Here is a 72089-nt window from a genome sequence, read left to right as displayed (position 1 = left end):
GTCTTGGGAAGTGTGGTCATTCCCTGCAATGTTTAGACTACTCTGTCCCTACTTAGAGCACCTAACTCAATGATTACAGTATTTCTTATTTTTTTCTCAGTTCTATAGCTACACAAAGTAAATTACAGAGATGCTTTAAAAATAGGTAACTCTTCATTCACTGTTATATACAAAAAATTATTTAACTACTATGTCATCTGTAGTAGTCACTTTTTTTTATGAAGACAGAGTCTCACTCTGTCGCCCGGGCTGGAGTGCAGTGTGCAGTGGCACCATCTTGGCACACTGCAACTTCCATCTCCTGGGTTCAAGCAATTCTCCTGCCTCAGCCTCCCAAGTAGCCCGGATTGCAGGCATGGGCTACCAGGCCCAGCTAATTTTGTATTTTTAGTAGAGATGGGGTTTCACCATGTTGGTCTGGCTGGTCTTGAACTCCTGACCTGAGGTGATCCAACCCCCCTTGGCCTCACAAAGTGCTGGGATTACCTACTATTCTATGTATTGTGACACAACAGTGAGCAACTAGAACTGATTCCTGCTCTCATGAAACTTGACATCTGATAAAATGGACCTTCAGTAAACATAAAAGTAAATAATTTTATTCTTAAAGATAATTCATAGTAGTTATTATGAAGGAAATATATTGAGCTTATTTATAGAGATATAAAAGTTAGGTAGAGGGACTGCCAATGAGATGGAATAAACTTTGGGATTCTCTCTAAGCAGTGAAGTCTTAAGATGAGACAGATGAAAAAAATCAGCTGTGCAACGTGCAGGAAGAAGCATAATTTCCAATGGAAATGGAACATGTCTGGATCAGTTGTTGAAAAGAGCTTGGTCAATCTGAGGGACTGAACGGAGATTGGTGTGGCTACAGTGGCGAAGGGAGAGGAGAACAATATGAGGTTGTAGACCCTAGCAAGGCCTGGATTAATAAGGCTCTGAAATACAAGCTTTTCATTTTACTCTCAGGAAATAAAAAGTCTGTAACAGTTTTAAGTAAGAGAATGCCATTGCCTGGTTATAAAAAAAAAAAAAATACTTTTCTGCTGAGCACAGTGGCTCATGCCTGTAATCCCAGCACCTTGGAAGGCCAAGGTCAGGAGTTTGAGACCAGCCTGGCCAACATAACGAAACCCCATCTCTACTAAAAATACAAAAATTAACTGGGCTTGGTAGTGGGCATCTGTAACCCCAGCTACTTGGGAGGCTGAGGCAGGAGAATCTCTTGAAGCAGGGAGATAGATGTTGCAGTGAGCTGAGATTGCACCACTGCCCTCCAGCCTGGGTGACAGAGTGAGACCCTGTCTCAAAAAAAAAAAATAAATAAAAAATAAATCTGGACTTTCAGTTTCTGGTACAGTATAGTTTGAAGGTCATCTTTGTAGAACAACTACAAAAAGTGTGTAATATATACATAATGAGAGCATCAGAAGAAAAAAATAAAGGGACAGAGGAACTGAGTGAAGCAATAATAACTGAGAATTTCAAAAAGTTAATGATAGGTACTAAAATGTATAGATCCAGGAAGTTCAGAAAATACCAGCCAGGTTAAATACCAAAATATCTTCAGCTAGTCATATCATGGCCAACCTACAGAAAAGCAAAGAAAAGAGAAAAACCTAAAAGAGACTAAAGGGAAGAAAAACGCCGTTCTTATAGAAAAGCAAGAATAAAGATCACATTAGACTTCTCATCAGACACCATACAAGCAGGAAGAAAGGTAACTGGAGTATTAAAAGTAGTTTTACTAAAAATTGCAAGTTGGGTTCAGTGTATACTAGTTGGGTGATGGGTGTACCAAAATCTCACAAATCACCACTAAAAAACTTACTGATGTAACCAAATACTACCTGTTCCCCCAAAATCTATGGAAATAATTTTTTTTAAAAAAATACAGAATTCTGTATCTAGTGAACTTATCCTTCAGACCAATAGAAATTGTGGGAATTTGTTGCTAGTAGAACAGCCTTGTAAGCAATGTCATGTTCTCACTCATAAGTGGGTGTTGAACAATGAGAACACATGGACACATCACACACTGGGGTCTGTTGGGGGATTGGGAGATAGGGGAGGGATAGCAGGGGGTGGGGGATTGGAGAGGAATAACATACCTAACATCGGTGATGGAGGGATGGAGGCACAAACCACCATGGCATGTGTATACCTATGTAGCAATCCTGCATGATTTGCACATGTACCCCAGAACTAAAAGTATAATTTTAAAAAGAGGCAAAACAAAGAAAGTACTCCATAAATATTAGTTATTACAAAAAGGAAATTATTTGTAACAAAGGAAAATGAAATAGGTCAGGAACTTGAATTTAAAGAGAGGAAGAAATTTAGAGGAGGACTAGAGTAGAGGGTAGAGTGCAGCAGATCAGGAAGATGTAAAGTCATGATAGTGAGGAAGGCTTGGAGGATTTATGATGAGCTCACATAAAGGGAAAGAAGCAGATACATTCGAGATACACTTAGAAGAAGGAAACAATACTAACAATACTTAGATACTGTTTGTAAGTGGTAAATAAGGAAAATAAAAGAATCATGATTGATACTCTGATTTCTGGCTTGAGAAATCGAGTAGATAAATGTCAACTTACTAAGACAAGGAAATACAGGAGAGGAGATTTTTAGGACCAGAATAAAAATTTTGACTCTAGAAAAAAAAATCCAAGAAATGATGTAAAATAAGCAGCTTGGATTCTTAAAAATCTGATCTCAGTGCAAAGAAAAAAAGCTTATTTCATTCATCCAACATTCTGAAACATTTATTGACTGCCTACTTTGTTTAAGGAACTGGCAATTAGTAAAGCTGATATGAGTAAGACATACCTCTGGCCTTAAGGAGGTCAAAGTCTTATATATTAGAGGACAGTCTATAAAATATCTTTATCTTGTAGATATCAAACTTAAGCAAATAGGTTCGATATCATACATAATTGCATTAATTAATTTTTGAATAAAGTTCTTAGATAAAAGAAGGAAAGAAAAATAAAGAAATGAGAGTACTCATCTTCTTCATCTGGTTCTTAGTTGGTATTACTTACCTATTGCATATACTGAAAGTATTTGATGTTTCAAATGTGATGATGTGCTGAATAGTGCTATTAAAACTATTGAATGAGCATTATTCATCCCGGACCAAGTTGACATACGTTTGTCAAGAACAAAAGAATTATAAACCATTATACTGGGACCAATACTCTATTAAGGCAGAGTATCTCTAAGAAAGGATGAGTGGGGAACTGACAATGTGATCCCTCTCCCTATCTCTATACACACAACTAAGAAAAATTAGGCCAATATGAAAAGCTTTTCCAATCTCTCTAGTGACAGGAGAAAATAAAATACAATGTTAAAGGCATAATGCATGGAAATGGGCAAAGAAAATATCTCCGAGACAGCCATTTCTGACCTGCTTTAAGAAATGTGCAGTAATTTGCCAAGACATAATAGAGAAGAATATTCTAGAAGGGTGTAGCTTATGCAGTGTTTCTGTGACTGAAAAGCAGGGTTTTATGAAATGTGAGCATTAAATTGAAATTGAAATTTGGGGGGTTTGGAGCAGAATCACGAAGAGAAGTTGAAAATACACGTTGATCCCAGATATTGAAGATTTTATGAGCCTTGTTCAGGAATGTGTACTTTATTATATAGGCGATGAGGAGTCATCAAAGTCTGGATTTTACAAAGAGCTCAAATGAAAATATGGGGGATGTGTTAGAATTATAAACTCTAAATTAGATTTAGCATGTTATTTAATATGTGAGAATGAAAATGTAAACTCTTTTTTTCGTTTGTTTGTGTTTTTGAGATGGAGTTTTGCTTTTGTTACCCAGGCTGAAGTGCAATGGTGCGATCTTGGCTCAGCACATCCTCCGCCTCTCGGGTTTGAGCAATTCTCCTGCCTCAGTCTCCCGAGTAGCTGGGATTAGAGGCATGCGCCACCACAGTCGGCTCATTTTGTATTTTTAGGGTTTCTCCATGTTGGTCAGGCTGGTCTCAAACTCCCTACCTGAGGTGATCCACCCACCTCAGCTTCCCAAAGTGAAAATGTGAACTCTTATATACTATTTTTTATTATTTTGTTAATTTCATCATATCATCCACCAATTATTTCAAACCAAATATGTCACTTCTCAGTAGCTTTTTTGATCTGAGGCTATTAAGCCAGGAAACTACATGGAGATGTTTTATACTTAAAGAACCATTAGTCTCTACAGACATGGGAAGAAATTATAAATTGAATTAGAAATAATAAATCAGGACTTAAGTCAGGTAGGAACAGGGTTTCCCTGACGTTTGTCAACAAGATGTAGTACACTGTTTGATGATACCAGGTTTCTTTCATTTACATGTTCCACTTCTAACTTAAATTTTAATTACTGATGATTAATGATGGGATTATATTTAGATTGATAACCGTAGCCCTAATGATCTCCCAGTTACCAGATACATTTCAGTATCAGTTCTATTGAGACCAAATCTATCTTTACTATGGTTTAAAAAGAAAAAAGAATAATTTTGGTTCTGAAACCCATATGTTACATGCTGATATGCTGAGGAAAATATTTTGTAGACTGGTGGGTTACCACTTGTTTTCAAATTTCACGAAGAATATAAGAAGTGAAAGTAAACTTCAAATCATGAGGAAGTTAGGTTAGGAGCACACATCTCAACTAAAATATTCCACTTTGGGATTATCAAGGTAAGAGGAGGAATCTTCTTTGGAAGCATATAAGGGTTTGAAAGATTTCACTTACCTGGAGTGCTTAAAGTTCTCCGAAAAGATGGCAAAATGTCAGACAGATTCTCAGACTCATCTCAGTCCTCTTCTGTTCCTTTTTACCCGTAACAGCCCTCTTTCACATCGATGTGATCTGAGGCTTTCTTTAACAAGAATGTAGCACATTGACTTTGAAAATTCCCCGTGTGAAATGTCAAACAATTTCTCTTTCACCATTTGAAACGAAAAATGTGAAATTCAGAGGAAGAACCTTACATTTGTACCAAATGTCATGTTTTATGTAAATAAATATTAAAAAATATCATAAATGTGCTTTCTCTGTCTCTCTCTGTTTTCTTTTCTTCCTTTGTGCATGTTTGCATGGGTGATGAGATATCTTCACTTTTTCTGAATGCTCTGTAAAAGCTTCCAATTGAAAAGATTTTTTAATATCTTTTCCTCAAAATAATAATAATAATAATAATAATAATCAGCCTTCCAGAGTCGTCAATGAACAATGCAGGGACTAGGACTATTGTGTAGTAGCAAAGTATTCAACAAAAGGATCATCAATGATACTCCAAGATGCCAAGTGGCTGCTTGAAATCTTTAGCATCCTCTGCTCGTGAACAGCTCCGTCACCATTAATAAGTGAGAATGTGCTTGATAATAGAACGTTTTGGTTTGGGAAGATAAGTGACTCCAGGAAATAGATGCCTGTAAACATTAACTTGCATCTTTGGGGAAGAATCCAAAATAAAGATTGTTATTCCTTCCATAGTACCCAAGTGAGCAGTCTTTGAACAATTCTCTTCATGTGATACTATAGTTTTATGTAAACCTTATTTAGTTTAATTGCATGAAAACCAAATTGGTCTTCCTGGTAAATTGTTTCAGATGAGCACATCCATTCACTCTGGAATGTGAGTACACAAGCTGATGACTATCGATATCATGTTTACCTCTTATTTGAAGACCGCAGGTACATGTAAAGTACTAGGAAGAGCAGGTATATCATCAATGTTCCCATGTAGAAATATTATGTGTCTTGTTTCAAGAGTTAGGAAATTAAATACAACTTTTAAGGATGAAAAATATTAAGTTGTCAGAGTGGAGCTCTTTAAATGTACTCTAAAATGCTTTTATAAAATTGACTATGAAGACAAATATACAGTTAGCAACATCACATCATTAGATTCTCAGCTAAGTATGAAAAACGGAATAGCATGAGATATTTTTTCTGAAAAATTCGAGAACTTTGATATATGGAAACGATTTTAGGACATCAGTACCTCCTCTAAGCATTGCAACATTGTATCTCTTCTTCCAGCATGAAGACTATGCCTTCCTAACTGTGGGGCTCCTTATAGATAATGAATAGGATAAACATCCATTCAAATGGACTCCTTTTATCAAACATTATTTAGAGGTGGGAGCAGAAGCAAATCAGATAAAATACACAAGTGATTATATCACATTCATTGTTCCAGCTTACTCTGGGACCCGGACATAGAGGATCTATACTACCAGGAATATTGCCAATAGAGGCAGAGGGAAAATAGTAACGAAAATTAAGTGCCCATCAGCACTTCATATGTCTTCTAAACAACTGTTGAACAGAGCAAGTTGCAATGCCCAGTCTGCCCTATGAGATTAAGTACAAAGGGGTTACATAAATTTTAGTTTTGTGCAATGGGCAGCAAAATATTTTTTTTCCTCTTGAGCTAAACATAAGTCCTCCCCGCTGTCCTCCTATGGACCCTTGCATAGAGCAAATTGTTACTACTTTGAACCTATTTCTCTCTTATATGCATGTAACTCATGAATTCAGTTATTCCACCTATTCACTGAGAATTTGTTCTTCTTACAAGTAACTTCTCATGTTCCAGTAACTAATCCACCATGTTGATCATCTTCAAAGTTCCAGGCATACCACCCACCACATGATCAATAATCTTCCAATGCACCTATGAAAAGATACTATTTTCCCCATTGTTACAGACAAAAAAAAAAAAATTCAAATAGTTTGAGAAACTTGCCCAAAGACCCACTTAAGTTAAATTTCAAAGACTTTTCTTTATCTTTCATATAATCTCTATTTTTATTCATTCAGGGTTTAACTAATCTAGAAATCACTTGGAAGTTGTCAATTACTTAGTGACCACAATCTTCAACTCTAGAATGACAAATCTAAACTTCAAATAAAACTATTACCTCTCTGCCACAGCCACAGCCCAGCCTTTCTCTCTGGGTGGGCTAACTTCAATGGTGTGTACCCGTATGGGGTAAGTCCTCTTGGGATCCTTACTTCCCATGTAGTTGGTGGTAAATGCCTTCAACTTACTCAATTCCTCTAAATTTAATTTCTAAGATCCACGTATCATTTATATACATCTTAGCAAGTTACCTAGCCTAATACAGCCTATTCTGATGTATTTTTTCCTTCTTCTCTCTCTCTCTCCTTGTGTTTTCTTTCCTCCTTCTCTCTCCTTCCATTTCCCTCCCTCCTTCCCTCCTTTTCTTCCTTCCTTCCTTCCTTTTTCTCTTTTTTCTTGCTTTTGATGTACACACCAAACGCAGTAGGTTTTAGATGAGATCCAATAACGATAATAAAATAATACTAACAAATATTACAGGCTGATAATAATGATGAAGGTTAACATCACAACACCAACTACACAAAACTATATTTCCTATGCTGTGCTTGATCAACTCTTTTAATTCTCACAGCCACCTATGGAACAAATACTACTATTAGTTTTATTTTGAAGATGTGGGAATTAAATTACAGAAACATGTGGTGGTTAAACTGAACATCAGAAATACGATTAGAATCCAGGGAATTTGAGCATTGAGCCTTTATTGCCAGCAATCCATATGTAGCTCCAGGAACTAGCTAATGATATATGGCACTTGAAGGATATAAGTTATACAAGAGGAGTCATTAGTAAACTGTTGCCAAGCCAGTCATTTTTCTTAACTACACAGAACTGTTCATTTTAGCATTTACTTTTAGAGACACAATGATTATTCTAGAACTATGTGTTTACAACATCAAAGTAAATTGAGAATAATATTTTTTTAGTCTAAGTGGTGACTGGAATTCCCTCAAGTGGAGCTTTAGAAAATTAGAAAGAAAAGATTTAATTTGCATCTACTACGGCCATTGCACTTTTCTAGGTATTTTCATTTTTATTATCTCATTGCATTTACAGGATAGTCCTGCAAAGTACACGACATTAGCTCCAGTTTTACATAAGAAGGTACTAATAGAGAGCGATTTTCCGAGCGTACATGCTAGCAAATACATTTACATGTTAGTCAGCAAGAGAGTAATGCGTAACTCATTAGGGCACAGTCCTGACAGCACCATTGAAAAATGTTTAACGTTTATTACAGTTCTATTTCATTACATATATACAATGTTTCCCTGAATTTAAGCATGAAAATTCCTGTCTTTCCACATATTTGTGTTATCATTTTTAAAATGCTTTACCTTCATTTATTTCTGTGTCTTAAAACTTTTTATATTTCTCATCTGTTCTTCAGCTTTTGAAACCACTAATGATCTATTAAGCCAATGGTGTAAGTACGGCATTATATTTACAGCAATATAAAATGCTACTTGTAAACAGTAAGTAACCAATATTTTAGGTTCCTAATGCTAAATGTAAGAATCCTCTTGACTCAGTATTTGCAATTCAATTGTTATACAAGCATGGATTCACAAACATTTTGCTTTTCAACCATAAGATCAGTTTTGCCTAATTTAACAGGCTTTGGCAAGAGGAAAAATATGTTAACTGCATATATAGTAGCAAAAGGGAATTTAAAATTTTGTATGACCTAAAAGACTAGAAAAGTGTCTTATTATTTCGCTTAAGGGCAATTTACTGGAAAATTTAGCTTTCTTTGATCTGTTTACCCTAAAGCTTTTTTAATGTTTTGATAAAATTAAAAGAGAGTTCCATAACTCTTTTTTGATGAGGAGAGAAATCTACGGGCTCATCAGATACAGAAAGCTTGCTGCTTATTCCTCAGACAGTATGGGCATGGCATCTCTCTGAATTAGCTGATGACTACAATTCCTTGCATCTTAAATGTTCCCTCAATACAGAGCACAAATTCTTCAAACTATATAAGGACTATCTCTTATATTTTCCAATTCTTTTCTGACATAGTGTATTTATTTCCTGTGACAGCTGTAACAACTTACCACAAACTCAATGGAAAGACATAAAACAACAAAAATTTATTTTCTTACATTTATAGAGGCCAATGGTACAAAATCTGCTTCACTGACCTAAAGTGAAGTTATCAACAGTGCTGATTCCTCCTGGAATCCCCAGGGAGAAATCCATCCCCACCTTTTGTGGATTATAATGGTCGCTGGCATTCCTTAGCTTGTGGCCACACCATTCCAAACTCTGTTTCCATCCTCACATTGTCTTGGCTCTCTGATCTGCTGTCTCCCTCATAAGGAACCTGGAAATTACATCAGGCCCACTCAGATAAACCATTTTAAAATCCTTAATTTAGTCACATCTGCCCAATCCCTTTTTGCCATGTCATGTAGCATTCACAGATTTCCCAGTATTAGAAAATGGGCCTCTTGGGTGGGTGCATTATTTAGCCTTCTGCACACAACAAATACTAATAAGGGGGGAATTAATGGAAGAAAATATTAACAGTGAAAATAATATTTTACTAAGTAAAAACCGAGAAATGCATATGCCTCTCCAAAGCCTTCAGACCACAATGCCATTCAAGTGACAATGGTCTTTATTTTCTACTCAAGCCTGCCATTGCTGTGAACCTGACCTCTGCTATATTTCTGATGTGGGTGTGCTCCATCTCTTTCAAAGGTTGAGATTAGAGTAGAAGACTGTTCTGTAGAGGTGTCATGTACAGAAAATGATGGCATGAATTGGATGGGGTGATGATTCCATATGTGTGTGATATTCTGAGTAAGGAAGGAGATAAAACATAAAAGCAAATAAGAGGAGGTGAGCTAGATTGTTTATTTGTTTAGAATATTATCATACCAAAATCAATTAAAATCTGTTGTGATGGCTCACACTTCGAATATTGCTTATGCCATATGATGTTCCAGATTATTTTTTAGACTTACACCCATGTGAATAAAATTAATTCAAAATACCTCACTATTTAATGTTAAGATGGAAGGAAAGAATATGAGTTTCACAGGTAACTGACTTAACTCACTCTGTGTTTGCTAGTGGTGTTTTCCCTCAAACCTGCTTCAAGGATGCTGAAGAAGACTAGAGACAAAGATGGTACAATAGAGAATTGCACAAATAAAGCTTGATAAACCTCTGGCTTTTCTGTGTATCACCAGGCTCAGTAACTTAGTGGAAAGTTGACCATCAACTAACTGCTTATGTATCTTCTTATTTTGCCTGCCTCAGGACTAACATTTTCTGCACAAAATCCCAAGGCTCTCTATAGCCAAACAATTTGCTGTAGATACGCTTTCCCAATTGTGACCTTTGTCACCTGAGAGAAACTGCAGAAGGCAGCAAAACATGTTTAATACAGAGTTGCTTATTGTCAACTTTCAGAATAAATACTGAGAAAAGCACTGAGAAAATGGAGACTTTTTTTAAAAAAAAGAGAATATCTGTAGGTTTAAATTTATGTGCATTTGAAAAATCTAACTGAAAAGTAATAGAAAACAGTGAGAGAAATCTAATAGTTTGCTATTTAGAGAGTTTATTTTAAAAACTATCCTTATAGCAGATCCTACCTGAAGAAGTCTGTTCTATTTTATGTCTGAACTCTTCACTGTTAATAAACACATTTTTTTCAATCCAATGAAGGCTGGAGGTATAAATTATAATTTTATATTTTAAAGAACAAAATTTCAATTCTTCAGTTTAAATTAAAATCTTAAAATTCTTTACCCTTCACCATGAGGAGTAAAAAGTGCTATTTAATATATACAGCGTTCATAAAACTACACAGTTTATTCAGATAAAATGTTTAAGGAGTTATTTCCTTTTGTTGACATAAACTAAAAATAACTGCATTTTTTTCAATACAGGAGTAAAATTAAGTGTAGGTGCAAAGGGAAACATATAAAGAATAAGAGCATTTATTCGGGGAAAAATGGGAAAAATGTTTACATCTGACAGCAATTGGGGTTTACAGCAGGCAATGGAACACATGACATGTAATCTTAGTCAATTAGGAAGGTATAATCTTGCAAAACTGGATATATTTGATAGTACATATTGCAGACACTTCTTTAAGAAGGGATTTAACAGAAGTCTTGGTTGCTTAGCAACCAGTGCCCCCTGGGAACAAGTTCATTTTTAGCCTGGTGTAGGTCACAGAATTTCACAAATATTGCTGTGAGTCTTACTATGGACTTCTCCAAATACATTAGATGAGAAGTTGTTACCAGTATACGGCCTTGCACAGTAAGAGTATAGCACATATTTGGGGAAACCGATTCTTTCTTTTAAGAGGTCAACGCCTGCTTTTGAGTAACTGTGCTGAGACAGGCAAACTACTTGGCTTATTTCAGAGTATATGATTAAGTGCTTCAGTGTTTTACAATAGTTAAAAGGGTGGAAAAATACAGCTTCCTTGCTTTTTACTTGAGTCCTTGTGAATCTTTAAATAACCACATTGCAGAAGCCCATAGACACATGAACTCTTGTTAACCTCTGACTGACAGATGAGAGTTTGCCTGTTAACATGAAAATCACTATTTGCTGAAGCTATGGTCTACAGATGATGAGTGATGGGTGATGGTCAAAGTTATGATTATGTATACTTTGAAGAATTATAATAAACTTATTTTTACATGTGTAAAAACATTAGCCTCTGTGGCTAAACAACACACTAATGAGATGTTGCTATGTTATTGCCCCAAGCAGGGAGAAGGAAGTCTGGAGAGGCTTTTGACAGATATAAAATGTCCTAAGGTCACAGCCACACTGCACAGTGACCACTGAGCATGCACGCAGGCTCCATGTCTACTCTAGGCTATGCTGGGGTCTGCAGTACCACATCATACAGAACTCACTGCTATGTCCCAGTGACTCCTTCCATGGCTCTTAGCTCCAGTGATGTAAGCCCTACCTTTGGACACTGCTTACCTAGTAGCTACCAAGGAAATCTCTGGCTCCTGGATTACTGCCAAGAATCCTACTGTGAAGCACCAAGCTGCGAACCTCCCAACTGTGAGCCCAAGACCTGCAGCACCACTGATTGTGACCCATCAGACTCCTCCGTGCCCTGCAACTCTTCATCATCAGGCCAAGTCTTCAGTGTCTGTGAAACAACCAACATCAGCCACAGCCCCAGCTGCAGCCCATGCACGCAGACCAAGGGGTATGTATGCAGTTGCCACACACCCACTCAATGTGCATCCAAAGCCTGCCAAACTCTACGCAATGGTTCCAGCTGCTTTGGACAACTTAACTGCTCATCCAAGAGTCTCCAAACTCGAAACCACTGCAGACTGAGTACTTTGGGGTATAAAAGCTACCAAAATCCTTGCTTCATACCCAGCTACTCCTCACCATTATGTTATATTTCCAACATCAGCCAACCCCAAAGCTTTGTAACAAAAAATTATCACTATGCAAGCTACAGGCCTATGAGCTGCCGACCTGTGAGCTATTTATCTAGAAGCTTCAGGTCTTCGAGCTGTATACCCAGTACCTTTCCACCTCTGAGGTACTTATGCAGTGGTAGCAGACCTCTGAAATGCTATTGACCAACTTACAGAATTTATAGCAAGTGGAAATTGCCCAGTGAAGAAGATTCTACTAAGTAGTAGAATGTCTAATTTTCTCCTGAATCGCTTTATTCATCCTAGGAATCTTGTTACATTAAGTTCAAATATAATCCCCAGGCTTATTAACCACAGCCAGTATCACCTGCTAGCTTTTTTTTTTCCTGTTTGTTCTGTTATTGCTCTTTGTACTAAAAGCTGATCCTGAATGTAACATCATTATTTTTGAGATCTATTACAATGGACTTACCAAAGAGATTCCATTTGAAATACAAGCATCACCAGCTTTCTTACTTCGGCTGTCACTGTCACTTGTCTTACCTTTCCTGATGAAATGGGGCCTCCATGGTTTGACTGCGGATTCCAGTATGGAAGTTCATTCAGATGGTTTTGTTTTCATTAATATTTTTGTCAATTACCTAGCCAGCACCTTACTAATAAGGTGAGTGATAACATTATCTCGAGCATAATACGTTGAACTATTTAATCCTTTCCCTACTGACTGATTATAAGAATAGGCAAATATCAATTGTGACTAGAGCTCATAAATAGAAGCCTTCAGCAAATCGTCTCTTCCAAAGAAGCCATAAAACAGGATTCATTGGTACTCAGCTTTTGTTCTCCATGCCTGAGAAAAAGCCTCAGAATTAGCTAAAGAATAAACATTATTTGTTGAAAGAACAAATATTGTTAGAGACTCTTTATATATTGTTAATCTATGTTCAGAATTATCCTATCATCCTGCCTTGCCAATTTATTGCATTCTGACTTTGGAAAATGTCCTAGCTCCTAGTTAATAAACAAATTTCTGTCTGGAAGTAATGGTTTTCTTTATGCTTCATTTCACATTTACTAAAATTTCATCCATGTTCTGGGCAATATACATAGCATGGTCAAAATGCTGCTTTCCTGCCGTTTAGTTAAGAGGTTAAATTAAAATATAAAGAAGAGGCTAGATGCGGTGGCTCATGCCTGTAATCCAAGCACTTTGGGAGGCTGAGGCGGGTGGATCACCTAAGTTAGGGAGTTTGAGACCAGCTGGACCAGCCTAGTGAAACCCCCATCTCTACCAAACGCAAAAAAAGTTAGATGGGCTTGGTGGTGCCTGCATGTAATCCCAGCTACTTGGGAGTCTCAAGTGAAAGCATCCCTTGAATCCAGGAGGTAGATGTTGCAGTGAGTCACGATCACGCCACTGCATTGTAGCCTGGGTGACAAGAGTGAAACTCTGTCTTAAAGAAAAAAAAGGTAGAATATGGAATCCCAAGCTTTTGACTTGTTTTTTTCTGTTTTTAACATATGTTTATCTCACCTAGAATGTCTGCAATAATATTGACATATAGAATTTTGGAAATATTTATAAAATAAATCAATTTAATATAGAGTATTTAATATACATATATATATCTCAGCACAGTAGTCTACTTATTGGTTTTGTAAATAATGTTTGAGAAGTTAAATAAATTTAATATTGAACCTCCTAGAAGTGGTTTAACCTTTATAAAGTTATTATCCAAAAAATGAAAATAAAACAATCTATTTGAGTGGTAAAAACAACACGGTAAGTACCCTAAGCATTTTTGTAAATAAAAAGTAAATCGTATTTAAAGAAAAATAAAATGATTGCCAGAGATGGATACAATTGAAGTCTGGAAGGTTGGGGGGAGAATCCCCAGTATCAAGAGTCAGTGTCCAAAATTAAGCAAAATATATTTTATTTACTGTTCTTCACTAATACTTATTTATTCACTAATATTTTATCCACTTTTTCAGCAGGACTACTGTGTATACAAAGGGCTTTAGAAGAAATATTAATGCACTGCTTCTGCTTGAACATGTCTGGGGATAATCAAGTCACTCCTTTGTGAAGTTGTTCAATTTTTCAGAGAATTCTATTTGCTGAAAATTTCTTCTTTAGATTGAGAAAAATACTGTATAGTTGTCCTTAGCAATGATCTATTGACCATAGAGGACCAGTTCACTTCCTTTAACCTAGGATAGGTGTTCAAGTATTTGGAAATAATTACTCTGTGTCCCAGAAGGGCATTCAGTTGTCCAAACTAAACATACATTTTTTTCTCTCCTTCACAAGAGTTAATGGTAAACCTATTCTTTGAGACACTGAGTGAGACTCTTTGGATATCAAGATTTATAGATTCTGTTCTCAAGAGCTCTTCTGAAGAGTAATATACTGAAACAAACATAATACTGTCTTGATTATTTTACGTACAGTATAAAAACTTCAGGGGAAAGAAAGAAGATTACTTTTTTTTTTTTTTTTTTTTTTTGGCAAGACTCTCTGGCAGGCAAGAAGATTGTCCTTCTTGAAGAGTAAGAGAACACTCGGGAAGAAATGGCATGGAAGTGACCTCTGCCTGCTGAGGTTACTAGGGTGTGAGTGTACTCAATGGAAAAAAAAGGGTGAGGTGATGGGCAAGTTTAAAAAGAGGTGTAGTTAAATTTAAGTAGAGAAAAGAAGTCTAAACTAAAAAAGAGAAAATATAAGACATTACCTTAAGGCTTTGGATACGAAAGATTTTTTTTCAAACAAGTGCAAAGAAACAAATAAACAATAGTGGCAAAATAAAAGATTAGCAAATATGCTTACACCAAAATGAAAAGCTCCCAGTAATACGAGATACCAAAAAGAAATGAAAAATAAAGCAAAAGCATGTATAGGGATGGGGGATGATAATGGCTAACAGAATTCCATGTACTTCCTACTCAATGTTTCTGTAAATACTAAGCCTACAAAAATAGCCTATTAATGAAAAAATCAAGCTAGCAACAAAACATAGCAAAAATAGCCCAATACAGAGAAAATATATACAATAAGTACCATAAATTACCATCCATTCAAGACTGCCTACAAATAAAAAGAAAGAAGAAATAATTCAATAGAAAATAATCAAAGTATATAAGCAATTACAAATATGATTTAATAAAAATATCAAAAAGTATTAAACCTCATTAGTAATAGGTAATTCTAAACACTAAATATTATTTTTCATCATTCATCAGGCCAACTTTTTAAAAGTTAATCACATGTCAACCTAAAAATATATTTTCACATACTGCAGATGGAAATGAAATTTAACAGAGTCACTCTATATGTGAATATTTAAAATACACATACTTAATGACAAGGTAAATTTACTTCTCAAAGTCTCCTCTACACGAACATTCTTTCAGGTTCTACATTATTCATCTCAGGACCACCTGGATACTGAAAAAATTGAGAACAATGAAAAAATCCATCAATTGGAGATTTAACATAAACTATAATGTAGTCATAGGAACAAATATTTTACAACAGATAAAAGGGGTGGCATAGATCCATATAAATTAATACGATAAAAATTATAAAATTAACAAATAAGATCTATAAAATTATGTAGAGTGGCATATTTTATGTATAATCACTCACATATAAACAAATATTTCTCTGTGTTATGTATTTTTATATTATAGTATATATATGTGTGTGTGTGTACATATATAAAGAGAGATAATAAAAAAGTTTTATGAAAGCACAGCCTACATAAAAATTGTTAGCTTTGGAGAAGTTTTGGAAATGAGGATTGGAGATTCTTAAAGTGATTTTGAGACTTAACAGTTATCTCCTGATGAGCAATTAATTTTTAACATTTAGAAAAATAGCAATACTGAGAAATAAAGTTGGTTCCATCCTAAGAATTACTGGAGTCAACGACATTCTCCGAACTATTATTAATGAAAATGTTGAATAGCAAAATGAAATAGGCATCAGTCCTGCACAGCACATTGCCTTCTAGAAAGCCATAGAATGTGAGGATTCACATGTGTCTGTCTGATTCAATTTTAGTTAATTTTTAGTTAGGCAAAGAATATGCTTAGTAAATAACACATTATGTCCATAGCTGCAGTGATGAGACCTCAGGTGAGAGCCTTTAAAGGTGTGTTTAAAAATACACAAATTAAACTTTTTTTTCCCATGAATTTCACTGCATAGTTGATGAAAATTTTCTGCCTCCTAAATAAAAGATAACCACCTAATTTTCATTTGCTTTGTAAGAAATAAACCCTGATTATAAACTGAAGTATTGCTTTTCACAGCTGTAAACATTTTACAAATCCAAATATGAGCTATAAGGAGCTATAAGCATCCAGGTTATAAGCATCCCGGGGTTTCTTAGGCATAACCTCCTCACTTTTATAAACAACAGAGAAGGAAGTACAAGAAAAAAAAACACATATGTTCCTTCTGTCCCAAATGTATGAATCAAACAAAATCCTACGCTTATGTATAATCTACTTAATCATGAAACTCTGTTTTCATGTATATACAAGACAGTTTACATTTAGAAGACTAACAATTTACGCTGTAATAAATTTTAAAGAGTTGATAAGGCTGCTACATTTGGCATGCTATGAAAGGCATTAATATACAGCATAATTTACATGTTTATTTCTTCCTGCTATCTTGTAACTGTATTACTGACCACTATCTTTCTGAACCCTTCTTTCATATAATGTATTTTCTGATGGGTGTATTAAGTCTACATATTTTCTAAGTCCAATGAAACTTTTTTGTTCCGTTGAGTTTTTGTTGTTGCTGTTTTGTTTCGTTTTGTTGTTTTTGAGACAGACTTGTTCTGCTGCCCAGGCTGGAGTGCAGTGGCATGATTTTGGCTCACTACAACCTCCGCCTCCCAGGTTCAAGCAATTCTCCTGCCTCAGCCTCCTGAGTACTTAGGGTTACAGGCACATGCCACCACCCCCTGGCTAATTTTTATAGTTTTAGTAGAGATGGGGTTTTGCCATGTTGGCCAGGCTGGTCTTGAACTCCTGGGCTCAAGTGATCTACCCACCTCAGCCTCCCAAGGTGCTAGGATTACAGGCCTCAGCCACTCTGCCCTACCTCCACTGAGTTTCTTAATTTTGTCTTTTTCTTTGAGTTCACCACAAGCTGCCTATCAAATTTCTTATTATACAGTTAGTATACTACATGTGATTCACTAAAGGAAAAGGGTTTCCACCTATCAGGAGGCCCTTAATAAGCAGAGGTCTCACATGACAGTTCAGTTAACCACACTGTTACTCCCAACATTGTTAGAGAATATTCCAAAATCATGGAACTCTATTCATTAACCCCCGATACTGTACTGTCCATGCTAAAATTTTCACTTATACCATTTCTGGCTGGAATCATGGTTTCTAGATTACTGCAGAAGTAGAATCAGAAGCAAAGTGAATTCTTGATCACATGTACATACATGTTGTCGCAGAGCTAATCTAATAAAATATTTCCTGTCTTCAACTACTTATTATGCCCATGGTTCTTGTTCTTTTTTCTATAAGTTTAATCTGATTGACAGTTAGAACTCAACAGTCCCCAGGCTGTGTATCGATAGTCAGGTTACTGATAAATTAGAAGTGCCTTTGAAGCTCAGCTCTTACCTTTATTTTTAGTGTCTTACCTTTGGAGTCCAGAAAACTCTAGATGATTTAATTGTTCACTGCCTCACACTCCAGGGTCTCACATAATTAAAGGAAAATTATTCAAAAGTAGAAATAATTTTGTTTTTTAAAATCAAAAACATACAATCCACACATTTAAATTCAGATTCTGATATTTAATGCAAAGAATGATGTTAAATTTCTTTATCTAAAGAATAAATATTCTTGATCTGGAATGGTTTCATTCAAAATAGAAAAAAATACAGATTTTAAGTCTAAAGATTCTATCTTTCAGGAAACAATGATGATAAAGATGATTATCATTGTCACAATTGTGACTTTTTACTGGAAATTTTTTACCTAGAATGAAGACACCAACATGTATTACAACAGAGTCTGTTCTTTTTCATCAATTTGCAACTTTACTCAGTAATCTCTAATATGTAGGAGTTGTTTCTGAGCTCTTTTTTTCTCAGACTGAGGAAGACATTGGATTTCTACTTTGTGCTACAATAGCTGGGTAATAAAAATTTTGAGTAATTTTGAGAAATAGTTGGTGGCTGACAGACTCAAAGAAAAATACCAAGATACCAAGTGAATCTTTCTTCATGTATTCTGTGTGGCATCATTATTCACATATCATGAGCAGAGCAGAGTGACTCATTGACCTTGAGTTGCAATCCTGATTATTCTACTTAAGTTGTATAGCATAAACCACCATTTAACCCTCTGGATTTTTAGAGTGATGGACTTTCTGAGAATTAAATAAAAAATTGTATAAGATGCTCTGACATAGTGCCTAGTACTAGTGCTCAACAAATGACAAATGACGGTAATTTTCGTTGCATTATAAAAGTGAAGAGGCCCTAAAATATACCAACTTTATGGCCTTGTTTTTCTGAAGAGGATGTAATTGAGAACCAGAATCCAAGGTTTCATAGATAATTAGGAAGCTAGAGCCAGGATCTAGATTCTTTTCGTTGTAGTAGTTTAGCGTATTAAAAAGGCTTTTTTCTCACTGCTGTTTTCTATAAGGGATAACTTTCCCTTAAATACCCTTCTGACTTTTCTCTAACCCTTTATTCACTCAGTCTCTGGAGAGTGAAGACACCTTTATGATTGAAATATGTGGGAAGAATAAGTGGGTATGTGCCTTTCAACCCTGACCTTCCTCCTCTTGGGCACCCCACTTTTTCCAAGTACAAATTGCCCACGGGCCATCCAGTCCCACTACTTTCCCCCTCTTAGGAAACTTATCCTTGGACCCATGCTACCATAATATGGGTGACTCTGTCCAACTCTAGTGTTTAGTGTTGGCAAAGCTATTTCTTTTAACACACCTAAACCTACTGTCAAAAATAAAGGTGTCATATGTGTTCTGTGCCTGCAAGTTTTTTTTTTTTTTATTTCAAAGTGTTTGAAGCCAGTTAGTAACAAAGAGTGGTTTCTCAGGACCCAAAACAGTGCTTCCCAAAACAAGTCACACTGCCTGTCATTTAAGGGAAGATTGCCTAACAATAAGTAACTAGAAAGTATCTAATAAATGAAGGTATGCATTGTGGGAGTACAACCAGGATACAACTATTTTAAAAGGAGTTCATGGTGTAAAGTAAACCAGAGGACATCACTACATTCCATTATGGCTTTCTTCTATTGTTATCACAATTAGGATGTGAATTGAACTTGAAATGGCAGATATTTATTTGATAGAACACCGACATACCCCCTTTTTTAGTGTAATGTTATGAGGAGAAGCAATAGATGGTGAAACAAGAAGTATATAAGGAGAGTATGAATATTTGGGACCCAACAGAAATATTACAATCTTCCTACCTCTCAGCATTGGTCCTCCAAGGTCAACTTGTGCCATTTACACTCCATTTGATACCTTAAGTTAGGAAACTAAAGGAAAGATGCCAGGAACAATTTGTGCTCAGCATATGTAATCTTTATTCTTTATTTTTTTTGGAGACAGGATCTTGCTGTCTCCCAGGCTAGAGTGCGGTGTCACAATCATAGCTCATTGTAGCTTCAAACTCTTTCGCTTCAACAAACCTGCAGCCTCAGTCCCCCGAGTAGCTGCAGCCACAGGTGTGCACCACAATTGGCTAATTTTTGTTGTTATCATTATTATTTTGCAGACAAGGGGTCTACTTTGAAGAGCTGATCTGGAGCTTCTGGCCTCAATAAATCCTCCCACATTGGCCCCCTAAAGCTCTGGTATTACAGGTGGTGTGAACCACTGTGCCTGGCCATAGATAGCCCGTCACTCTGGGAAAGAACATTCTCCTGAAGTTCTGAATTACATAATTTTCATTCCACAACACATAGAGCAAATGGAACACGAGAAAGCCTCAAATGGGGGTAATCCCAACAAATTAAAATATTTAAGAACTGGTTCCAAAACAGAACTAAAATTTTGGGGAGGAGCCTCATAAAATTTAGAACTTGTACTCCAGATCTTGCCTGAATTTGAGGGACATGGTCTAGAATAGGAATAAACAGAGAAGTAAATTTCAAAGAAAAAGGTAAGTTTAGTCAACAGTGCTCTTAATTTATGGCTTGGAACACACAGCACGGACCACCACCATCAAGAGGAAGAGAAGGAAACAGGGTGAAGATAAAGAGGAATGGGAAATGGAAGGGCAGGGAAGTCTGTCAAAGGAAAGGAAAGGGCAGGAAGAGGATTGTTTAAGGCTTTTCCAGCACCTCTCCTTTCTGTCCCTATATGAGAATCATTGACTTGAAAACTCATGATTTTGGCATCCCCATATACCAGAAAGACCCTCAAACTGGAAATGAATAAACCTCATCCTGCCCGAGGCCATCTCACCGTGGTAGGTCACATCTGACTCTCTGAATTTCATCTCCTACAAACTTATTAATGGGAATGATGACTAAAGTTTGAATTTCTACTAAAGCTAATGGGTTCTTTGAAGACTATCTTGGAACCAGATAAAGGCAATAGCTATGCTAACTTTATGAACAATTGTGAATATGTATGTGAGCTTATAGATGGGTGTAAATAAATACCCATATATTTCTTGCCATCATGATTCTTAAACCTGATGTGTATATATCCGGAAGTCATAGTTCTACTATTTTTGAAAATACGTATTTACCACTTTTTTTTCTATTTTAATTATCAGTTTAACACTTGGGCATAATTATCACAATAATGTTATCTCTGTGACTTGGAACCAATGGTTGATAGAGAGAACTTAGCCAACATATTTTTTTCCCTTTTTCTTCCCTCTCTTGAAAGATAGGTAATAGAGATTTTAAGCATAGCAGTGTAATCCAGCCTGAGGCATGGAACATCTACAGTTCTCTTTGCTTTTAGAAAAAAAAATATAGTAGTGTTTTTATGAAATATTAATAGAAACATAATATAAAAGCACAAGTATTCTAGGGAACTGGTATGACAGCTCTATCTGATCAAAATAGTTGTGGTGGTTTTCAAGGAACATTTCTCTGTTTGTTCCAGAGAACACATGAACTCACTTGTCTAAAAAGTACCTAACCAACCTGAATGTGAAGGCACAGTGAAGGTGTTCCCAGTCACAGCTACACCATGGAAGAAAAACTCTTATGTACAATTCCTGGGAGAGCAGCTCATGTTGGCTTGATTGATCTCATAATCTCAGCTACTAGGAAGGCTGAAATGGGAAGATGGCTTTGGGCCAGGAGTTCAAGACCTGCCTGGGAAAAATACTAAGACCTTACCTCTAAAAAAAGTAAAAGAATATAAAAATTACCTGGACGTGGGTATGTCTATAGTCCCAGCTATTGGGAAAGCTGAGATAGAAGGATCACTCGAGCCCACAAGTTTGAGGCTGCAGTGAGCTATAATTGCACCCCTCTGCACTCCAGCCTGGGCAACAGAGCAAGACCCTGTCTCTAAAAATAAAACTTTAACAAATATTCTGGGCAACATATTTCCAGGAGGCACATACTGAAGCAATAATTTTAGGTGATGATGGTAAAACCAGACACAAAACCAGCCCAAATCTTCCTCTGATCTAAATTTAGGGCTTAATTTTATTCTTTGATTCCAGTGTAGACTCACCTTCTATGCTAATGAAGAGCATAAGGAGTCCTCAACCCCAGTCTCAAGTCCTGAAGTTCTGTTGTTTTCAATGACTGCAAAGCATCAGTCCATGCCGTCAACATCCGTTTACCGAGTTACGTAGTTTTATTCCATACCTGAACATTTGTGCATATCTATCATCATCTCCATGTAAATAGCTTTAGAAATGGTTATGCCACATATTCTAAAATAAACTGTTAAAGGCAGAAGGTTTTCACGATCACTACCACATAGGATTGAGGATATCAGTGAACAAGATTGTTGGAACCATTGTGTTGATTTTAAAAGTCTGTGTCTGATCACAGGCATGCCGTATATATTTTGCTATCCTGAGACAGAACATGGAACCACAAAAGCAATTTCAGGGGTCATTTAAGTCTTTAAAATATAAAAGCAATGATGTTTTAAGTGAGCAATCCTTCAACTTTTCTACATAAAATCTAAAGACCATTTGGATAGCTGCCCGGTGACCTGTGGGACCTCACACATAGTTGTGGGAAGGGGAGATGATGCCTGTCACTGCAGCCACGTCAGGCAGATGACTGTAGACAAGAGACATGGCACAGAGTTGTACAAGGAGACTGGGCTTGGGAATCAGAGGTTATTCTTTAGTTTTGGTATTGCCACATTTTGCTTCTGGGCCTCAGATTCCCTACCAGAAAGAAAAAAAAGTTGAATTTCATGAGTACTTGCACCCTTTGAATATGATGATTCTCTCACTCTAGACACAACCTGTGTTAAAATATTTACAGTGTTTGACTATGCATTCCTTCCGCATGTTCCCTTGCCGAAGTGCTTATCAGCATCCATCCAAGCCTAGGCAATGTCTTTTAATGATACCGGCATATTTTAATTACATGTCACAAATAAACCATTATATCAGTAGAGACGCATTTAGTTTTGTTACACCTTAATTACTATATTGCCAAGAGCTACCACTGCAAGCTTTATACCTAACTTACATATTTCCTCAAGACACTGTGTTTGGGCTAATGCTAGTTTATGTTTCAAGAGAAGAAAAACAAAGGAAGTGCCATAAGAGAGCAGAATTTCCTCCATGAGTTAATTGTCAGAAGAGAAGCTGCAAACTGCAGTCATTTTAACTCAGAGACTCCACCCTTCTTGTAAAACACATGTACCCAAGTGTACTAGTAAAATCTGCCTGGGCTCCAGGCCAGATGGCTAAAGCTTTCGGAAGACACCAGGCCCTATGTCTGATGGGACTGATTTCACAACAAAAGACACTAAATATCATAATCAGGTAATAATAAGGTACACTCTAACCTTGGCCATTTAAACTCTACAATTATTAACCTTTTAAAAGAGTAAAATAATAAAATATCTGGTGTATTTTTGCAAGCAACATATTAACTCTAGTTTGGTTGGGCTAGAATCTGACCACTTTCAACAGCTGGTGAGAGAGCTTATCAAGTTAGATATTTCCCTCCGATATGAAGATCCAGAGACAACATGTGTGTATTTTCTACAGCCATAAAATAGAAGGAAACTGCAAACAAAAAAGGACAGGCACACTGACAGAGGAAGTCATCATACTCAGAAACTCAAGGCATGTTGAGAATCAAAAGCTGATTGTAGCCGAGCACCAGAATATACCTTGATCACAGGGAGAGACGGTGGCCAAAGAGAGTCCATGAAAGGATTATCATTAGAAATAGTAATCTTTCACAGGCTAAATAAAATGAAAATTTCTATTTAGTTTTTCAAACTGCTGTGTGAGATTTATTATAGTTGATGAATCAGTTTGAAGAATGGAATTTCAATATAAGGCAAGAATGAGTAGTTCTGTTCCCTTTGCCCCTACCCCTAAATACTTTTTCTTTGTCTCTTTCTCTTATTATCCTTGCCTGGAGGCAACTTTAGTTGTAAAATAATGTATCTGAGAAACAGTTTTAAGGAATGCATAAATAATTTAAGTGAATTTCTCAGAAACCTGTTCATATTGCCAGCTTTTGACTCTTGCCCTAATTGCAAAGATACGATGCAATAAGTATGATGGTCAAGGGGATTTGTTTGGGAACTTTCTTCTTTACCATTTTACTTCTAGAAGTGCTGCTGACCACCAGTCTGTTCACATGACCACTGATTTGATGAGTGGGTGACGCTGACATGTTATCCAACTGACGTGGATAATGGACGTTATCTATTAGCTGTGGACCCAGAATGGCTGGAGAAAGACCCTTTGGGAGTTTAACTTTTCCTAAATGTATGTGGTATGCCTAGCATTTGGCAACTGCTCAGAGTCCATGCAGGAAAACAGAAACCAGGGCAATTTACTATAGAGGATTGATTAGGCAAGCATCAGAGGAGTAGAAACGCCAAGGTGAGGGGGATAGTCATTGCAGGAAGCAGCGTCGTCCGTGGGATCCGGGACAAAGGGAAGAAGCCAGGGTTGCAAAAACCCAATCAGCGCTTAGGAAGTGAGGCTGTGACCTCTGAAGAGAGACACAGTTCAGATGGTGGAACGGGGGACCCTGTGGGACCGTGAGCCAGACATCTATGGAGGGGGCACTGCTGTTGGGGTGTGCTGGTCTCTGTGGTGGGAATTCAATGGGACTAGTTCTTCGAATCAGAAGGTGGGAGGAGGAGACGGGAACCAACTGCCATTGCCAGGGTGACGTTAACAAAAAGAAAGTCAGAGTAGGAACAGCTGCTTTCTTCTCCTGCCTGCCAGTTACTCTCTAGTGCCCCCTGTTGACAGAATGTAGTAAGTAACATCTAAAAACGGTCTGTAGCTTCGTAACCATCAGACTGACTCTGCTCGTCTGAGCTAACTCTGAGAGTTTATGCTATATATTTGTCATTTTAGGTTACATCTACAAAATCGTAAGTGCATTTAATATGTAGTTGAACAGAAGACTTTTTCTTTCTTAAAGGAGTGAATATTTTAGGATTTTACTATAATTATACCGTAAAGGCCCATGGTATGAGTCACTATCCTATAGCTATGTGAATAAACTCTTGGGTGAGTGTTACAATAGGCACACATTGTAATCAATCTCTGTCTGGTGAATTATAGTATTATTTCAGTTTGAAAGATGCCTGTTTCAAAAGCAAGACTGGCTTATTATTAAAAGCAAACTAATACACAAATAAAATACAGATAGCAAATCAGAGAATTACATGACCTTAAATTAGAGAGTTCAGCCTTCATATCTTCTAAACTACTCTTGCATGTTTCCATAGGGCCTTAGAGTTTTGGTACATAAAAATTGATCTTTTCCTATAGTTCTGGAGTCTGGAAAACAAAAAGGCACTGGGAGATCCAGTATCTGATGAGGGCCTGCTTCCTGGTTGAACATTGTATCCTCACTGTATCCTTCTCTGTATCCTCACAGAGTTCAAGATCAGCCTGTGCAACATGGTGAAACCCTGTCTCTACGAAAATATGCAAAATTAGCTGGGTGTGGTGGCATCGCCTGTATCTAGCGACTAGGGAGGCTGAGGCAGGAGAATTGCTTGAACTCAGGAGGCTGAGGTTGCAGTGAGCCAAGATCACACCACTGCACTCCAGCCTGTGTGACAGAGAGAGACTCTGTGTTTTTTTTTTTTAAAAAGAATAAATATATCAATAAATAAATACACTTCTGTTATTCATAACACACTGAACTGATGGTACTTCTGTTATAGCAGCCCCAAAGGGCTAAGACATCCACCTAGAGATAGACCGCACTAGACCACTGGAAGCCTAATCACGCATAGGAGAAAAGTGGAGCAGAACAGAAGCTACCTGAACAGAAGGAAAGGAGGTGCTGATTAAGTGTGATTAATTCCATATTCAAGCCTATTGATTGAACAAGAATGTCTCCCTCTACCTTCCTAATGGACAGAGGGAAGTCAGAAACTTTATCTTAGTGGCCCTCTTACCACATGGACATCAACACTGAGAGCTGAGATTTGGAAGTGGGGGGTCATTCTCCAGATTCTCTAACCCCACTGGTGATAAATCCATGGAAATAGTAAAGATATCTGTCTTGCCATCAAATCTTCAATGCCTAGATTATTGTCTGGCAATTAATAATCTCTTAGTAGTAATTTGTTGAACAAGTTGAGTAGATCGATTCTTACTTTTATGGAAATGTATATGTTTAGAAAACTTAAATTCAAATTCTGGTTTTGATACTAACAAACAGTGTTACTTTGGGCAAGTAACATCTCTAGACCTCAATCATTTGTCTGTCATATGGCGTGATAGGCCTTTCTCTAAAACTAATTCTGGGATGCATTCCAATTTCACAATTCTGTTATTCATCTTCTCATTAGTGCTTTGGATAACCTGCGGCTGCTTTTATAATCACAATCTGTAGCATAAACAAATCCTAAAATAAATATGTTTAGTGGGTAGCCAGAAACATATGGGCTGATTCTACATACAGGGGTTTCCTTCATTTTCTATTCTTTTGGTATTTTATTCTTCATGAGAATAGTACCAGAGGTTAGAAAAGAGGACTTATCCTACGTCCTGCCTTCTAGGTGCCTTCTTTGACTCCAGCGTGAACATTCAAAGTCCAGTGCAGTGTTTTGGCACATCAATCAAGTAACCAACATGAAATCTGTAAGTGAGTGTAATTTCTAAAGAAGTGGTTATAGAAGACAGTGCTGATGAGCAGAAATAGCATTTTAAATGATAGAGAGAAAACATCTGAGCTCTCTTCAAACCTCGTATTTCTGTGTGGAAACTTATAGAAGTCATTTTAATGCTCAGATACTCCAGTTTTACCATCATAAAATAGGAGGCTAGAGTACCTCTCTGTATTCTTTCACCTCCAACATTCAATAATTCAGACTAATGCACTGAAAATTTCAGTGTATTTTATGGCTAAAATTTGCCCCCGGGAATACATATTTTAAAACTTGAGATTTTGGTTGTCCTGATCGAGTAGGTAGATGAAAATAAAAGACTGAAAGCACCATTCGTGTTAAATATTTCTGTTAAAAATTTAAAAATTTTTGAATTTGGTAACTGCACAGTAGTTGTAAATATTTATGGGGTAATGAAATGTTTTGATACAGGCATGCGATTTATAATAAGCACATCATGGAGAATAGGCTATCCATCTCCTTACACACAATCTTATTATACTCTTTTAATTCTTTTAAAATATATGATTGAATTATTATTGACTATTGTCACCCTGTTTTGCTATAAAACAGTAGGTCTTATACATTCTTACTAACTATAATGGGAGTTAAATTTATAGAGAGCCATTTTAAGGGAAATTTTACATCGGTTGCTAACATTTAGAATACGTAAGCCTCATGGCTCAGCTCTCCCTCATTGAGGAGCAGTAGAGAGAAGTAAAGCATAGTCTCCAGGCAGAAGTGCCTGGGTTTGAATTGCAGACATACAAGCGTGTGGCCTCGGTTGCTTCTTTTAGCCTCTCCACAGTCAGTTTCCTTATCTGTAAAATATGGATTGCAATAAAGCTCCATCGAGTGATGGTAACAGCGAAATGAATCAATACACATGTTTTAAAGAGCTTAGAAATGTTCCAGGAATAATATAGCCACTTAGTGAATGATAGGTATTACCACAAGTACTGTTATTGCAGGTTGAGTATCCCTTATCCAAAGTGCTTGGAACTAAAGGCATCCTGGAATTCAGATCTGTTCGGATCATGGAATATTTGCATGAAAATGGTTCAGCATCTCAAATTTAAAAATCCCAAATCCAAAATGCTCCAATGAGCATTTCCTTCGAATGTCATGTCAGTGCTGAAAAAGTCCTGGGACAGGTGCTGCAAACCACCGTGGCACATGTTTACCTATGTAACAAACCTGCACATTCTGCACATGCATCCTGGAATCTAAAACACAATTTTTAAACAAAGTTTTGAATTTTGAAACATCTTGAATTTTGGATTTTCAGATTAGGGATACTCAACCTGTTTTAGTATCATAGATAATGGTGTGAACCTGTTCACAGAACACGTTTAAATTTTCATTTAACAAGGCTTTCAATGAAACTACAAAAAATAATCAGCTAAATTACTACCAGTGGTGGAATGCAAGGTAGGAGGATGACAGAAGGTGGATAATTACTATGTGATACAGTTTCAAACCCAGCCATGTGAACATAACTGGGAGGATAAAGGAAAGGAGATGCCACTGAGAAATTTACGGACAAGTTTTTAGGAATACCTGGAGAATAGAAGGTGATTCTGAGCTTGTGTAGGAAAATGACAACTTGGAGCAAAGGGTTTGCTGCCAAAAATAGGAAGAGGGAAAGGTCAGGGATGTTGACTTATTTTTGCACTGTTCTTATTGCTAAATGTTCTGAAAAGATTATATCCTGCCCCATGACAAAAATTGCTCCATCAGCACCAGTCAAGTGTCTTCACGAAAATCAGAATGGAAGGTGAATCAATCAAATTCAGCAAGAGAGGGGCTTGCCACAGCAAATCTCAGTTGATTGTGGAAGGAGGTCACATTTTGTGGAGGAATATAGAGACATAGTCTTTTTAAAAATTCTCGGTAAATTTTCAAACTATGAATTGAAATTCTAGTGCCATTATTATAAATTATTCAACCTCATTTTAATATTAGATACTAAAATGTTGCCCAGCTTAACACTGGCAATGCTTTCCCTGTGGGCACCAGACCTGAGGGTATGATCATGTGCTGCGTGGTAGAGAAGCCTAGAGACCATGGCAAGCTAACCCAGAGATCAGAGAACTATGCCATGCTTCTTTCTTACAACCCTGAGACCAAAAAGACCCATGCAAAGCTTCCCCTTGGTTCCACGATGCTTATCTCATCAGCCAACAGAGTTGTGGTTGGTGTGGTGGCTGGAGGTGACTGAACTGACAAACCCATCTTGAAGGCTGGCTGGGCCTACCACAAATATAAGGCAAAAAGGAACTTCTGGCCACGAGTATGGGGTGCAAACACGAACCCTGTGGAGCTTCGTGTCAGAGGTGGCAACCACCAGCACATTAGCAAGCCCTTCACCATCTGCAGAGATGCCTCTACTGGCTAAAGTGGGTCTCACTGCCTCCCACCAGACCAGATGTCTTGGGAGTCAAGATGATTCAGGAGAATAAAAACTAGTGCTGAGGGGCTCAGTAAAGTTTGTCCTTATGCCACTACAAAAAACAAAAACAAAACAAAATAACAACAAAAACAAAAACAAAAAACAGAGAGAGAGAGAAAATACACAGAAGCTGTGACTCATGTTAATCTGTGCTAAATCATGAAGAACTGTCACTTTTGTGATTTTTTTTCCTAAGGAGAAACTTGCAATTTAAGGTTGCGTTTATACATCTGTTTACATTTCCTTCTCTCTATCTTTACCGAGGGCCTATGGTAGGCGTAAAGAGAATATGACATATCTCACCATAGAGCGGATAATGTCTACATTGACATATCGGATTCAGTATCTGACATCTAAGAGTGTTGCCTATATCTTGACCACCCTAAACTTTCATTGTGGATATTAGATGAGATCTCTGGGATCAGTTAATTGTTTTTCATTGTTGTTTTGACACCGAGTCTCACTGTTGCCCAGGCTGGAGTGCAGTGGCGCCATCTGAGCTCACTGCAGTCTTCACCTCTGGGATTCAAGCGATTCTCCTGCCTCCAGCTCCCGATAGCTAGGCACCACACCCAGCTAATTTTTGTATTTTTTGGTAAAGATGAGGTTTCACCATGGTGGCCAGGCTGGTCTTGAACTCCAGACTTCATGTGATCCCACCTGACTTGGCCACCCAAAGTTCTGGGAGTAAAGGTGTGAGCCACTGTGCCCAACCTGGGATCAATTAATTTCTAGCAATAATTTTAATCCTCTGCCAATGTGCAGAATCCATGGGAGAGTATCTATGGCAAAGTGAGTAGACACCTGGTTTTATTTAAGAAGTTCTTGATTGGATCGAAGGATGCCTAGATAGCTGGTAAAGTGTTGTTTGTGGGGGTGTCTGTGAGGGTATTGCCAAGGAAACTGACATTTGAGTCAGTGGACTGGGGGAGGAAGATCCATTCCCAGTGTGGGTGGGCACTATCCAGTCAGCCACTAGCATGGCCAGAACAAAGCAGGTGGAAGAAGGTAAGATAAGCTGACTTGCTGAGTCTTCTGGCTTTCATCTTTCTCCCATGCTGGATGCTTCCTTCCGTTCCTCCTGCCACTGGACATCAGATTCCGGTTTCTCCGGCCTTTGAACTCTTGGACTTACGCTAGTGTAAGTCCAGGTTTGCCAGGGGCTCTTGGGCCTTTGGCCACAGACTCAAGACTTCACTGTCGGCTTCTCTGCCTTTCAGGATTTTAGTCTTGGACTGAGTCACTGCTGGCTTCTTTCTCCTCCAGCTTGCAGATGGCCTATTGTGGGACTTTGACTTAAGACTGTGTGAGCCAGTTCTCCCTAATAAACTCCCTTACATGAAAGGAACTTTATTATAAATTAGTTTATTATATATTATTAAAATTCGTTTATTATATATTATATTATATATATTAAAATTAGTTATATATAAAGAAGTTAATCAAGGCTGGGCATGATGGCTCACCCCTGTAATGCTAGCACTTTGGGAGTCAGGTGGGTGGATCACCTGAGGTCAGGAGTTTGAGACCAGCCTGGCCAACGTGCTGAAACCCCATCTCTATTAAAAATACAAAATAAGCCGGGCATAGTGGCACAAGCCTGCAATCTCAGCTACTTGAGAGGCTGAGGCAGCAGAAGAATCACTTGAACCCGGGAGGTGGAGGTTGCAGTGAATAGAGATCGTGTCATTACACTCCAGTCTGGGTAACACGAGTGAAAGTCCATCTCAAAAAAAAAAAAAAAAGTTAATCAAAACATTTGGAGAAACATTTATCATCAAGCGTAAAAGTCCCTGGTTACCTATTTCCAATGACAAGGGCAACCCAACTACAAGGAACCATTTATTTACACCTTGTGTTGATTTACTGATAGGAAACTGGTAATAAATTATTCAAAACCCTTTTTTTCCTGGAAAATGACAGGAAAGAGATTGGCAGATCTTCTCCTTGTTAAATTAGTTACCTTTTAAAGAGACTACAGACTCTCAAGTTTTCAGTGCAGAATCCAGCAGTTAATAAGGTAGAATCATCTTCTTGACAGTTAATAAATAATTCTATAAAATAACCATAAGTTATTCATGGTTGTGTCTCAAGCATGATTAAAAAGGACTAATTTGATCTGGAAGAAGTAGGTGGGCATTAGAAGGAAAGAAGGGAAAAATGAGATTTTTTCTGTATGGGAGAAATAATACTTAGATGAAACTTGAGAGTGGAAAACTTTAGAAATTATTCATTGTTTGCCTGTTCATGTGTTGTTTTTTTTCTGTATTTCCAGAAGTCAGAAAAATTTTTTTTTGCTTTAGATAACTTCACTTTGATAACTCAAAGCCTTGCTTTAATCTCTCCCTGCTCTAGTTTTCTGTAGGCTTTCTTTCTCGATGAACAAATATGTATTGCACACATATATTATATCAAAGTTTGAGAAAAGTTTGTGTGGTAAACAAGACAAAGGCACATTATAACTGATAATATAGTTTCATATCGCCCGTCTTTAAGGACACTGAAACTGGTCACAGAGGATAATAAGGAAACACCATTATGATTCTCATGTTGCCTCAGTCATTTTTATAGACATAAAAATAATACCTACCAGTAAGGGTTGAATATCTGTAATATAAAGGCCTCCAAAATGTTAATCTTCCCTCAAATATATTATCAGACAGAGTCTTTTTTTTATAAAACTAAAAACACAGAAAACTTTTCTTTGGGTTTGTTAATTCATTCAACATATATCTGTTGATGATCTATTTTGCACATAAGTCTTCAGGGACTACAAGCCTTATTTGGGTCTGCTCTGCTTTCTTTTTTAAGAAAAGTTTTATTTTAAGTTAAGGAGTGTGTGCACAGGTTTTTTTTATATAGGTAAACCCATGTCATGGGAGTTCGTTGTACAGATGATTTCATCTCCCAGTTACTAAGCCTAGTACCCAATAGTTATCTTTTCTGCATCTCTCCCTCCTCCCACTCTTCACCCTCAGGTAGGCCCCAGTGTCCATGGTTCCCTTTGTGTCATCATTTAGCTACCACTTATAATTGAAGATGTGTGGTATTTGATTTTAGGTTCCTGTGTCAGTTTGCTAAGAATAATGGTCTCCAGCTCCATCCATGTCCCCACAAAAAATACGGTACCATTTTTTATGACTGCATAGTATTCCATGATGCATATGTACCACATTTTCTTTATTTGATGTGTCATTAGTGGGCATTTAGGTTGATTATATGTCTTTGCTATTGTGAATGGTGCTGCAATGACAATTTGCAAGCATGTATCTTTATGGTAGAATTATTTGAATTCCTCTGGATTTGTATTCCTCTGGATTTGTATTCCAGTAAAGGGATTGCTGGGTCAAATGGTAGTTCTGTTTTTAGCTCTTTGAGGAATCACCCCACTGCTTTCTGTGCTTTCTAACAGAGCAATCTAAGCTAATAGATTATCATTTGTTTTATTCTTCTATGGAAAAACCATAGAAAACCATCTATTTCTGAGGTATGAACCTTTCACAGATATTTTGTTCCACTTCATTCTCCTTTCTTAATAATCATATAGAACATCTTGTCTTTTCCCCTAAGTATCTCTGTTAGAGAGTAGTTTGGCTGTAGGTACTTAGACAAATAACCCAGGTGGCATGTGTCTATGATACAGTCTCTATAATGCTGTGCTCAGGGTCTGTATCTTAGACTTCCTTAAGTAAGGCAATTATATGTATACATGGTTTAGCATCCCATTTGTAACCCATGTATCTTCCATCTCAGCTTAGGAAGCACAGTCCCCTCTTACTGTGGGGTCTATTTATATTATCTCATTTCTTTCCTTCACTTTCCTTATATCTAAATTTAGAATCCAATAGTCTACAAAATACGTTCCAATTCAGTGTATTTTGATCTACAAGGCTCATACCAAAGCACAATTCTCTAATCCCATGATTTTACTGCAAGAGTTGTAAAGTAACATAGGGTTGGATTTACTGCAATCCTTTCGAAAGTGTGGACAACGAAAGTTTATATGAGTACATTCTGAAGGAATGCTGTACCTAACAGGATGCTCTAGCTAATTAGACACGTAAATTGGGTGTGGTATTTGGGAAAGATAGAGGAAGAAGAGAAAAATTGAAATAAATTTCTACCTTCAGAGAAACTTCAATGTGTTTTCCGGGCAGTCTCTGTCTGCATTATAGAAATCACCCAGGGTATATCTTTAGATATAAAACTATAAAGCAACTTTCCATTATCTTATTAGTAGTTCATAGTAAAGAGATGAAGTTCTTTATTTTTGAAAATATAAGTTCTTGTGTTTAATCAAAGTTTAACTTTAAAGTTGTTCAGTTTACATGCTTTTATTAAGATGAAGTTGCAGAGGAGATAACCTTTGTAAAGTCAGGTAGACACAGAACTGTGTTTGAATTAATTTTTTTTTACTATCAAGAACTTTTTCCAAGAATTCAAGAAATTGCTTGTAGTAATGAGAACCAGAGAGAAGACAATAAAGGCCTTCATTGAATGATAGACTCTTTTTTTTTTTTTTGAGACAGAGTTTCGCTCCTGTTACCCAGGCTGGAGTGCAATGGCATGATCTCGGCTCACCGCAACCTCTGCCTCCTGGGTTCAGGCAATTCTCCTGCCTCAGCCTCCCGAGTAGCTGGGATTATAGGCACGCGCCACCATGCCCAGCTAATTTTTTGTATTTTTAGTAGAGACAGGGTTTCACCATGTTGACCAGGATGGTTTCGATCTCTTGACCTTGTGATCCACCCACCTTGGCCTCCCAAAGTGCTGGGATTACAGGTTTGAGCCACCCCACCAGGCCTGAATGATAGACTCTTATGAGATGCCTAAGTGCCCATGACAAGAGCTGGCCCAGTGCTGCGGAAAGATCCCTGTCATGGTCTGCTCCCTTAAACACTGATGACTTTGTGAGCACCTAAAGATAGAAAGCTTGACACAAACATAAGATATCTCAAGAGAGTATTTACAGTGACAGTGGAAAAAGTCTTTCTGCCAGCTCCAAGAATAAGGACTTTTGACCCAAGAGAACTGAATCAAGAGGGGAATATGTTTGATGGCATTCTGCAACTATTTTAAGTGACTATTTGCATATATACTGAGTTACTTTTTTGGTATAACAGAAATATTTCAGCAACAATTTTCAGTTATGAAACAAAGTTACTAATGGCATACAATTGCGCCAATGAGTAGCAATGCAAGAAATATCTTGCTTCTACTGCAGAATGGTTAAACTTGTATGTACATTTTTTGTATCAATTACATTTTTTATTAGAATTCTGGTATATGTCTTTCAGTTTAATTTGAAAAGGTCTTTATTCCTTTTGAACTGAGAAGTGTTAATAAAAATAGTGATAATAATAACATATACAGTAAGTGCTTAATCTGGGGATACTGTGGTAAGTGGATAAGATAAGTGTTTTGTATGGATTAGTTCATTTAGCCATTACACCACCCTAAGGTGAAATTTTTAATTTTTACTATTGTATATGTGAGGATACTTAGGTATTAGAGAACCTAACACATAGATTTAGGATGCAAAGCAAGTCTGATTAACTCCAGAACCTTTGAACCAACGCACCAGGATCTGACAACCTCAGCACAATTGATATTTGGATTGGATTATTAGTTAAAGATGGGACCTTTACTGTGTATCATAAAATACTTAGCTGCATCCCTGGTTTCTACCCACTACATACCAGTGGCACTGGTACCCTCCCAACACGCACACATACACATGTTCGCATGCACACACACATGCACAATGTGAAAATTGCCAAATGTGTCCTAGGTGAGGTTAGAAGGGAGGTGAATCACCTGGGTTGAGAACCACAGCTTGATACTATATTGCATCGCTGCCAATTCAGCAGGTGAAATGGGAAGCACAGGACCAGGAGAGATACTTTTGGTAACCCCTGAAAGTTTTAGAAGACAGGGCCCTGAATATGGCTAGGAAATGACGGGGAGCACCTAACTAATTTGATGTCCGTGCTCCTTAACTTCACTTACTTAAGAGTTGAGGATTCAGGAAAAAACGATAGAATTTGATGTTAGCATTTCATGCCCAGTTTGTTTGACATGTCTTTAGCACTGGGTTTTTTGTAAGCATATTTGCTACCAAACCTGGCCCAGCTAATGGCTTGAGCCAAGAGCCGTTAGAGCAGATAATGAAAATATCCAAATCAGAATTTAAAGTGGAAAGATAAAACAGAGAGAGTAACTGAGAAGTTAAACTATTAGCGTGAAACTATATTGAGAAACTACATCAGACCTTGTTTTGTGGCCATTATCTCTTTAGGACAGAAAAAAAAAAAGGTATCTCCCACCTCTCCTAGGAGGAGAACCAAGCTTTCACTTTCCTAAAGACAACACATTTTACCACCAGGCGGCAGGTGTCAATTAGCCTTCTGAGTGTAGATTGGGCAGCCCTGGATGCTGAGAACAGAGAGGCTGGGTATGGTGGCTCAAGCCTGTAATCCCAGCACTTTGGGAGGCCGAGGTGGGTGGATCATGAGGTCAAGATATCGAGACCATCCTGGTCAACATGGTGAAACCCCATCTCTACTAAAAATACAAAAAATTAGCTGGGCATGGTGGCAGGTGCCTGTAATCCCAGCTACTCAGGAGGCTGAGGCAGGAGAATTGCCTGAACCCAGGAGGCAGAGGTTGCAGTGAGCCGAGATCGCACCATTGCTCTCCAGCCTGGGTAACAAGAGCTAAACTCTGTCTCAAAAAAAAAAAACAACAACAACAACAACAACAAAGAAAATCTGCTGTTTGGCCAAGTTCGCTGTGAAACTCTATATTGGGGGTAGGGAGTTGAAGATTGAGAAGAAGAGTGCCTTTTGCCACCTTCTGAATACTGAGATTAGAAAGGACAGCATGTCTGGATGTTCAGAATTTGGAGACCTAGGCCTGGTTGTTTGCTGGTGAAGGGAAGATCAAGGCTGCAATGAGCTGTGATCGTACCACTGCACCTCAGCCTGGGTGATGGAGTGAGACCCTGTCTCAAAAACAATATTATCATTTTCTAAAGGATTTAAGAGATTTTTAACAGTAATGTTAAAGGTATGCAATTATTTCCATATTTTATGAAATTGGATCTTATTCTCTGGATTCTTTTTTAGAAAAAAAAAAGGCTGGGAAAAATTTGGTGAGGCCTTGAATAGCTTTATCAGATTTACCTTTCATTCTATAAACTAAACCCACTTCAGAAAGATTAAAGAATAAATTTTAATCAAATTTGGGGCAATGAATAATCAGACTATAAGTGAGTCACAATATATGTGTATTTAACTTACACAAATTTAACACAGAATTCAGCAAAAAGTTACACAAATTTAAAAAATGTATTCTATATTTTCTCATTTTTTGTTTAATGCATATAATCATGTACATTGCATATTTATGAGTATATATAACTGTCCAGATTTTACACAAACAAATGCATATTGAATATTTGCTGAAACAGGAAGCTTGTCACATAGTAATATAATTGATGGATTAGTTATTAATCCTATTAATAATAATACTGACCAGGTGCAGTGGCTCATGCCTATAATCTCAGCACTTTGGGAGGCCAAGGCAGGAGGATCACTAGAGAAACAGAATCAAAGGAGTAGTTATAGATAAAGAAATTTGTCATGAGAGATTAGCTTATGACTGTATGGAGGCTGAGAAGCTCCATGATCTGTTATCCACAAGCTGGAGGGGCAAGAAAATCAGTGGTATAGTTCTAGCCCAAGTCCAAAGGCCTGACACCTGGGGAACAAAAGGTGTAAGTCCATGTCCAAGTTGAAAGGCCAGAGAGCTCCTGAGATCTAATGTTAGAGGATAAAAGAAAAGAGTTGCTCCAGCTCAGCAAAGGGAGTGAATTTGCCCTTCCTCTGTCTTTTTCTTCTATTCAGGCTCTCAACAGATTGGATCATGCCCACCCATGCGGGACAGGCCATCTTCTGTACTCAGTCTATGGATTCAAATACTAATGTGCTTCCAGGGACACCTTCACAGACACACCCAGAAATAATGCTTTACTGTCTATCTATATGGAGATCTCTTAGACCTGTCAGGTTGACAAATGAAATTAACCATCACATCTGATAAGGCCTATCCCCTAAACTAGGTACCCACAGCATAAATGCCAGCCACTGTGGGCAACAGGGAGCTCCTGGAATGGAATGCGTCATGCACTTTCAGGCCCCTCCCTGTGCTATGCAAACACTTCTCTTCTCTTCTCTATCTGACTTGTAAGAGTCTTTGTGGAAGCTTTTCTTTTCTTCGCTGGTGACATTAGTTCTCTACTTTCTCTTGGCCCATGGGATTTTTTTCATTTTTCCTTCCTTGTCCCTCTGCCTTCCCTTCTTCTTCCCCTTTGTTCTATTCCCTCTCTCTGTTTCCCTTTTCTTCCCTTCCTTGCATTCTTTCTTTTCTATCTTTTCTTTCTTCTTCTCCCTAATCTTTATACTAGAATTATTTGTTGATATATTTGTGCTTCTGAAAAGTCTGTGAGTTCCTTGCAACGAGGCACTTTGTGTTACAAAGAACCCGTTTTTCCGTTTGTTCATTTGTTCTTCTTTTTTATACTTCAGGAATTAAAATAAATACAACTAAAATGTGAGACAAATCTCTAGATGTGAAGTGCTTATATTTGATATGATAAAGGTATAAAGAGGTTAATATCTTCAGTACATAAAAAGCTCACTCAGATGTATAAAAATACTGTAACATTTTATCAGATGACTGGATATATAATATGAATAAACATTTTTTCAAGGGAAAAAGGAAAAAACACTTGGGAAAATTTGTCCTCACTGGTATTCAAATACATGAAAATGAAAACAATTTGACATTTCATTTTTTACCTGTTAAAGAAATGAGAACATTTTAAAGGAATTAATACCATTCTAAATTTCTATTCAGTGTACATTTATTGCCGATAGAATTGCAAATTGGCATACATATTTTGGATGTAGATTTGAGAGAAAATACTGAAATTCTAAGTGCCTGCCTTATTCTTTGCCCATTTCTAAGGACAACAATTCCTAACAGTTCTGTTTGCATTGTTTGCCATGGTTCATAGGCATCTTCTAAACCCTCCCCTAATTCCTGGCTCCTCACAGGGATCAGTGAAAGTATAAAGAGTAAGTGTTACACATTGGATGTGAAAGAAGCCAACAGCCCCTAATAAATCAGTGAAAAACATTTCCCACTTTAGGATTTCAAATTAGAGTGTAGCATACTGACCAAATCAGATTATTTTTATTGGGAAGTATGAATACCAATGTGATGGTTAATTTTATGTGTCAACTTGCCTAGGCTGCTGTGCCCAGTTACTTGGTCAATTATCGATCTAAATGTTTCTGTGGAAGTATTTTTTATATGAGATTCACATTTACATCAATAGACTGAGTAAAGTAAAGCAGATTATGCTCCATATTGTGGGTGGGTCTCATCCAATATGGAGAAGGCCTTGGGAGAAGAAGACTGGGGTCCCTGAAGAAGAGGGAATTTTTCCTCTAGACTACTTTTGAGCTGGCACCGCAACATCAACTTTCCCTGGGTCTCCAGCCTGCCAACCTGTTCTGTGTGGATTTTGAACCTGCTAGCCCTCACAGTCATGTAAGCCAATTCTTTAATATTCCTTAAAATAAATCTTGACTAATTCATCTAGGATAGATCACCTGAGACCAAGTTAACTATTGCTGCATGCTTCTTATCTGTGATTCTATATAATGGAACAATCTTGAAAGCATACCTCTGGAATGATTTATAGCAGAGATGTAAATAATCTGTGCTTTCAATTTCAATCTATTCTTATTACTAAGATAGAAATCCATGTAATGATTATTCTCATTATCTGATAATATCAAACCTGAAAATTGTATCTCATACCTGGAAAGTCACTTAAAATAATAATAATCAGGAGGGCTATTATCCCACTTTTTTAAAGGTCTTCCCTTTATCAGCTATATAAGCCACTCAGAAATTTGATGGTACCAACTGATGCAAACTAGTAACTTTGTCTGTTCAGAGATGAAAGGTTTACTGGTCTATTTTCACACTGCCAATAAAGACATACCTGAGACTGAATAATTTACAAGGAAAAACAGTTTTAGTAGACTCACAGTTCCATGTGACCGGGGAGGCCTCACAATCATGGTGGAGGGTGAAATGTGTCACCCACATGGTGGGTGACAAGTAAAGAGAGCTTGTTCAGGGAAACTCCCCTTAATAAAACCATCAGATCTCATGAGACCTATTCACCATCACAAGAATAGCACGGGAAAGATCTGCCCCCATAATGCAGTTACCTCTGACCAGATTACTCCCACAACACATGGGAATTGTAGGAATAACAATTCAAGATGAGATTTGAATGGGGACATAGCCAAACCAACCACATTAGAAGGCTATTTCAGATTCAAGTCTAAGACATTATTTGCTCAAACTTCTGACTTCAAAGTACAAAGTCTCCATCAAACATATATTAACACCCTATTACCATGATAATTTACTACTTCATAGATCCACACAGGTACTATCTGTTTTTGTTCATGGTCTGCAATACTCTGGCTTTTTTTACTATGGGTTTTAATAGATATTTTCGGATTTCAGAAATAGATGGCTTCTATTTAAGAGTGCTATTATGGTTAATTTCTCTTAGCTCAATATACACCCTATCGTCCTTCCTCTGTCATCTGTTCATTGTGAATGGCTATTGTGAATATTTCCAATTTGTCTTTCATGGACCATTGCTGTTTGACCATTTCTCCATGTTTGGCTTACTCGTGTTTAGATCCCAACATGCCAGAGTCCCCAGAAGTCAATGAAAAATCTATTCACTGATAATGAATCAGTGGACCATCATCAGTGAATAGATTTTTGATATGGGTAATGTGTGATCTTAATCATGTGATTGTTTTCTGAAGATGTATGACAGTAAACCTTTTCAAACCTCAGTAAGTCACATTTCAGTGGACTTGCCTTCAAATGCAGAAGATATCTTTCTTCGGTAGCTTTGAACCACGTTCCTATCTAATGAAATGCTTTCCATTGTAAAAGCCATCCATTAAAGTTGAGTGACTCGAGGGACAATGCTAATGAAAAAAAATTGTTTATTATTTTTTAAACTGGTCTTTTATAATTTGAGAATAAAAATTAATGGCTTCTTAAACAATTGTAATATACATATACCTCAGAAAGCAAAGGTCATTATTTCATTGCATTTTAGTAACAAAATAGAGTTTGCTGTTAAAAAGTTGACTTCTAAGTATAGCTTTTGTTATCATATTTTGCATTTGTTCAGGGAATCGCTGACAAGTTTAAATGGATACTCTTTTCCTTAGCATCTTCTATGCATTAAAACTTTTAATTGTTGAATTAAGTGCATAAGAGCTTGTGTCAGACGGGACACTATTAAAAAGCAAATTAAAGCCTAATTCTCATTTCTCCATATAGTCAGGGGAAGCCAAAACTCAGAGTTTCATTAAATCTAACAGACTTATTTTAGTCATTAGTTTCAACCTCTTCCCACTAGCAAACCTTTGGCCAGAGCTGCTTAATTAACTAATTTGACTTTTCCCCCTTCCTTCCCTGAGCCCTCCTTCTGGGGATAATGAGTAGCCACATGTCTAGTAGATGGTCAGCAGGAGGGAGGCCATGGGTAGTCAGCCCCATGAGGAGCAGATTATCTTTTACTGCATTTCTCTTCCATAGATTGACAAAATGAAGGAAAGACCTTTAAGTGGCAAAAAGTTTAACAATTAATTCAGCTATTGCAGGAAGATGCTACCTTCCCAGAATTTTTAGTCTTGGAAAGTTTCTTAATGCATGCTGTTTCTTTAGTCTACACAGTCTGCTGTTTATGCCCAGAAAATTTCTATTTATCTCTACAATCCTACCTAAAGCATTAGCTAAATGTCTCTCTGAATTAGTTCATTCATACACGGCTATAAAGAAATACCCAGACTGGGAGACTTATAAAGAAAAGAGGTTTAATTGGCTCATCGTTTTGCAGGCTACACAGGAGGCATGGCAGCATTTGCTTCTGAAGAGGGCTCAGGGAGATTTTACTCATGGTGGAAGACAAAGTGGGATCTGGCACCTTACATGGCAGGAGCAGAAGACAGAGGTGATGCTTCACACTTTTAAACAACCAGCTCTCAGAACTCACCCACTTTCAACCTCTTAATCCTGTGGATGCTACCACCCAGTGGATGGTGGTAACCCATTCGTGGGCACTCTGCCCCCGTGATTCAGTTACCTCCCACCAGGCATTGCCTCCAACACTGGGGATAAGAATTAAACGTAAAATTTGCTGGGGACACAAAACCATATCACTCCCAGACATCTCCATGAAGAGTTAACTTCACAATTCAGTGTCTCTGCATTCCTTTTGCAGGTTTTTATAGGACAAGAACATACTGAGTGCTCTTTGTGGAAGGAATTATAGCACTCATCATATTATGGTTTTAATTACTTTAAGCGAATTTATTTGTGTGAGTACTATAGAGTAAGAGAAAGGTGAAAGGAATGCATATTACAGATTGGTGAATCATCAAATAGTAAACACACTTGTGTAATCAGCTCTTGTCAGCCACAGGACGTCATCAGCCCTCCAGAGACACTGTCTCACTTACTATGGGTCTCTCCTTTCCAAAGATAACCACAGCCACGCCTTTTGCCATTAGTTTTCCCTATTTCTCTACTGTATATAGAGTATGTGTTCATTGATGCCTATGTTTTGTTCAAAATTGTTAGTAAGCAGTTATATATTATGATGAAGAAATCACACAAAAAATCAGCAAGAACTTGAACAAACACTTCACAAAAAAGAACATCTAAAATAGTCAAAATACTAAATAAAAAAAGCAGTCAGCCTCATTGGTGATCATAGAAATGCAAACTAAAGGCCTAGGACAGACACACCAGGAGACTGAAATCAAAGCAAAAAAAAGTCATGTCTTCTCCCTGTAGTTTGATCATTTTCATTGCTGAATTATACATATTATTGTATATATTAGGTTAGTACAAAAGTAATACATTATACATATTATTGTACATATTAGGTTGGTACAAAAATGGTAACAGTTAACCATTACTGTTAATTGTGAAAACCGCAATTCCTTTTGCACCAACCTAATATAATTATTTTATTTATGTATTCTAGTGTGATGGGCATTTAAGTGGTTTCCTTTTTTTAAACTATGGCAAATAATGCTGTTATGAACATTATTGTATATATCTCAGGTACGTATATGTTCACATTTCTATTGAATATATACTTAGGAGAATCTCTGAAATACTGGCTATGCTAACATTCAGCTTTAGTAAATACTGACATATACTTTTGCAAAGTGTCATCAATTTATACATTCCCTGAAGTGTATGAGAGGTCTAGTTGTTCATATCACATGCTCAGCAACACTTGCTCTTCTCACTATTTTTTAAAATTTTTTATCTTTTTTGAGCTGAGGAATTGTCTCAGCCTCCAGAGTAGTTGGGACTACAGGTGTCTACCACTAGACATGGCTTCTTCTTGCTTTAATTTCAGTCATCCTAGTAAGTCTGGGGTAGGTCTACATGGTTTTACTTTGCATTTCTATGATCACCAATGAGGTTGAATGCCTTTTTCTTTAGTATTTTGACTATTTTAGCTATTCTCTTTTTTAAAGTGCTCAAGTTCTTGCTGATTTTTTATGTGTGATTTTTTCACTCTATCATTATACATACATATATGTGTGTGCATGTGTGTGTGTGTTATATATTTATCCATTGAAAATATCTTTTGTGATCTGAGGTTTGCTTTTTCACTAATTTATTAGTATTTTTAAGTTCTTCATTGTAAGATCATCCGTTTTTATTTTCTGACTTTATATTAATTCTTATTTTGATCTTTTAAAAATTGCTGCTTACATCTAAAGCCATGAAATTAATCTCTTTTGTATTCTAGAAGTTTTAGACTTATATCTGTAGTACGCCTGAACTTACTTTTATGTGTAGTGTAATATAGGGAGACAAGTTCCAGTGTTTTTCCTAAGAATATGCACTTTGGATCAATATCATTTACTGAGAAACCATTCTTTCTCCGCTACTCTGCAGTGAAACCTTTGTTATGAATCAAATATTCATGCATGTTCATTTCTTTCTGGACTCATGTTTTATTGGTCAGTTTATCTACCATTGTACCAAAACCTTCATTACTCTAATTACTTTAGCTCTATACAAAGTATGGATAGCCTATATTTTATGTATTCTAGCTTAATTTTTCTTCATGTTGTCATAGCCATTTTTTTGCCCTTTGAATTTGCTTCCACATTTTAGAATCAACTTGACAGTTTCTAAAAAATATTTTTGAGATTTGGATTGAGATGGTACTGAATCTGTAGCTCTGCTGAGGAGAACTGGTATTTTAATATGATTGCATCTTCCAATCAACATACAAGGTAAATGTATGCTGTATTTATTTAGTTTTTTTAAAAATTAAATTCATGTAGTTATATATTTGCTTAAACACATTTGTACAGATTATTTTTAAATTCATTTTGAAACTTTATTGTTCACATAAAGAAATACATTAATTTTGTATTCATTGTATTCAGTAACCTTTCTTCTTCTTCTTTTTCATTTTTCCATAGAGAGTCTCTCTCTGCTGCCCAGGCAAGAATGTAAAGACATAATGAGACGTCACTGCATCCTCAAACCCTTTGGCTCATGTGATCCTCCCACCTCAGCCTCCCAAGTAGCTGGGATTACAGGTACACACCACCATGCCCAGCTAATGTTTTAATCTCTTTGCAGAGACAGGGGCTTGCTATGTCGCGCAGGCTGGTCAACTCCTGGTCTTAAGCAATCCTCCCACCTCAGCCTCCCAAAGTGCTGAGAGTTACTGAATACAGGCATGAACAACCACGCTTCCCTATATTCAGCAACTTCTTGGAGTTCATTTATTCATTCTAATAGTTTATCAGGGTGGTTTTTTGGGGGGCTACTTTCATATACAGCCAGAGCACCTTGAATAATGTTTGTGTTGTTTACTCCTAATATGTTCTGATGCTCTTTTTTCTCCTTGGGTTATTATACTGGGTAAAGCTGTCAGTACAACATTAAATCGCAGAACTAATTTTAAACTCCTTACGTCTTTCTCAGACTAAAAAGTAAAGGATTTTTGTATATCACCATTGAGAAAAAGTTTGCTGTATATTTTTTTGTAAATATCTTCTGCCAGATTAAGATGATTCTCTGTTATTTTCGGCTTGCTATTTTTTTGTTTGCTTTTATTTGGAAAATGAAGGTTAAATTTTGCAAAATGTGTTTACTGTGCCTATTGAGAGTATCTTAGGCTACTTCCTTTTTTCCTTCATGTAGAAAAAATAATAATTTTTTTAAATATTAAAGCAAAATTTACATTCCTCAAATAAGCACAATTTGTGTACTTTTTTTAAAAAAAAAATTGCAAGTTTTAATTTTCTAACACTTGGTTTAAAACTTACATCTTGCTTATGCTCGGGAGGTTGAGGGTGCAGTGAACCATGATTATGACACTTCACTCCAGCCTGGGCAACAGAGAGAGGCTCTGTCTCAAAAAAAAACAAAAATAAGGCTGGGCGCGGTGGCTCAAGCCTGTAATCCCAGCCTTTGGGAGGCCGAGGCGGGTGGATCACGAGGTCAAGAAATCGAGACCATCCTGGTCAACATGGTGAAATCCCGTCCATACTAGAAATACAAAAAATTAGCTGGGCCATTCAAGTCCTAGCTGGTGGCGCAGGCCTGTAATCCCAGCTACTCAGGAGGCTGAGGCAGGAGAATTGCCTGAACCCAGGAGGCGGAGGTTGCGGTGAGCTGAGATCACGCCGTTGCACTCCAGCTTGGGTAACGAGCGAAACTCCATCTCAAATAATAATAATAATAATAACAACAACAACAACAATAAAATAAAAGTAAAACACTTACATCTAAGCCAGCAGTGGTGTATTGTGCAGTACCAGCTACTCAGGGGGCTGAGGCAGAAGGATCCCTTGAGCTTAAGAGTTTTGAGGCCAGTCTGGGTCTCTAAAGATCTAGTCTCTAAACAACAACAACAGCAACAACAAATGCACACCTAAATTCAAATAAGAAATAACTTTTTCACAATGTCACTGTCCAGTTTCCATATTGCTGTATGGACCTGTGAGGGTTTCCATTATCTTTTCATTTTTTTCTTTGTCACATTTTTAATCCACTGACGTGTGATTTAATACAAAATTTTGTAGAGGATTTTCATTGATGTTATTTTCTCTAGATGGTTCCTTTTCATTTCTGGTAGGCAGGTAGATAAATATCACATTAATCCTTTCTGTGTTTGAGCTGATTTAAGGGTGAGTTGCAGCCTCTGTAAGATCAGATACGTTCGGTCTCAACTTCCAGAATGCAGTTTTTCAGCAGTACAGCTGAAAGCCTGTGTTGTTTACTGGAGATACTCCACACAGAAACCCAAGGTTTATCCGGTACTGAGAGCTGCCGGCAGTTCTGTGTAGCTCTCCAGTCTCTTAGGAGTCGCTGTTGTACTAAGCTTCTCCAGCTCTTGGTCTGGACCACATCTGAATGAATTAATGCCTTGAGGGGAAAGTGGTTCAACCATTGAGCTCACGTCTCTGTTTCTTTTCTCTCTAGGATCTTGGATTCTCAATTAATAGCCACTTTGGTAATGCTGAATATGAATAAAATCTCTGACCTCAACAACTGCTGAAAACTCTTCTCAGTATTTTTGAGTTTTAGCATGAATTTAGCTTGAATTCTCTGCTTTTCCATCCACCCCTCTTACAACCTATCGAATAACTTGAGCAGAAACGTGTTGCAGAAGATTAAACTCACCCTAGTGAGTGTTTCTCATTTGTAGGCTATTGGTCATTCAAGTCCTAGCTCTCTTGGTTGATCTCCTGTGCCTTCAAACAGGTCCCCCCACTCCCTCAGGAGAGATGATAAAATTTTTCATGTGGGAGGATTGTTCTGCTGCGAACTAGTTCATCATAATCTGAATCAAACTTAACAATTCAAGATTTGAAATAAGAATATTACTTCTGTGTCACCTACTACCTTTCTTGCCTCTAAATCTGAGTTTTTACATTTTTTACATTTATAAGGCTACATTAAGTTTTGAATAATTAGACACCTCTTTCAAACCTAAATTTCAATGGTCTTGGAGTTCTGCTAGACTCTAGAAGTTGCAATCTATACCAGATCTCACTGCCCACTGTCTAGCTTTAGAAGAGAATTCAGATTTTCTTAAATACAGCTTTATAATCTTGAATCAACTTCCTTCAGACAAAAGCAAGCCCGTAGAACTTGACACACCTTCCCAATAAGCACAAGCGGTATTTTAATACCACCTCTATACACCTTAGAACAGAATGTATTTCTCTGTGTTAGGATAGCGGATAGAAATTGCAAAGCAGTAAAACCAATAAGCAAAACAGCAAATTCTAGAGTTCGTATGCCCTGCCTCAGGAAGTTCTCTCAGCCGTCTTCTTCTTTCCACTCCAACCTACAGCTCTGTTGTGGTTGCCAGCCCTTTCTCATAATGAGCTGACCCTGAGCATGCCTTTTCTGTGCAATGTAAGGTCTCAACTCCCCTTAAACCGTAGACATGAACAAAACAGCTTTTCTCAGAGGAAACACAATATTAGAACACAATCTCATCCATTTCAAAAATGGTAACTTTTTACATTATTTTTAGAAGCAATTTGGCTTCTGTTTACGGAATCTTAATTTCACAATAGAGTCTTTAGGTATTTTGGGGTTTTGTTTGTTTTTTAAGATGGAGTCTCACTCTGTTGCCCCAGGCTGGAGTGCAGTGACATTATCTCAGCTCACTGTAGCCTCTGCCTCCCAGGTTCAAGTGATTCTCCTGCCTCAGCCTCCTGAGTAGCTGGGAGTACAGATGGGCGCCACCATGCCTGGCTAATTTTTGTATTTTTAGTAGAGACAGGATTTCCCCATATAGGCCAGGCTGGTCTCAAACTCGGTGGCACACGTCTGTAATCCAGCACTTTGGGAGGCCAAGGAGGGTGGATCACGAGTCTTTACATTTAATTAACTAAATTCTCATTAAAACTTTACTGCATCCTCACCCCATCCCAATCTCTGCAAAGAAAGGAGCTCTCTACTCTCAACAGTTCAACTCTCCAACTTTAGGAAAACACTGTAAATATTTAAGGCATATTTCTTGTCCTAGGAAATTTATAAGGCAATTTTCCCACTGCTGGCCATTGAAATGTCTGTAAATACTGGAATCTGGTCTAAACCAGGACATTCCCATATATCAGGTTTACTAAAAGAATGAAGGAAATAAAACAAATCTCACACAACACACTAAGTGGCAGCTCAGGTGTTTTCTGAGGTTACCTTGTACCACCAGCACTCAATCTAGACAGATCCGAGCGCATAATGGCTTCTTATTAAGTGCTAAAAATAATCAATGCAAGATCTCAGACTAATTCTGTACACCTGTGCTCTTTCCACATTATCCAGTTATTAACCTTGGTTGTTACCTGCCAAATGAATGTATTCAGAAAAATACAACCATTTAAAGAGCCTAAAGGCTGAGTCATTTTTCAGTGGCCTTAATTGTTCATCTATTTTCATGAGCAATGTTGATTAATTTGATGCACCAAAATCACATTCCAGGTTGGAAAAAATTGTTTGCTATTAATTAGGTGTCAGGACGTGAAAGACCATTCAGTAGAATTGGGAGCTCATGAATGGACTCTGTTTAACCGAGTTCCAAAATCAAGAAAAAAATCTTTTGTAGCTATGTTGCGTTTGATGGAAACTGACAAGAGTAAGTAATTACAAGGCCACAATTAAGTATTTGGCTTAAAAAGAAAGAAAAAGAGACTCCTCTGGGGACTCTGGTGTTGACAAGTGGAAAACAACATATTTCTGCTCATAAACTTATGTAGATACAGTCCTTGTTCCTTTAAAGCACAATGTTTTTGCTGTGGGCAAAACCATTTTTTTTTTCATGTGGGTAAGAATATGAGAACCTAAGTATAGTAATCATAGATTATAAATTAGGACCAAGCCTGTAATCCCAGCACTTTGGGAGGCCAAGGTGGGTGGATCACAAGGTCAAGACATCGAGACCATCCTGGTTGACATGGTGAAACCCCGTCTCTACTAAAGATACAAAAAATGAGCTGGGCATGGTGGCGCATGCCTGTAATCCCAGCTACTCAGGAGGGTGAGGCAGGAGAATTGCCTGAACCCAGGAGGCAGAGGTTGTGGTGAGCCGAGATCATGCCATTGCACTCCAGCCTGGGTAACAAGAGCGAAACTCCGTCTCAAAATAAATAAATAAATAAATAAGGACCATATTTAGAATTCATCTGCCCTACTTTCCTCTATTTCTTATCCAACTTCAGAATGTAATTTATCATTTTAAAAATATGATTTAACATAATGTGTTCTGGAAACAAACTGATAGAAGCATAACTTGACTAACTTAAGTTTTAACAACTATTAATTTAAAATGGGTCAATGCTCATGACTTCTTTATTTAGTTTCAATATGCTTAAACGTGGCACATTAAGCAGGGTAAGATGTCCTAGCCTTATGAGCTCTCTGTTCCTTAAAACGATCAGTTTTTGCCTCAGTGGGTCAGGCCCTGCTCTGTGGTTGAGGACATGAGGACCTATAAAGGGATGGGATGTCTCTTTTTACCCTGGGAAGTGAAAATTGTAGCTCTCTGTCCATTAAGCTCAATGTTTTCTATAATGCAAATTTGACAAAATGGATCAAACTAGACATAGGTTAAAGATAACAATCATCCAAATAACTAGTAATCCCTGATATGTGTTTTCCTTTTAATATTTTTTTTATTATTCAACAATGCAAAATGACTGGTAGAGTAAAAAGAGAATAGAATACTAACTACCTTTCTTCATTTATAAAAGAAGGACAATACATGTAATGTCTTGAGGCATTGCTGCAAGTGTTAGAGATAATAGTTGCATGGCACACAGTACCTGCTACACAGTTTATTCTGTGGGAACTGAATACGCACCAACAGTTATGACAAGAAAATGCCTATACCAATACCTCGAGGCATGGTGATGTTGAGAATCTTGAGTGCAGCATTAAGATTGAAAAACAGATTGGGGCTGGGCGCAATGACTCACGCCTGTAATTCTAGCACTTTGGAAGGCCGAGGCGGGTGGACTGTCTGAGCTCAGGAGTTCAAGACCAGCCTGAGCAACATGGTGAAATTCCGTCTCTACTAAAATACAAAATAAATTAGCCAGGCATAGTGGAGGGCACCTGTAGTCTCAGCTACTTGGGAGGCTGAGTCAGTACAATTGCTTGAACCCAGAAGGCAGAGGTTGCAGTGAGCCAAGATTGTGCCACGGCACTCCAGCCTGGGTGACTGAGGAAGACTCTGTCTCAAAAAAAAAAAAGGCAGATTGGTTTCTTCATTAAATATAACTCAATCTTCTTTTCAGAGCTCAGCTCTGAAACTACTGTGCACACCTCAATAAATTTCCTATTTGATGTCTACCTACTCCTGATTCATAGCTGTTCCTCGGTGAGCAGGTCTAGGCAAACCTGCCCCTAAAGGATGAGGAAGCTGAGGCAGAAAAAAGAGCCTGACAAATCCAGTATCTCAGAAAGACAACTGATAGACACTTAGAAGCAGAACACATGTTTCAGGTGGCTGAGAGACAAGATAGGGGATCCCTGTATTGTCATTCTCCAAATTCAGGGCTTCTATGTCAAACAGAATTTGCCTAAGGGCGAGATTTATAGTGAGTACGTGTTTATGATAACATCAAAGCTCTTGCTGGGTGCAGTGGCTCAGGCCTATAATCCCAACACTTCGGGAAGCTGAGGAGAGAGGATTGCTTGAGGCTGCAGTGAGCGCTGATCACACCCCTGCCCTCCAGCCTGAGCAAAAGAGCAAGACCCTATCTAAAAAAAAAAGAAAAGAAAGAAAATACATGAAAGTAGAAATCTTAGAGGCATTCCCAGAACTGGGGTTAACAAGAAGTCAACATGGCAGATCAGCATCCAACATGAAGTTGCCTCAGCCTTCACAACAGCCCCTAAGTGTTCGCCGGCAGAGACTGTGGCTGTAAGACATGTGCTCTACCTCTTCCCTATCGCTGGACTCTTTCACCATGAATTGATAGTTCTTAGCTCTCTTAGCATTTACAGTTTAGATCAGTGATGGCAAATAGATTTTAAAACACAGAGCAATTTATCCCTAGAGAATTGTTTTGAAAAGAATTCTAAGGCCAAATCTAAGGGTAGTAAACAAAAATCAATTGGCAATGAATTGTGCCAGTGTAAATAGGAAAGTAACACCATGACTGGCACATATTTTCCATTCCAAATCTATAGGGTTATTTACAACAAATATTTGGGGTCACTCAAAGAAGTATATGACTTTTTTAATATACCAGCAAATGGCAATTTTTTTAATATGACATACCCCTAGCATAATTTCAATATTTACTTATGTATATGTTATTTTTCATTTGTGATAAAAGGTCAAAGAGAGATAAAAGTTCATTATGATTTTATTGAATGCAATAGACCATTTGTTAAAGACAGCTTTAGCAAAGTGAAAATAGTTAAGTAATTAATTATTGTGGCCTACTTGTTCCAGTTTTAAATTATTTACATAAAATAATACATACCATTTTTTCAAATTTGGAAGAATGTGGGAAGTGGAGCATAGGTTACAGTTGCATGTGTGAAAATTTGCAGATTTGAAGATAGATGTCAGTCATTGACTTTTTTCTTTTTAATGGGCTAATTCATGTGGAATCACTTAAGTGAAAGTATCAATTTGTCTCCTTTGCAGGTACCAGTTAAGAGAATAAGCGAATGAATAGACCCTTAATAGACTACCTATCATTGCAACTCCAAAAGTGTCTCTTACTGACATTATTTCTGTAACAAATTTGATGATCCTACTTAGTTAAACCAAATGCACATATTCATTTTTCCAACAATGTTAAATTCTAAGTTGTCTTAGGCTATTTTCCCTCTAAGTCATATTTATATGTTTTGGCAAAATGAATTGCTGTTCTGAAAAAAAAATAAAAACAGGCAAAGGAATAGAATATATTTCTGAAGATTTGTTACATTACACATAAAAAAAGCCTGTATAAAGACAATTCTTTTTTTTTTCTTTCTTTCTTTTTTTGAGATGGAGTTTCGCTCTTGTTACCCAGGCTGGAGTGCAACGGTGCGATCTCGGCTCACCACAACCTCCGCCTCTTGGGTTCAAGCAATTCTCCTGCCTCAGCCTCCCGAGTAGGTAGGACTACAGACCTGCACCACCATGTCCAGCTACTTTTTTTTGTATTTTTAGTAGAGACGGGGTTTCACCATGTTGACCAGTATGGCCCTGATCTCTTGACCTCGTGATCCACCCGCCACAGCCTCCCAAAGTGCTGGAATTATAGGCGTGAGCCACCGCGACCGGCCGAAGACGAATTCTTAATGTGGCTTAAAGTTAACTCAGCTCGAGCGAGAGTTGGAAGCCGAGTTCAGGTTTATTGGGACCAGCGGGCAGGCCAGGAAAGGAAGGAGATCGGGGGCTGGCTGCGACTGCACAGCTGGGGTAGGAGGGTTTTATAGCGGGGGGGTGGACGGGGCGTGGACACAGGGCTGGCTGAGTGTCATAGGAGCTTAGGATAGGCTGTCCGTTTCTGGGCGGACTGCTGAGGTAGCTCAGAGGGTTATGTGTCGGTTCAGGATAGGCCGAGGCTTGGCGGGCTTTCCTGCTGCAATGATTGGCTGCTTGTTGTTGCTAGGCAGAACAGAGCAGGCTTGGCGGGCTTTTCTCAGGGCAGCAAGAAGCCTGGGGGGAGGGTGGGGGCAAGAAACCTGGGGGAAAGATGGCGGGACTTTCTACCGAACATTCCCGACTCCTTAAAGGACAAAGGGTGGCTGAGTCATTCTGGCTACTTCCTGCTGTACAGGGGTGAAGTGGGGTTTTTTAAGGAGTCTGGGAAGTCGGCAGAGGGTGGTATGTGTAGTTGGAATGACGAGGGGTTGGCTGTAGTAACATCTGATGGATGGTGAGCCGGGTGAGTTCCTGAAACCGGCGCTGTAGAAACTGAAAAAAACATGGGGCAACTGATAGGAGAAGGAGGAATCCTATGAGGGGGCCGAGGAGGGGAAGGAGATAGGGAAGAATGCCGTTCAGCCCTCCCCATAGTGGGTTGTCGAGGAGTGCCTTTCTTCTTGCGGCTAAATTTTCTTGGAGGGTTTTTATCTTATCTCTAACAATACCAGAACGGTTGGCGTAAAAACAGCACTTCTCATCTAGTGCTAGGCATAGTCCTCCTTTTTCTGTGGTGAGTGGGTCTAGGCCTCGGCGGTTTTGCAGGACCACCTCAGCTAAGGAATCAAGCTGATCCTGAATAACTTGTATAGTAGATGAGAGTAAATCAACATCATTAATCAGTTGAAGGGAAAGCTGATGATAAGAGTGTAAAGAATAGCCAAGACCTGCAGCCCTGTGGATAGGGCAGCGGTGACTCCAAGGGTAGCTAGCAGAGGAATGAACTGAATCGCCCGCTTTTTCCTGCTCACGATCACATCGAAACTGGGAAGAGGAATGGGATCATCCCCTGAAACTATGCTGGCATCAGGAAACAAGGAGGCCACCATACATATTCCTGTCCAGTTTTGAGGTAGATAAGAGAAGGCCATGTTGCTCCCGCAGACAAAGCTTTGTCCAGCAGGGGCATACATGCTGGAGTTGCTATTTACAAATTTGGAACAATTACAGGAACTCGTGATTGAACCTAAGTCAATGTCATAGGAATTATTCATGAGGGGCTTTTGATAGCAAGTGACATTAATACAGAGGTTTGACAAGGGTTGAACTGCAAAAGGAAGACGGAGAGTTCCATTAGTGCTGAAATTAGCAATTGCAGGTAAAGCTAGAGGCATAGGTGTACCCAGAGGCATACAGATCCAGCAGTTGTTAGCTAATGAGGAATTGCTATGTAAGAGGAAACTGTGAACTGCCTTAAGGAGATTTTGGGTTTGGACATCTAAGTCTATCTGTTGAGACTTGGGTAAGGATATGGGGTGGTAAGATATAGTGGGAAACAATGTCTTTAGGATCTCTTTAACATGGTGGGACCTCATTTGATCATGTGGGCCTCCTCCATCACTGACACCAATGGTTGGGCTGCTTTCCCAGCATGCCACTTTCCCCAAGGCCGGGCAAGAAGCAACGGCATATTTATAGGTGACGCCCAATGGGGAACTGGAGGCCCAGTCACCTCCAAAAGAGCCAACATGATCGGCATTGATCCAGGCTGTAAAATAAGTTTTATTATTTTTTGTGCAAGTGGCATAATTTTTATAGCAACCGCTGTGGATAGACAGATGCATTTTCGATGAGCAGTTGCAGGCTGGTTGGGGAGACCCTGGGGGAACTATTGCTATGGTGGGTTTGTTAAGACATTCATAGCCTGGTTTGTGGTCGTTGCCATAAGAAAGGTATGCTATTTTTGTTCCACAATCAATTTGACTTGAGAAGGATGAGGGCGGAGTGGACACAACCCCTGACTTGCATTCACAGGGCTCACCATAAACAGCTTTTAGAACTTGGCTGAGATCATATTGTCGCCCAAACCCGCTGTGAACAGTAGGCAAGAAGGTTAGAACTACAGCGAGTAGGGGCCACATGTCAGCTCGGGGTTGGAGAGGTTGAATAGGTCAGAGTTTATGTATTTTGAGTGATAGGGGACCTGTGGGAACGCACTCCCAATGGGGGTTAGGGGAGCAGCTTGGACACTTCTTAACCCTGGAGAGGTGTACCCAGGATGGGATCTGAGCAACCTTGATAGCCGTTGGGGTGGTTAAAATGACGGTGTAGGGCCCTTCCCACCGAGGTGAGAGGGGTTTTGGAGTGAGAGTTTTAATGAAGACCGAGTCACCGGGGGCAACTTTTCCCAGAGTGGGTGGAATTTCTGAGGTCTGAGGTATAGAAGCGTTGGCGTGTTCCCTGAGTAAATGTCTGAGGAGAGTAAAATAGGGGAGGTAGGTATTCAGGGGGGAACTTTCTGGAGAAGGTGGAGTAGATAGCAGGAAGGGTCGCCCGTATAGGAGCTCGAATGGACTGAGCTGTGAAGCTCCTCGGGGGCGGGCCCATAGCCTGGCAAGAGCTAACGGTAGTAAAGAGACCCACGACTGCTTAAGCTCGAGAGAGAGTTTGGTAAGCTGATCCTTGATTAGTCCGTTAGCCCGTTCTACCTTACCCGATGACTGGGGGTGGTAGGCCGCATGCAGTTTCCACTGAATCCCTAAGGAAGCACAGACAGCGTTAGTAACTTTGGAGACAAAGGCCGGGCCATTGTCTGACTGAATAGTGGCCGGAAGCCCAAACAGAGGGATGATGTCCTGGATGAGATGGGCAGCAACAGTGTCGGCGGACTCCGAAGTGGTGGGAAAAGCTTCGATCCAGCCTGAAAAAGTATCAACAATGGTTAACAGGAACCGAAATTGTTTATGTCTTGGCATGTGAGTAAAATCAATTTGCCAATCTTGTCCTGGTAAAGATCCACGCAACTGGTGGAGCTGTTGACGAAGATGACAGGCTCCTTGCGGGTTGGTCTTCGCACAAATGAGACATTGAGCGTGGACCTGGTGAATAAGGGAAGGGAGCCCTTCTGGATATAATATGGGTAGGAGGAAGTGGAGTAGGGCTTTTGGCCCGATATGCAAGGAATCATGGATGTCCTTTATGATGGTAGTTTTTTGTGCTTGGGGAAGTATCAGAAGGTTGTGGTTGAAGGCCCATCCATCCCTAAAGGTCACTCCAGGGTTTTGCTGTAAAAGTTCGAGCTCAGAGTTGGAATACTGGGGTTTGTAGCAGCGTGACAGGAAGTAGATTTCCTTTGGGGGTGGGCAGGTTTGTGCTGTTTCTCTGGCCGTCCTGTCTGCAAAAGCATTACCTAGGGCTACTAGGGACCCGGAAGTTTGGTGTCCTCGACAGTGAATGATGGCAACCTGCTTTGGAAGCTGGATGGCAGAGATAAGATCAGCTATAAGTTTTCCGTTAACTACCGGGGTGCCCTTGGTGGTTAAGAATCCTCTCTCTTTCCAGATCATACAATGGGAGTGGGCAATAAGGAAGGCATACTTTGAGTCTGTGTAGATGTTGACAGTTTTGTCCCTGGCCCACTTGAGAGCCCGGGTGAGGGCGACTAACTCAGCCTGTTGTGAGGTGGTTCCTAAGGGGAGGGAATGAGTCTCAATGACGTTTGAAGGAGTCACTATTTCATATCCAGCAATACGGGATTTTCCTGGGCATAGGAAGGAACTCCCATCTACAAAAAGTGTCGCTTCGGCCTTGATAGGAGTGGAGTGTAGGTCGGGCCGTGGGGATTGAGTTTCAATGATAACCTCGAGGCATCGGTGATCTTGTGTTGGAGTGGTTGGAGAAGGGAAAAGGGTGGCTGGGTTAAGAGCAGGACAGTGGGAGAGGGAAATATCGGGGTTCTCCAGGAATAGAAGGTGTAGGAGTTGGACCTTAGACGGCCCGAGGTGTGGTAAGGCCTGACCGGACACGAGCTCCTGCAGTTTGTGAGGGGAGAATACTGTGAGTGGTTGCTGGAGGTTGATCTTAAGGGCTTCTGTCGTAAGTGTGGTGGCTGCTGCTAAGGCTCGGAGGCAAGGTGGCCACCCCTTTTCCATGGGGCTGAGTTGTTTGGAAAGGTATGCTAGTGGAAGGAGGGTGTTGCCAACCGGTTGAGCCAGGACTCCTACTGCGATGTGGGCTTTCTCATCCGTATACAAGTGAAAAGGAAGATTGGGATTGGGTAGAGCAAGAAAGGTGGAAGCACATAGTGTTTGTAGGAGCATGTGGAAGGCTTGAGTCACTGTTCTCTGTGAAGTAAGTGGGCCTTCAGGAGTATCTGCAGCTGCTTGGTAAAGTGGCTTGGCCAGAAGGGCAAAGTTGGGCACCCAGTGCCAGAAGAATCCCACTACCCCTAGAAAGGAGAGTATTTCAGTGGCAGACTGAGGGGGTTGGAGGGCTTTCAGGGCCTGCAGTCGATCGGGGATAATGGATTTCTTTCCCGGGGAAAGCTGTAGGCCCAAGTAAATGACTGATGAGGTAACGAGTTGGGCCTTCTTTCTTGAAACTCTATACCCTTTATCTCCTAAAAAGTTGAGCAGGACAGTAGTGGCTCGGGTGCACTCTTCCTGGCTGGGGGAACAGACGAGTAGGTCATCAACATACTGAAGAACAATAGATGGGGCTAGGCGGCAGCCTAGAAGGTCTGTTGCCAGGGCCTGACCGAACAGGTGAGGGCTATCCCTGAAACCTTGGGGAAGAACTGTCCAGGTGAGCTGACAAGAGTTGTCAGTAAGTGGGTCTTCCCAGGTGAAAGCGAAGATGAAATGGGAATCTGGGTGTAAGGGAATGGTGAAAAAGGCGTCCTTGAGGTCAAGGACTGAGAAGAAGGTAGTATCGGAGGGAATTCTGGAGAGTATGGTGTACGGGTTTGGGACTACAGGATGTATAGGGACTACTGCAGCATTGACTAGTCGGAGGTCTTGGACAAGGCGGTATTCTCCTGAGGGTTTCTGGACTGGGAGGATGGGAGTGTTACATGGGGAATTGGTGGGTACTAGGAGGCTGCGGCTTTTCAGCCTTTCAATGATAGGGCGAAGTCCTAGGCGGTGTTTCCTGGAAATAGGGAACTGAGGTCGGCAAAGAAATCGAGAGGAGTGTTCCTGGAGGCAAATCTTGACTGGCTTGTGGTGTGTGGCTACTACAGGTGTGTCCATCTCCCATACCTTAGGGTGTACTTTGGGGAGGAGAATGCCTGGGGAAGCATAGTCTGAGTCGGAGTTGAGGTGGTGAGCAACTAACAGGAGGTGTTGGGGAGAGGCAGGGAAAGTGATGTGGGCTTTGAGTTTTGTTAGGATGTCTCGTCCCAACAGAGGCACAGGGCAAGAGGGGATAATGAGGAAAGAATGGCTGAATGGGACTGAGTTATACATACAGGTGAGCGGTGGAGTTTGGCGTGGGGTGTGTGCAGCCCCATCGATTCCCATAACAGAGACCTGGGAGAGTATGGTCTGGCCTTGGAAGGAGGGAAGAACAGAGTAGGTAGCCCCCGTATCGAGCAAAAAGGAGACGCTTTTTCCCGCTACCTGAAGCGACACCCTAGGCTCGGCGAGGGTTACTGGGGTCGACGAGCCTGGGCCTCCCTAGTCATCCAAAAGCCCCAGTAGCTCAGGGTATAAGCGGTCAGGAGAGCCAGACTCCCGAGTAGAGGGGTCAGGGGCTGGCCCTCCCAGAGAGGTACCCCCTGGTCCAGTACTCCGGCTTGCGTTGGCTGGGGTCCTGGATCCCTGGGGGCACTCTGATTTCCAGTGGCCACTGAGCTGGCAGAGGGGGCAGGGCCTGGTAGGCAGCCGTGGCTGAGGACAACTAGAGGCCCAATGCCCTTCCTTGCCACATTTGAAACATGCCCCTGGCGGGGGCTTGGAGCGGCTGTTCGGACCCCTGGCCCCTGCCGGCCATAGGGCTGCCACCAGGGCTTGGGTCTGGGCTGCCACTAGGGCTTGGGCCTGCAGCGCAACCTTTTGCTTCAATCGAGCTTGGCGGGCAACCTCGGCTGCATCTTCCCTGGCGTTAAAGACTTTAAAGGCCATCTTAACCAGGTCTTGTATGAGAGTCTCTGGGCCTTCTTCGGCCTTCTTAAGTTTTTTTCGAATGTCAGGGGCAGATTGGGAAATGAAGTGGGAAGCTAAGACAGTAGCCCCATTCTGGGAGGCTGGGTCTAGTCGGGTATAGCAGACAAGGGCTTCCTGAAGGCGGTTGAGAAAAAGGGCAGGGTTCTCATCTGGCTTCTGTGTGACTTCTCTTAGCTTATCATAGTTAACGACCTTATTGGATACAGCTTCTAACCCACGCAACAGGTATTGAAGCATGCGGTCTCGAGCTGGGATGTGGGAGCCAGCTCCATCCTGATATACCCATTGGGGATCTGTGGTGGGAATGGCTTCTGGACCTACTGGGACTTGGTGTGGGTTTATGGCATGATCTCTATCTGCTTGATGCCTGGCTGCCGCTAGGACACGCTTGTGCTCTTTGGCAGAGAGGGTCGATGTACAGATGACTCGAATGTCGTGCCAAGTGAGACTATAGGCCTGGGTGAGATACTGAAACTCCTTAATGTAAGTGGAGGGGTCTGCCGAGAAGGACCCGAGACGGCGCTCAATTTGAGCTAGGTCTTGGAGAGAAAAAGGGACATGGACCCGAACAAGGCCCTCCGCCCCGGCTACTTCCCGTAGGGGTGCTATGACAGAGGGAGGTGCTGAAGTCTTGGTACGGGTATGGGCCGCCACGGGGGAAGAAGGGGGAGAGCAGATGGGAGGAGGAGCGGTCGGGGGAGTAGCAGAAGGCGTAGGTGGAGAGGAGGAAGGAGGCATAGCAGGAGGAGGCACAGAGGGAGGGGGGTTAGGTGAGTCGGGGACTTCCGGAGTGGGAACAAAGGGGGAAGACAAATGGTCAGGCATCTCTTCTTGCATGATATATGGAGGTGGTTTGGTCGGGGAGGTAGGGGTCTGGGGTAGGGTGGTTTGGGCTAGGAGGACCTGGTGAGTAGAGCAAGTGGAACAGAGGTCAGGGTGGGAACGCAGGTCCCAGAAAGCCTGAACATAAGGCACTTCCTTATCTTTGCCAGTTTGGTGGCAGAAGTTATCTAGGTCACGGAGCACATTGAAATCGAAAGTGCCGGTGGGAGGCCAATGCGACCTGTTATCGAGCTGATACTGGGGCCAGGCCACCTGGGAGAGGAAGATGAGCTTTTTTTCGCCTAAGGGTTTGGGAGTAGCCCAAACGAGTAAAATTGAGAAGTAAACAACCTAGTGGGGTGTTTTTTGGAATTTTTGACTCCACGTTCCCCATGATGCGTGCGGCAAAGGGTTCCTGCCAGCCGAGGGCGGTCTCGGAACAGTATCCGAGCTCAGAACAGTATCCGAGTGGGCTGGGGTAGTGTGGGGGAGGCGTCCCTCCAACCCACCAGCTTCCCCAGAGGAAGGTGGATAGGAAAGACCAGAGAAGGCATCCCCTGTCTGATCGTTCCTATTTAATGGATTTGGATTGGGTGGGTCAGAGAAGGCGTCCCTTGTCTGCCGACCCAAGGCTCCTGGAGCCTGGTTGGGGGATCCTGCTCGGGCCGGCTGGCGCTTGGCAAGGGATCCGTGGATTGGGACTGAGAGGAAGGGCCTTTGCCACACGCACCACGGAAGGAGAAGGTAAGAAACAGGACTTACCTGGTCCGGAGTGCTGAGGCCGAATTGGAGGAGGGCTGGGGAGGTCGCTGGAGGGAGGGGGTCGCTAGGGGGGGCTAGCGACCCTCCGTCCCGGGTTTCGGCACAAAATGTGCGACCCCGATGTGATCCCCTGCCCGGTACCCGATCCCAAGTAACAGCTCGAGCGAGAGTTGGAAGCCGAGTTCAGGTTTATTGGGACCAGCGGGCAGGCCAGGAAAGGAAGGAGATGGGGGCTGGCTGCGACTGCGCAGCTGGGGTAGGAGGGTTTTATGGGGGGGGGGTGGACGGGGCATGGACACAGGGCTGGCTGAGTGTCATAGGAGCTTAGGATAGGCTGTCCGTTTCTGGGCGGACTGCTGAGGTAGCTCAGAGGGTTATGTGTCGGTTCAGGATAGGCCGAGGCTTGGCGGGCTTTCCTGCTGCGATGATTGGCTGCTTGTTGTTGCTAGGCAGAACAGAGCAGGCTTGGCGGGCTTTTCTCAGGGCAGCAAGAAGCCTGGGGGGAGGGTGGGGGCAAGAAACCTGGGGGAAAGATGGCGGGACTTTCTACCGAACACTATGTATTTCATACTTTCTTATAATAAACGTTCACAGCCAGGTACACTTATTAAGCCCTCATATACTGAGTGTTATATAAAATCGTATGTTAAATACAACTATTAGATGCAGTTTCAATTTAACAAAGTGATGCTAAGTGACTGTAAGTGGTAAATAGAGGTTTGTCCGGAACTCATATTATATCATATACTTGAAGTTTATTTCAGTTGATGATACACCCCAAAAAGATGACGTCTGCGCTAGGAGTTTAAAAGACCCCATTTTAAATCACGTCTTTCTAGATGTTTTAACTTGCACAGGCTACTTAACCTTAGTTAATTTTTCTTCACTTTTAAATGATCACTATACTCTTTAGATCTTGGTATAGGTGTGATAATTAGTTTAACAAAAGTGTTTTGAGAATTTGTTGATACACAGTAGGAGCTTCCTAATTTAATTCCATTCTCGGCAGAGACAAGGTCATGACACAGAACAAAAAGTATCCAAGATCAGCAACGGTCACATGATCAGAAAACTGTGTAGGTCATGTGACTACTTTATTATTTGGTTGAGTAGCCTGTCTTTAAAAAATTAACAACATGGTCTGCTCCAAAACAAATATGGCCATTGTCACCATCACTTATATAAAAACAGGGAGGCTTCTGGTCAGTGTTTATTATCAGTCAAGTCAGAGCTGTAACTTTTATTTACTTGAGTCCCTTAAGTGCATTCAGCTTAGGGCTGTCAGTTCAATCGAGAGGCACACCACTGACACAAAATTGTCATTTTTTATACCGGTAGTTCCCGAAGAGTCACTGTAGTCTCACGCAGCAGTGAAAGAATTAACTGAAGTTTCAAGATAATTTTGTATTCAATTTACATATGTGTAACATCATGCGGAGGTTTTGTCTTGGTCAAAATTTTCTCTCTGCTCAGTTTCTTTAGAAATGTAGTCACACAGATGCTTCACAGTTTAGACATACTCTTAGGTGTGTGTGCATTAAAGATTGAACTTTCCTAAAGCTGAGTGTTTGGGTTCAGAAAATAGTTAAGCAGTTTTCCATGAGCTTCATTCAGCTTCTGGTAGTTCAGCAGTGGTAAAAGAGTCAAACCTCCATTTGCCATCTGCTTTATCAAGTTGGGTCCTGAAAGTCTGAACTTAATGAGTAAACCAATGGTAAGTGTTCTTTTTCTTTCTTTCTTTGAGTTTTTAATGCTGATTCTTTTCATATTAGCTGAAAGGTTAAATACTTTGGAGTCATTGGGAGTCTCAGAGAACACTGTAACATCAAAAAGTCCCTAATCTGAGAGAGATGCTTATGAGAACAGCAAAACCGCTGAGAGCAGTCTGGGCAATGTGAGGTATGTAAAATTTATCAGGCCCAGGGAGACATGAGGATGGGACTTCAGTCAGGTTCTTCTCCCTTGCCACCCATGCTCAGGGATGATTGTTTAAAATCATTCTGTTCCTGACTGGCTTCCCTGTCCATTATTGTCATGTTCCTGGAATTCATGATACAAAGAACAATATACAGTCAATCAATAGCTTTTGTTATTTTAATGTAAATTCTTGGTAAACAATTTAGGAACCGCCTCTTTTTTTCTTTTAAAAATGCACTTGGTTTGCCAGTATTTTATTGAAGACTTTTGCATCAATGTTCATCACGGATATTGGCCTGAAATTTTCTTTTTTACTTGTGTCTCTGCCAAGTTTTGGTATCAGGATGATGTTGGTCTCATAAAAGCTTTTGGAGTGATAGCTCCCAAAAGCCAAGACAGGCACGTCCCTGAAAGATGGCAGGTGAACCCTTAGCCACACCTTCAGTTGCAGTCATGACGTCTCTTAGAAAGCCTATCTCTTATTTGAGGTTACAATCAATGCAATATATATTTTTTTCATTCTAACATGTCATGTGTTTGTTTTAATACTCTAATGAGTATTTTATAGCACTGGTTCAGTCAATTAGTTTAATTCTCCTAAATTTCTGGAAGAGTAGGTAATTCAGAAAGATATTTTCTGTCACTCCCCAGGCACACATGTCCCTGTCATCTCCCCTCATCCTTACCTTCAGCACGCCACGGTACTGCCATATGCATAAGCTCATTTTAAAAAGTAAAACCATGATGCTTTGGTGTTTGATCATGTAAACATGCAGAATATTTTTCACATCAATTACTTCCTCCATTTCATCAATGCCTTTGATTTGCAAAGCTCAGATCATGATCACTCTTGACAAATGATATGAAATGTAAAGTGTGTCACTCTTCTCTATGACTTGATTAAACATTTGAAATATTCTGTTTTCTAAATACTGCTATCATCATAGGGGCCACACTGATGTCAACGACCTGATCATTTCCATGTTTAAGACAAAAGTTTCAAATTCCTTACTGAGGTGGTTAATGCTCACTAGTTTATCAATACTAGCGAATCAGTTTGAAAGTGTTTCATGATTTAAAAATATCTCAGGAAGTCAGCACTTAGGGATGGAGACAAGTGGGCATAGTTTTATTGGAAGACTATCTTGAGTAAACCTTGTGGATTGGAAAAAAAATCTAAATTTAGAAGACTCAAGTGTTGCCAAATATTAGCTGGGTGATTAGTTTCATATACCCTACTCATAAATTTTAGATGATAAAACCTATCAAATCGTCCTCAAAACTATTATAAGGGTGAAATGGGATATTTATATTTCTTTCCAAGATTAAAGCATACCTACATGAAATGACATCTATATATCTATCTGTGTTTAAGATGAGAAAGTTGGTTCAGGAGATTAGTCATTGATTAAGCAATAATGCTTTGAATTACTTCTAAGTTACTGCTTCCTCTGGAAGAAAAGTAGTCAATTAAAGAGATGATTCACTGGGTTCTAATCATGTGCTACACTCACAAACTGTGCGGCCTTGAGCAAGTTTCTTAAATTCACTAACCTTCAGTTTCTTCATATGTAAATGAAGCTAATAATAAAAATACCAGCTGGAGGTGTGTTAACCAGGGATGATAATGTACACTAATGGATTATAATGACTGGCACAGAGTAAGTTCTTAATAAACAGTAGCCATTGACGTTGACTAGTGGTAATAGTACTAGTAAAAGGCTTCTATGTTTTTATTAACAAAGAATCCTTTTTTCTGGAGTGAAATAAAACATTGTGCTTCTCCTAAAGGTAATTACATACTATTCTCATGATCTCATAACAAGAGCAGGGACTCAGGGAGGGAATTAAGCTGTCATATTGAACAAGGTGTAGAAACGTAGAGTTCGGAACAATGGAGCTATGTAACTGCACATTTTCAGCCTACATCTATGGTGTATTAGAGGAAATTTTGTCTCTATAATGCCAGGAGGGATAACTCGACACAGGAAGACTGTTCTTGCAGCAATGTTCAAGACACTGAAGAAAGTTCAAGGCACTGATGGCATAGAATCCCAACTCTGCCCTCCACCTGAATCAAATGGTGATGTGCTCTATTGCCTGCAATAAACTGTGATATATTTGTTTATATCGAATATAGCCCTGTAAAAGATACCTAGAGGAAGATGGAAGTTTGCTTCATTTCTTCCTTCCTGAGGAACTGGCAAGATTTTATGTCTGGTAGAATTAAGCAAACTTTCCCAACGCTGAATCTCATGCTGTTCTCATTTAACTTAATCACTTAGGGGTTTCTGCTGCTATCCGCAGGCTCTTCCTTGCTAAATTTTGGATGCGGCTTATGTATTTCCTCAAATCTGTATTAATTGAGAGATGGAAGCTAAATATAACACTTCCTTGTAGCATCTCTCTGAAAAACTCTCCCTTTCCTCATGAATTGCTGCAGCACTTTGGCATTCTCGACTGGATCTAATGTTTCAACCTTCTCTGCAGGAATCAATGAATATCCATCTGCTTCCCAGTAAGGAGAAAGGGGTTGAAATGGCTAAAGTACCTTGGCTGGAAAAAGTCTTCCTCCTGTTTGGAAGTAAGAATAACATCTTTTTATTTGTACACAGAATGATAACAATTTAAACATCACTTAATAACTACCTTGTTGGAAAAAATGAGTTGGAGTACAGCATGAAATCATACCATACGTAATATTGATTGCCTTAAATAAAAGTAACGTTACAATTTAATATTGTGTCTAAGAAAATAGTGGTGGAAAATGTTATATCACATACTAATGACAGACTCTCTCCATCTAATCTAAGAGGTGTGCCTTTTGGCAATATGGTCCCCCTTTCCCATTACTCAGCTTCTCCACCACTGACAGTCTCTTTTTTTACGTGTATTTGTACATCATCAAAGTCATCAAGCCAAATTCTGTGGTATATTAACTTCCTTTCAAGGCCTACTGAATTTTACAAGATGTTTCTTTATCAGGTCAAGGATTGCAGTCTCACTTTTTCCCGATTTTTTATGAGTAAAGTTCCCAGAGGTAAAACAGCTCCCACATCAGAAGCTATTACTGAAATTATAGAACATAAAGTGACTTAGGTGGCTTCAGCAAGATCTGGATTTCTGCATGTGAGATCTATTTCATCTGGATTTCTGCATGTGAGATCTATTTCATCTGGATTTCTGCATGTGAGATCTATTTCATCTGGATTTCTGCATGTGAGATCTATTTCATCTGGATTTCTGCATGTGAGATCTATTTCATCTGGATTTCTGCATGTGAGATCTATTTCATCTGGATTTCTGCATGTGAGATCTATTTCATCTGGATTTCTGCATGTGAGATCTATTTCATCTGGGTTTCTGCATGTGAGATCTATTTCATCTTCTGTACAGTGACTGAGAACCTGAAACCACTTCTTTTTTTCTTTGTAATTTTCATTCATACTTCAGATTCAGGAGGTACCTGTGCAGATTGGTTTCACGGGTATATTGTTTGATGCTGAGTTTTGGGGTATGATTGATCCTGCCATCTAGTGAGCATAGTACCCAGCAGTTTTTCAGTCCTTGCACACCTCCCTCTCACTCTCCTCTAGTAGTCCTCAGTGTCTATTATTGCCATCTTTATGTCCATGAGTACACAGTGTTTAGCCCCCTCTTATAAGTGAGAACATGTAGCATTCAGTTTTCAGTTCCTGCTGAGGATAACGGTCTCTAGTTGCATCCAGGTTGCTGCGAAGAACATGATTTCATTCTTTATAATGATCGTATCATATTCCATGGTGTATATGTACTGCATTTTATTTATCCAGTCCACCATTAATGGGCACCTAGGTTGATTCCATGTCTTCGCTACTGTGAACAGTGCTTCAATAAACATATATATGCATGTGTTTTTTCAGCAGGCTCATTTGTTTTCTTTTGGATATATACCTGGTAATGGGATTCCTGGGTCGAATAGTAGTTCTGTTTTATGGTTCTTTGAGAAATTTCCAAACTGCTGTCCACAGTGGCTGAACTAATTTACATTCCCATCAAAACAGTGTATAGTGCTCCCTTTTCTCCACAGCCTCACCAGCATCTGTTGTCTTCTGGCTTTTTAATAATAGTCATTCTACTTGTGAGATGGTATTACATTATGGCTTGAATTTGCATTCATCTGATGATTCGTGATGTTGAGCACTTTTTCATATGTTTGTTGGCTGCTTGTGTGTCTTCTTTTAAGAAGTGTCTGTTCAGGTCTTTTGACTACATTTTAATGGTGCTGCTTGTTTTTTGCTTGATGAATTGTTTAAGTTTCTTACAGATTCTGGATATTAAACTTTTGTCAGATACATAGTTTGTGAATATTTTTCTCCCATTCTTCAGAATGTTTGTTTACTCTGGTGATGGGTTTTTTTTTTTTTTCTGTGCAGAATCTCTTTAGTTTGGTTAAGTCTTACTTGTTGATTTTTGTTTTTAGGTTCTTAGTCATAAATTCTTTCCCAGGGTTGATGTCTAGACTGGTGTTTTCTAGGTTTGCTTCTAGGATTCTTACAGTTTGAAGTCTTACATTTAAATTTTTAATCCATCTTGAGTTCATGATTGTATATGGAAAAGGTAGAGATCTAATTTCATTCTTCAGCATATGGTGAAGGCATATATCTCACCACCATTTACTAAATAGGATGTTTTTTCTGTGTTGCTTATTTTTGTCAACATTGTCAAAGATCAAATCGTAGTAGGTGTGTGACTTTATTTCTGGGTTCTCCATTATGTTTTATTGGTCTATGTGTCTATTTTTGTACCAGTACCATGCTGTTTTGGTTTCTGTAGCCTTATAGTATAGTTTAAAGTGGAATAATGTGATACTTCCATGAAATTGCCACTTCTAAGAAACTGGAAGGTTTTTAACAAGGAGATATCTTTTTTTTCCATATCTTTTTCTTAAAAGCACAGTGCCTTAGAAAGTAACACACTGATTTCAACTTAAAGCACTTGTGTGTTTTATGAACATTTGCTTAGAATCCTTCTTTTGTACTTTTTGTTTTCTGAAGATGGAGTCTCACTCTGTCATCCAGGCTGGAGTGCCATGAGGCACTCTCAGCTTACTGCAACCTCTGCCTCCTGAGTTCAAGCAATCAGCCTCCTGAGTAGCTGGTACTACAGGTGCACACTGCCGTGCCCAACTAATTTTCGTATTTTTAGTAGAGACAGTGTTTCACCATGTTGGATGGATGGGCAGATCGCAAAGTCCTGACCTCAGGTGATCCACTCACCTTGGCCTCCCAAAGTGCTGGGATAACAGGTGTGAGCCACTGTGCCCAGCCCTTTGTATCTTACTGGCTCTGCCGGGTTCTGCTAGGCTGACTGGCTCTTCTGGGACTGGCTCTGCTCAGTCCCTCAGTTCAACGCATTTCTCAGCATTCTGTTTATTTTTCTTTTAATCCACCTACAGTTATTATTGTTTACCCTAAGTTTTATAGCACATGCTGCTTTCATTTTATTTAATCATCTATTAGTGAATCTCTTGCCTTCTGCATATTTGTATTCCTTGTCATGTTGTGAAAAATCATTTTTTTTTAAACTTGGGGCAGAGCCATTATTTCTCAAGCAGTTGGTATATACTAAGGAGCAATGCTGCAAAGTGCTCTTAATTGAAACGCTTAAGAATCCTGTGTTTACATTTATATTATAACTTGGGACACAGAAAAAAACTGTTTTCAGTCAGGGCAGAGGTCCCAGCAATCCATTGTAACCACATACGTCGTTGTTCAGATTTATCCCCAACTTGTTCATAGGCCTTTACTGGGGGAAAGGCAGTCTTGATTAATTTACATCTCTTATACATAATACTTGAGAGAAGACTTTTTAAAAATCACTGTTTTTGATTGTATTATTCATTCAACATATGCTACGTTTTCTTCTCTGTTCAAAGCTGGGTGGTCTGGATCTCTTCAAAATATGTCTCTGTCATGAGCAGTTGTATAATATTCAGAAGGCACAGTGAAGATGAGTAACAGGCCATATCTCCACCTACTAGCCTGACCCACACTTGATACTGGCTTGCTTCCTAAGCACTGGTAAAACCGGGGAAACAAGAGAGCATGCAATGTCCTGGCACAGGCAAATAGGAGGTTGTCTGACCAACAGCCTTATTAAAGTAGAATCTGTTAGGGGAAAAGTGAATCAGTGGAGACCAGTTTTGCTATGTTCACTTCCTCCTTTTTTTGGGTTATTAAGCAGTGAGAAATCAAGATGGGGGGCTCATTCACCGTCATAGCTCCACCAGACACGCTGTGTTCTGTTAGAGAACTGGTACATGTACCAGCTAATCTCCTTTTCTCATTTTTAACTCCAAGTCCCCACAAACATTTTATGAGCAGCTGGTAATTAATTAAGATTACCTTTTAAAGTAAAGACTGTTTTAGAAATCAGATTTCCATTTTTCTTAAGAGACTTACAAACTCTTCTAGGTAATTTAAAGATAGATTCGAGATGTGTTAGGAAAGTTCTAGAAGTTGATAGTGATTAGCTCTAACTGCTTTCTCCTTCACTGTGTGCAACATGCAAAACTGACCTGCCATGGTTTGGGTCAACTAGCACCACAAAATATTACTGATTACAATGTTTATTTGCACAGTTCCTTTATCCAAGGAGATCTAAGTCCTTCACAGGGCCATTAATTCTTGTAACATTCCACAGAAGCAGCAGGTTCTAAAACATGGGTGGATTCAACACCCATTCAAATAAGGAGCTTTCCTGATAGCAGCTGATATCTAGTGGTCACTGGGTTTTGACAAGTGGAAACTGGCCAACCTTGAGCCGAATTTTTGTACCAAATGTTTTGTTCAAACCCTATACTAGTGGCAACATTAAACAGAGAAGATGTGTGGTTTTTCTTTAAACGCCCAGATTTCTGACTTGTTAAGAATTGAAAAATCCAGTAACACTAGAGTCCACTCCTGTGGGGCCAAAATCTACTGCATTTGTGTAGCTTTTGCTTCATCTGAGGAGCAAGCACAATTTTTACTGTCCTGTTTTACTTTTCCCTCTTTCCTCCCTAGTCCCTGCAGGCGTTTGTATCGGGACACCTTGTCACAAATCTTGTGATTTTATCATCGGCTGAAAGGCTGTTCATGCCTGCAGCAACTGTTCTCCCCTGATCAGCCTGCAACTTCCTTGAGGGAGACACGGTGCCTTCTTCATGGTTCGGTCTCCCAGGACTTCTTTTTCTTTTTCTTCTTTTTTGAGACTTAGTCTTACTCCGTCACCCGGGCTGGAGTGCAGTGGTGCAATCTCAACTGACTACAACCTCTCTCTCCCAGGTTCAAGCTATTCTCCTGCCTCAGCATCCTGAGTAGCTGGGACTACAGGCACGCACCATCACACCTGGCTAATTTTTGTATTTTTAGTAGAGACAGGGTTTCACCACGCTGGCCAGGTTGGTCTCAACTGAAACTCCTAACCATAGTGATCCGCCCGCCTTGGCCTCCCAAAGTGCTGGGACTATGGGTATGAGCCGGTGCCCAGCCCTGGTCTCCAGTACTTTGAACGGTGCCTAACCTATAGTTACTAAGTAATCAACATTTGATGAATTTAAAAAGTGATGAAGTAATGAATGCTTTAAAATGACATTTGAGTCAAGCTGTTAATTACTGAAACTATTTATGCCAGAGAAGTCTCTCGCCATATGGAAAATTGACTCAGGAGGTTTTCAGAATTGGACTTGGATAATTGATTGTACATTTTCTAAAATGACCAGTGTCTGACAGAAGAGACTCATAGTAGTTGGGATTTCAACCCTAGAGTCAAGATGGTAAAGCCTGGCCATAGAAAATAATCATGTAGATGAGTGACGTTCAATGTAGTTAGGTAATAGATTGTGAGAACAGAGCTTGGAGGTTTGGAAATGCAGCTGTTCTGCTGCCTTGTTCTTCTAGTCTGCTCTGTTGTGGATGTTCCTCCACCATAATTTCTGAGCATTAATTGTGAATAGCCCCAAGGAAAATGTCCCTTCTCTTGTAAAACTTGCACCAACAACTTCTTTTAATGGCAGAGTCTACGCGAAAGGGGATTTTTCCATTGCCAAGTTGAGGAGTAACCTAATTTAGTTACAAAAATATATGTAATATTTTTTGCATGTGATAGAAGATTAATAAATATTATTTAAATGGAATCTGGATCTCAAGTGAACAATAAGAACTATATTTAAATTTAGATCGATGTTGCATGCAAAATTGGACTGTATGTTATTTATTTTTGTACTATGTAAACATAATCTCATGTTCTGAATTCTGCCACCATAGAAGAATGCACAGCAAAATCTGACAGCGATTTTTCATGACAACATACCCAATAGGCTTCTGTTCACATACACATAGACACATCTGGGTTACTATCTAGAGGATAGCTATTATCAAAAATTTGATATAACAAAAATTTGATAAAGCTTTTTCTGTTTTGCTAATTGTAAAAATAGTTGTTGAAACTAGCATAAAATTTGAAACACTATTTGATTGAAAAGTAAGGGAAACACAGGAACAAATGGTAATCCATGCAAATTTCTAATTATCTCCACATTAAGTCACAGATTCAAGTTTTATACTTAAGTTAGCTTCTTCGTTGGAATCCAAAGAAGACACCAATAATGGTTAGCTAATGAACTTATCATTCACTTACTTGTAGTGAAGTAAGTGTTCCTTTTCTGAGTTTACAGTAAATCACAAGGCAAATTGAGACACATAGGCTGATACAGTTGAGATTGCTATTTAAGCAGCTTAATGCTTCTTCCAAATGAAACCCCATTCTTAGCAACATCATTAACTCATAAGAATTCTAATTTAGTGATGGTCATAAGAACACTAAAGTTCTCTAAGACATCAAACAACTCTTAAAAAGCAACAGCAGAATAAAGCTTACTTCAATGAGAAAGTGCATAAAACACACATATAAGTTATTTGCATAAATATACATATAAGTTCTCTCTAAAATTTAAAAATATATGTGTATTGATTTTATTATGTATTATTCTAAATAGTATTTTTCTGTATTTGTGTTAATGTACTTAGAGAAAAATAATTATAATTAATGATGCCTTGGTATATTAAAATTATATCTTAAACAAAAATGGCCTAGAGTCCATCAATATTTGCCATGGTAATTGGAAGGATATTGGATTAATAATAATAGGCATTGGAAAAATGGGGATTTGCATACTGAAAAGAGAAAATGAGATAGAATAAATGAGAAAATGAAATCAGTTCACAAGGTGCACTTAGGAAACATAAAGGAACCTGAAGCAAAATTCATGAACCCACTGTGACATAATGTTTATCTCTTTTTTTTTTTTTTTTGAGACAGAGTTTCGCTTTTGTTACTCAGGCTGGAGTGCAATGGCGCGATCTCGGCTCACGGCAACCTCCGCTTCCTGGGTTCAGGCAATTCTCCTGCCTCAGTCTCCTGAGTAGCTGGGATTACAGGCACACGCCACCGTGCCCAGCTAATTTTTTGTATTTTTAGTAGAGACGGGGTTTCACCATGTTGACAGGATGGTCTTGATCTCTTGACCTCATGATCCACCCGCCTTGGCCTCTCAAAGTGCTGGGATTACAAATGTTTACCTCTTAAGAAAGCATATTCAAAGGTGTCGTGATGTGTCAAAGCTGAGTGTTGTTTTAGGTTCTTTTGTGCTTAGGTATCGACTTGAAAAAAAAACACTAAAAATATTATATAACTTATATATAGGAGAGATTTTTTTTAAATATAATGTTTGGTGCATAAGTTATTTTTCTTAAATTACATTCTTCTTTTATTTATGAAATATTTCCTGAGCTCTTACTATGAATGAGGTGATGTTTTAGTAGTTGGAGATACATTATGAGCAAGACATAATCATGTTGCCCATGACATTTATACTCTGTTTTAGGGATTTTTAAAAAGACAAATACATGGGCCGGGTGCAGTGGCTCACGCCTGTAATCCCAGCACTTTGGGAGGCCGAGGCGGGTGAATCACGAGGGCAAGAGATCGAGACCATCCTGGTCAACAAGGTGAAACCCTGTCTCTACTAAAAAATACAAAAAATCAGCTGGGCATGGTGGCACATGCCTGTAATCCCAGCTACTCAGGAGGCTGAGACAGGAGAATTGCCTGAACCCGGGAGGAGGAGGTTGCGGTGAGCCGGGATCGCGCCATTGCACTCCAGCCTGGGTAACAAGAGCGAAACTCCATCTCAAAAAAAAAAAAAAAAAGACAAATACATAAACAAGCAGCAAGTAGTTTACTTGTCTACAATGTCATAGTTTTCCAGTTACCAAGGAAATATCAATAACTGGGTGCAGAGATTTCAGCATTTTTTGTGTGGTATTAAATACTCAGTGCTCTCTGTTTGCCAGGCACCACACAAGTACTTTGACACAAAGATGAATAAAACAGAGATGGTTCCTGTCTTCCTGGAGCTTTTGAGCTCCTCATGTTCTGAATGAAGTGTACATCAGATGATCCTTTATATCTGTTCTGGGTCTAATATTTCATCCTGTTGCCATGTACAAAGGTAACATGTGCTTCCCTGTTCCAGGCTCTTGACCTGGAAAGAGGCCTTGTGGGGGCCTCTTTAGTGACCTAGGAATAAGAGAAAATATTGTTGTCCAGTGTGAGACCTCAGAAGTCCAGTTGAACCTATGAGAGAAATGCTCAGAAGCCAGTCAGATAATCACACACAGCTCCTTATAGCAGCAGTTCTAAAGATATCTGGAACATGGGTCAGAGAAAAAGATAACAAGAAATAGCAGTTGAATGAACCAGGAAGTTGTGT

General features: G+C 39.3%; 1 protein-coding gene and 1 long non-coding RNA gene across 2 annotated transcripts; both read left to right on the top strand.

The window, feature by feature from the left end:
- The first annotated feature begins 11696 nt into the window (after positions 1–11696).
- KRTAP24-1 (keratin associated protein 24-1) lies at positions 11697–13315 on the top strand. The gene has a single exon (XM_002761348.6). It carries the CDS (start codon positions 11715–11717, stop codon positions 12477–12479), a length of 765 nt encoding a protein of 254 aa, XP_002761394.4. The 5' UTR covers positions 11697–11714; the 3' UTR covers positions 12480–13315.
- Positions 13316–24668: 11353 nt separating this feature from the next.
- Positions 24669–61270, top strand: LOC128930393 (uncharacterized). Its single transcript, XR_008478365.2, has 5 exons — positions 24669–24751; positions 41094–41207; positions 43400–43521; positions 43714–43833; positions 61150–61270. It is a non-coding gene; the product is annotated as an uncharacterized LOC128930393 (long non-coding RNA).
- Positions 61271–72089: the final 10819 nt, after the last annotated feature.

This window comes from Callithrix jacchus, chromosome 21 (genome assembly GCF_049354715.1).
Source record: "Callithrix jacchus isolate 240 chromosome 21, calJac240_pri, whole genome shotgun sequence".
NCBI lineage: Eukaryota > Metazoa > Chordata > Mammalia > Primates > Cebidae > Callithrix > Callithrix jacchus.
This window is presented reverse-complemented; position numbering and strand designations above follow the sequence as displayed.

Bases quoted from the DNA above. Each gene is read 5' to 3' on its own strand.
- KRTAP24-1 (XM_002761348.6), top strand. From the start codon at position 11,715: ATGCACGCAGGCTCCATGTCTACTCTAGGCTATGCTGGGGTCTGCAGT.